Source organism: Emys orbicularis, chromosome 12 (genome assembly GCF_028017835.1).
Source record: "Emys orbicularis isolate rEmyOrb1 chromosome 12, rEmyOrb1.hap1, whole genome shotgun sequence".
Classification (NCBI taxonomy): domain Eukaryota; kingdom Metazoa; phylum Chordata; order Testudines; family Emydidae; genus Emys; species Emys orbicularis.
The window spans coordinates 12,355,147-12,425,439 of NC_088694.1; the positions used below are offsets into that span (position 1 = coordinate 12,355,147).

The window sequence follows — 70,293 nt, forward strand, 5'->3', positions numbered from 1 at the left end:
GGGGAAATTGGTGGCACACTGAGTTAAAAGAACAGCCTTTCAATTCTGGAGACATCTGGGTGATCAAACAGTTTAGGCCACAAGTGAAAATCAGTTTGGTGGTCACATCTTAACCATTAGCAGTCTGTCCATGCTACTGAACTATACCACTTGATGCAACTGGCGGTCTCTGCTTAGGACTGGGATAAGGAAAGGCACTGCAAGTTAGGACTGAAGTGCACTGTTGGAGTACATGGTAAGAGAAAAGGGGAGTTTGCACAAGGCCTCTCTGTTCTACGTTGGGTCTTCGTCACATACATAAATACCAAATTAATCCAAACCCTGAGGAAAACCAAATTTGCAAAGCTTTCTTTCTGCTATAGTCACTAACGCTTCTTTATTAAAATCAGAATGACCAGCCCCCTTTGAGACAAGTTATTCATAATTCCCCAAATAGTTAAAAGAAACAGTATCTGTACAATTTTTCCAGAACTATTGTAAATGCACATATTTTATTGTAGTAACGGTAAAATATTGGCATAGACATATTTGCATTTCTAAACAGTAAAGTAATACCAGTCTTGAATTTAGAGATTTTACAGCAGTTACTGCAGAGGAATAGATGTATGGTAAGTCATCCTGCAAATATCAGACACTCCTGTACACATCAGAATACATATTTTGAATGATGTTCTCCAGCAAGTCAGAATACACTTTGGTATTATTTATAGGGTTTCCTGCTAAATGTTAGCGATCCAAAATTGACAACTGCAAGGGAGTCCAGTGGCAGAAAAGTACTGCTGTAACACCAGTCAGAATTATACTCACTACTTCTTATTCCTGGGCTTTAACTCTTCTGCTGCATTACGCAGAAAAATGTAGTTTTTCTTTTGTGGATTATAAAATTCATGACCCTGAAAAAGAGAAAAAGTTAGCTATATTTATCTCATTCAAAGTATCAACCTAATCTTGAAATACAAGAAGCTGAACATTCCGTCAATTCGATTTAGTGAGACTTTACAATTTAAAAATATGGACTTTTAAAGATCAGACTTACTATGCAACCCAAGGGAAATATTGGTGGGTATGCACTATAATTAGAAACAATTCACTATGCAAGGCAACTTTCAAAACAGGTCTTTTTTAAGATTAGCGTGAGTGAACATTCCTTAAACTTTTGCTTTACATGCAAAATTCAAGTAGTTTGAGAGTTAAGGGAAGTAAAAAGATTGTTCTAGACAGGGAGAAGAATGAAGAGGGGACGTTATAAAGCAGGGGTGGCCAACCTGTGACTCCAGACCCACATGCGGCTCCTTGTATAGGCACCGACTCCGGGGCTGGTGTTACAGGTGCCAACTTTCCAATGTGCCGGAGGGTGCTCACTGCTCAACCCCTGGCTCTGCCCCCACTCCACCCCTTCCCCTGAGCCTGCTATGCCCTCGCTCCTCCACCCCAGAGCCTCCTGCATGCCACAAAACAGTTGATCAGGAGATGCGGGGGGGGGGGGGGAGAGGGGAGGCGCTGATTGGCGGGGCTGCCGGTGGGCGGGAGGCGCTGGGAGTGGTGGGAGCTAATGGGAGGCTGATGACGTATTACTGTGGCTCTTTGGCAATGTACATTGGTAAATTCTGCCTCCTTCTCAGGCTCAGGTTGGCCACCCCGTTATAAAGGTATTACAGCCTTATTGTACATTCTGTCTTTTGAGCCAAACGAAAGAAGGACAAATTTTCATATAGTGAAGTGCAGGGTCCACACACAATTATACAATTACTTTTGTTCATCAATTGTGAATATAAATCTAGTATTCTGTGTGTGAAAATGAATAACTGTCAATACTTATTTGCATATACAAGTGCCCAGTGCGCACACCCATTGCAATAACATCGTGAATAATTCATGTGTTAAAAGGCACATAAGACCTTAGGTCTCTTTGAAAATCTAGTTCTCTTTTTTGGCATCTGAATTTCCTTGGTTTTCTTTATTCAGACACGGTCATTAAAATTATGCATTGGGTTGTAATAGTTAAGTTATGGACTTTCATTCACTTGATAGAAAAATGGAATCTAGAAAGGAGACTTATTGCCTACCAACTCAAGTTTCACTACTAAATATCGGTTCATAATCTACAGATCTGAAAGACCAGTTAGTTCATATAAGCCAACATGTCCCATTCATGAAAGTAAAAGGCTTATATCTTGGACTGTAACAATAAAAGTAAAATTATAGTGTTTCCCATCCAGCAGGACCATAAAGCACATTAGTAAATTTAACTACATATAGAGATCACTTTATCTACAAATGAACTCCCGAGATGTGATATGCCACTGTTCACGAATGAACAGCAAATCTCCAACAGTTTACAACAGGAAATGAAAGATACTCCATCAAATTTAAAGTACAGAAATACACAAGATATAATAGAAAGAATAATGCTACTGTAAACAACCTAGATTGGTTAGATTTCAACCTTCCTTTTTCAAACTACTAATTGTATTATCTCATGCTGCGATTCTATCAGGTCTCAATATCTTAGCACTGAGTGCATACTGGGAAGAAAGACCTTAAACCATCACAAAGGAGCTGCAGAAAGTGGTATTGGAAATTAAATACATGGCACTCACCTACTTGTTTAATAGAAGTAACCGTGTCCCAGCAAGCTTTTTAGCAGTGCTCTAGGTGTGCTCTTTGGAAGAGATGCAGTATCAATTTTACTTATGGTATGATCCCAGGGTACTCTTCCCAGGAGTAGGTGTGTTTAGCATTCACATTTGGAACAATTTTCCAAAAATCAGGTAACTATTTTCAGCCTATATTCAGTTGGGTAAGATATTCTTTGTTTCTTGGCCTAAACAATTATGTACTGATTCCGCGCTATGTTTCATCTGAAAGGTGGCTAACGTGATCCCTAATCAACCTTTTCCCAATCTCCCAGGTGTATTTGGAAGACTTTATTAATACCTGTAAAGAACTTTGAGACTCTCAGATGAAAAGGACTATTGAAATATTGTCGTCTTAGTTCACAACCATTGATACGAAATTTAAATGTTAATCCTTCTTACCTTGGACCAGTCGTAACTGGAAGCATATGCAAAAATATTCCCATTGTGGTTAAAACAACAGGCAGATATTGGCTGGTCAAGCTGTTCTGATGTTTTTAGCTTTGTTCGTGCATCTTTATCCCAAAAGCTGAATCTACCATCAGATCCTACAGTTGCAAGGGTGCCATGGGCAGGATGAAATGCTATCCCATTTACCTGCAGTTATACAAACCACCACATAAAACAACCAACAATATAGACAAGATGGAGTTTCACAATGCATACACTCTACTCAGTGAGTGTAAATATATTATGTGCAGATTTATCTAATTTAAATTAAGACTAGTTGCATTTTAGTCTTGACAAAGAATTTTTTTGCCAAAAATCATTTGTTCTTCCTGACCAGCTATAATTTAAATACAAGTTCCCATTAGAGAACACAGTAATTCCCTTGGTGTTGAACAGATTCTTAAGCAGAGGCTTAATGAGCAGTATGTTTTTCCATAAACAAAAACATGGGTATAGAATTGTCCTAATAAGTCTTAATAGAAAGTCAGCCAAGTTGTGGGTCTTTTGGTTGTTTATAATGAAGAGCAGAATACTTTGCATGCTCCTATTTTAATATTTGCATATGATAATTTTTCCTCTAAGCATAAGCAAAAGAACTCTTTAGGCACAAGAAAAGGTCAGAGAACAGAGAATTAATGGTAGATTTCATACAAAATTGTATATTATGTGTATGTAGCTTCTAATTGCACTACAAAAATGATGTAATGGTATGTGCTGAATACTTACAGCATAGATATCCTGAGGTGCTGATGTGTTCGTTCCATTGGAGCGATGACATTTAAAAGTGAAGTTATCTTTGGCTCTAAAAAAAAAAAAAAAAAAAAAAAAGATATTCCTTCACATTTTCTTAATTTCAAAATGAATAAGATAATGCAGAGAGTGTTTAAAAAAAAAAAAAAAAATCACACTTACGGATTTGGTGGGTTGATATAGTGAATTGCTACCCTTCCTTCAATACTTCCAAGGGCAAATCCAGTAGGTTTGTTCACTTTGTCTTTAAAAATAGCAACACAGCGATGCTAAATTTGAGAAAGATATAGAGCATTTTAGACAGAAGCTTAAGGGCCAGATTTTCTAAACATTGCCTCTCTATGGGGGCACAACTCACTGCACGTACTAACACTGCACAGAGAAAAGTACGTACAACATTAGAAAATGGGTCAAAGCCCCTGTGAAAATTTGGACCTGAATATCTACATTTCTGAATTCACTTGGGAATCAGCAGCAGACATTTCCTCAAAATGAACAGAACAGTTTTCTTCCTTCACCAAGGAATAAAACATACAAAAATCTTTTGCATATTAGGTGACATGACTGAATTTGAAAGATTTCTCAAAATTCCATGTCCCAAACTGTACATTAATATAGTGAGGAAAAATTACTAGATTCTAGCAAAATACCATCAATCCTGCTTCTCTGGAAGAATTACCCATTATACAATACAGCACTGTATTGCAGTCTTGTTAAGAACAAACAGGAAGAAGGGAGACTGACATTTTGGACCAAAATTAAAAACAATAAAAAAATTGAACTGTGAGCCTACTCCTGCAAGTCGTCCTCTCCACGGGTGCCAAAATGTGCATGCAGGATCTGTCCCATTAAGCTGAACTGTAAAGCTTTTAGTATTTAACTAAAATAGTTGTAAATATTCAGATATATTTCATTAAAATATTGTAGTGCATAGTCTTTCACTGTTCCTTATTCCTATAAAGAAAGCCAGCCAAATTACTTCATGTGAAGTAAATCTTAATACATTTCTTAATACCATGTGTTTTCAAGAAACCTTTTTCAACTGAAGTCATCCACTTGGAAGGAGATATGTACAACAGAATTGCAGAATATGCACCACATTGAAAGTCTAAGTGTACTCAGGGGCAGAAACTATACTGAGTGAAGGGAATGTAGTTTTAAAATATTTTTTTTGATAAAGAATCTAAACTACCATTTTATGTGCTGCATTAATAAACTTGTAATAAATAATAATTAATTATTTACCTGGTGTTTCAGTGGAGAGTCTATTCTTCTAAATTCAGAAGGCTGATTCTCTAACTGGTATACTATCAAACCCCTTTCTGCAGTGGCGACAACTGCCATGGGATGCACCTGAATGAGGATGAGAGGGACAGGTTGGAAGAGACTAGGCTATGTTAATTTCACAACAGGAATTCTAACTCCTTCAAGAGACGGTCTACACTAACCCCCCCACTTCGGACTAAGGTATGCAAATTCAGCTACGTTAATAACGTAGCTGAATTCGAAGTACCTTAGTCCGAAGTTACCGCGGTCCAGACGCGGCAGGAAGGCTCCCCCGTCGATGCTGCGTACTCCGCTCGCCGAGCTGGAGTACCAGCGTCGAAGGCGAGCACTTCCGGGATCGATCCGGGGCACTTCCGGGATCGATCCGGGATCGATTTATCGCGTCTTAACCAGACGCGATAAATCGAACTCAGAAAACCGATTGCTTACATCCGGACCCGGATGTAAGTGAAGACGTACCCCAAGTTACTTATTTCACCAAAGCCCCTCAAAAAGTCAACTCAAAGGAGCAAGACTGTTCGTTCTGCTAGAAGGTGACCCATAGACTGAAAATTTTATCTGCAGAATAGGTACAGCAAGGGCAATAGTAGCACAGGCTTCTTCCAACATGAAGCATAAATTCTGATATGGGCAAGGAAGCGAAGGCAGTTCAGTTTCAGTGTCAATTCTATTTTTGGCCCCTCTCCTCTTAATGCCAACAAGGCCACTAATAGTGCTTCATAGGAAGGGAATGTCTATCCACCAGGAAGTAGACTGAGACCAAACAGCCATCAAAGAGTAACTTTTATTTAATAGTAACCTGGGCTGGTTTCAGATGACCTAGGTATCAGGCTGTGAATCCATTAATCCTCTGAGCCATCTAATTCCCATAAATTTCATTTTTATGAAACAGGAGTTTATTGGCTTACCACATCAGCACAGTAGCATCTTTCAGGCAGTTGTAATGTCATCATAGGAGTTGGTGATCGTGTATCCCAGAACTAAGGAAAAAAGAAAATCAATGGATTTAAAAGACTTGAAGAATTTCTTTTGCCGTCAAATATACCATATAAGTACTAGGAAATATTGCAACTGATTACTTTAGCACAAATGAGCCTGGCCACATTTTCATTTCAAGTTGTTTAACCCCTGGGATAAAACACTCACTTTCTTAGGGCTAGAAATGATCACCAAAAAAAATGACCTCTGGATTTTAAATTAGTATATTTCAGCAAAATTTATAGCAAACATTTCCAGTTTTACATATATTAGCATAGTACAAACCCATTTATCAGGTACAATTTTCATACCTTCAAAGTTTTATCCCAACTTCCTGTCATCACACAGCTATAGTTTGGTGCTTTAATCCAATGGACAGTCTTAACAGGGGCTTCATGCTGAAGGAAAACAACCAAGAACAATGCATATACATTTTTTTTTAAACAACAGCCTGTATCACTTTTTGGTTGTATATAGCAAAAGAATGGTACAAAGGCAGGATATAAATGTTTATTAAATCATCACTACAACCAAAATTTGTATGCTTCACCACAACTAAACTATAAGAAAAGAGTGAACATTTTCACATATTTAATTTCATATATCGTAGAGACTTTACGTTAAGCAACAGAAATAAGTGTTTCATATTAGAGTAAAAATGTGCATTGAAGTTGACTGTAGATAGAGTCTATTAACAGTGCACTTATGAAGTCAATACCCTCATGAAAAAGAACTCAACAATTACATGTAAACTCTGTTTTCCTACAATCTTAGTACTCATCCAAAAATCTATGTAAAAAAGATTGGAGAGCGGAACAAACTATCAGTGAAACAGAGCAAGAAAGCAGCACAGAAGACTGGGTAACCAAAACAAAGAAAGCAAAGTGGAGCCAAAATGGGGTGGAGAAGCAACACTGGGTAATCAAAGGAGGAATCAGTCTGCAGCTGGGTGCTACAGTAAGGCCATAAGGGAAGGGAAATCTCTTGGGGGGCACTCAGGGCTTTTGCCTAAGATTTGCATTACCTAAGTCCCAGTAATCATCAGTTACCTCCACCTTAAAATTTAGCTAACAATTTGACAGGCACTTTCCTCACACCATTCTTCATCTAACAGCATCTAATTGGAAAATGTTGAGTGTTATTTTAAATTGGCTAGTAAAGATTCCTTTTTTTTCCCTTGAGGGAAAGAACTTGGGAGTTACTTACCTGTGCAATTTGTATGGCCTGGTTACTGTTGAGATCCCACATTTTGGCAGTTTTATCACAAGAGGCAGTAAATACTTTACTCCCGTCCTAAAAATGAGAGAAAAATAATTTAGTTTCATAATTTTAAAAGATGAAATATTAACTGCACCACAGTACATGTAATTTTATGTTTGTAATATCCAATACCCATTAAAGAATTGCTGGGCCTGATTCTTCACTGCCTAGTACTTGTGCAGTCATTTAATAAAATAGGTATGTAAAATAATACTATTCTGAGAGTATTTGCATAGGAGTAAGTGACTATATTCGGTGCAATGTAACCTACTCCTGAGGGAATTCATGTCCCCCGCAGAAAAATGACTTTCTGACATGGAAGCAAAGGGAAGCAGCAAGAGCAGTCATGCACCACTCCCTAGCTGCACAGGTGCGTTTCAGGCACCTGGAGCAGCCAGTGGAGAGGTAAATCACCACAGGGCTGGGGACACCCCAGCCAGTGGCTCCTACTCTGAGTTAGGATCAGCTGCTAGTCCCGGTTGGGCTGGAGGCAGGAGAGGACAGGACTTCCTCTTTCCCTGAATGGAGTGGCTGGGGCCGTGTCAGACCCACCCCCAGAAACCTCCCCCAGCTGCAGGAAGCTCAGCATCCTCCCCTGCTTCCTGCCCCCATCGCTCCTCAGCTGTGGGGGGGAGCGGTGACCGTACAGGGAGCTGCTCCCCATCTGCCCAAAACCCATGCATCCGGACCTCCCATACCCAGACACCCCCAAGTCTCACCCTGTACACCCAGAACCCTCTTAGCCCTCCATAACTGAACCGTTCCCCATTGAACCTCAACCCCTGCATCTGGAGCCCCCTGCACCCAGACAACCCCTCACTGAACTCCCTACACTCAAACTCCCACCCTGGTGAGCCCCACCCCTCTGCACCACCCTGAGGCCCTACATCGAGACCCACCCTCCTGCACCACCCTGAGCACCCACACCATTGATCCCGAACTAGCTGCACCCAGACCCCCACCCCACCATGCCCCAATCCCCCAGAACCCAGACCCCCCAGCTGAGACTCCCACACCCAGACCTCTCCGCTGAGCCCCAACCACTTTTACCTGGAAGGTCCTGCAGAATCCCATTGCCCCTGCACCTACAACCCCACCCCTCAATGAGCCTCTGTGCATCCAGATCCCCCCCACACCAAGACCCCCTACTGAGCTGCCTGCACCCAGATTGTCCCACACAGAATTCTCTCACCCCACACCTGGATCCTCCCCATGCTGAACCCGGCCACACTTGGCTCCTACCTGGTTAAACCTGCCTACCCCACACCTGGTGTACCTGGCACAGAGGGACAGGGCTCCAGGGCATTTCTGGGGCAGGCCCAGGCCTTGTGCTGTGTCAGGGTTGGGTACAGCGTCACCAATGAGTCCGTGTCCCAGAGGTGGGGGGTGGGGAGGCTGCAGCTTGATCTCTCACATTCGTGCAGCCTGTGGCCTGTGCTCCCCACTGCTATGCTGGAGACTCTGCATTTATTTATTGACAAATAAAACTTGCAGAATACTGCACAATTTTAAAATACTGTGCGCAGAATTTTGAATTTTTTGGCGCGGAATGCCCTCAGGAGTAAATGTAATGGAGAATCAGGCCAATTGCCCACAAAACAATCATACAAAACAGCATTTTGCCTAATGTTAATTATCTGAATCACTATCTCAACTGTTATGTACTGTATATCACTACATTTATCTGAACTAACAAACACGTTGAGACTGCTATCCAGCTGAGTAGAACATGTATTGCCCTGTTCTACTGCTTAACTGCAGTCCAAAATTCTACTTCAAACCTTTCTCCTAATTGTTTTCTACAGTCTTATAAATATGCAATGCTTCTTCTAATCAAACAGTGCACACACAAGAGAAGATGCCCCAAAAAACTGAGAAGCATCTTAGATCTCAAAAGAATGGCATTTTTTTATAAAAAAGATGATAGCGAACAATATGCCAATATTCCACTGTTTTCCTTTTTCCAATACTTACAAAATATTGTACAGAGGAATGTACTAATACTGGTATTTACTAACTTATGACAAGTGTTTTGATTGGTCAAATCATAACCATGTAGTTTCAAACTGCCACAATAGTCTACTCTTGTCTAAGGAAGTCTCACATATTAATTTAAACAAAACCCTAAAAGTAATTTTAAATTAAAATAGTACAAAATTTAAACTATGAATGGTAATGAAACAAAACAAATTCTGAAATTATGCTTAAAATTGTAATATTCTAGGGTGAAATTCACTCCAGTACATAAGACTTATGCAAGGCCTTTTGTACTATCACAAATTAATGAAAACTGACTAGCTATTAACAGCTTAAAACAACCTCCCGCCATTGCATCTGCACACCCAAGTCTTAGTCTAGTTTATTAAAACAAACCAACCATGGATTTAGATGACAAAAGTCTATGCTACAATCATAGGATGTATCTACATTTTAAGTCTGTGTGTGTTTTGAAACTAGAAATAAGGATATTTGTTTTCTGGATAAAATCGATTTCCTTGAAAATACTTTTTGAAACAAAGGAACATACATCACTCCAACACACATCTAGCACAGGCCCTGTGTGCATCTGCTGAGCTTTCGGAATAGTTTGTCCATTATCTTGAACTTCCCAACACCGAACCTATGAGAAAAGATGCACATATCAATTTAGTAATATATTACTATTGTTTGAATACCCAGGAATGTGCTAGGTGTCTCTCAGAAACAAGGCACTGCCTCTGCCTTGAAGAACTTACCCTTACTTAACACACTGAATTTAGATGGAGGGGAAGAAGGGAAGAGGAAAGACAATAGTTACAATCATACAATTGCCACTCATAACCCTTTCTAATTTTGCCTTTGATGTCAGCAACACGGAGCATTCTCTATATTTAGGGGTGTACATTTAACTATGGATATCTTATTATCCACATAAGTGGATAATCCTTTTTCAAATTCTACCAAGCTTTTGGCTTAAACGATGTCTTGTGGCAACGAGTTTCCCAAATTAAGCCCTATGTAAAGGAATGTTTCCTATCAGTTTCTTTTACCTTTACAATTTCACTGAATATCCCATTGCTTTTGTATTATGAGAAAGGAAGGATAGATAGGAGCACCTATTAAGAATTCAAATGCTATAGAGATTCATGATTTTTTTTAATTACTGACAATGTTCTGGAAAATCATTAATTCCCTTCGCTCAATACTTGTTGTTTAATCTAAATTAACCTGGGAACTGCAAGTTCTTTGATATTGGACTGAACTTTGTCTAGTCCAGGAGACCCCAATCTTTTAATAGCGTGAACTACATCTTAACAGGGAGATTGACTTGTGGACCATGTGGCCTCCCATTCATAATTGCACAGACCACCTCACCTCCTACTGGAAATCAAATAGCACCCATACATAAACTACACCAACTTTTCACTTTGAAAATGAATATTAGGGAAGTATTTAGGCTGAGAGCCAGCACTGAGACTAACTCACTGTGGACCATTGGCTGTCCACATACCACAGTTTGGGAAACTGTGCATCTGCTGAAATTCCAACCTCTTACAACAATACTCTGAATCATAACCTATATCTGCATATCATACAACAACTGTATGAGGAGGGGATTCTTTTTCTTCTGTATAGTGAAAGTAGCAGACAAATGTAACAAATACATGTGCTAGTCCTCTCTACAGATATACGAATTGGACTAGCCGTTATAAAACACAGAATCAAGTAGTAAAAGTCATTTCCTTGAGCTGAAGTTTAAATGATATTGTCAGCTTGAAATGCTGTCAATTTCAACAAATTTATTAAAAGTAATTTTGGGTACTACACCTGCCGCTTGCTGATTTTTATGTTTACAGAACCATATTTCTGGTTTTTAAAAGTTATTTTCTGTGCCCTAGAGTTATACAAAGACACAAAGAAAATAAGGGGAAAAAACTGACTTTTCAGATGAAACAACAAAATTTGTTTTAGGCAAACTTCTGTCAATTAAATAAAGTAAGGAAAGTGGCTCTTTTCCTCCAATCTTTAAACTACAGCAATCTTAGGCATAACTTGTAACAAGAGTAGGTAAGTATGTATCAAGCTAAAGAGATTTAAACTGTCTTTTTTACAGACCATGCTCATTAAATACTTACATCATTTGCCCAGGATCCTGCAATAAGGAAGTTACCCGGCAAGGCTAGTGGACTGAAAGCTAAACAACCAATGCTGTCATCAGGTGGAGATGTAACTTCAATATCCTGTAAAGACCAAAAAAATTACAAATATTCATACGTCATAGAACTTAATAATGTGTCTTCTAGTCATAGAGTAAATTAACAAAGTTCTGAGTTTTGCAAAATAGATAGTACATGAAAAAAATATTAAAAAGGCAACAATAATGAATCACAAGTGGTACTTTATTTATTTTGACAAATGTTGTTTAAATTAAGTTTACTGCTGATATAATAAGTAGGGAAGAAATCACTTGCATGTAGAATAGCGAGACTGTTATAGTACAATTTATTTCTTTTGTAGTTCACCATTATTCTTTACCTTTAACTTCAAGGTCCTGTGGATCTAAGTTTGGCAAGTTTCCAAAAGATTATACCTTTATAACACCTATAATCATCAGAATTACACACACAATCAAGGTAACTGTACACAAAACTGTGTACCAAACTTGTTTGAAAATCAGGCCCACTAAGTTCATTGAAATAACATGCTGTTCTATTAGATTGCTAGAATCCTCTAACCAGTCTAACGAACACAGAAATGCAATGGCAAAACCATTGCTTGATCCATGCTAGAAGTGTGCTTGTGAACTATTTTTCAATACTGCCATTGATAGCACAGTTTCCTGACAGCGTACAGGGTATTATCACCATTCCTCATTATAAGGCGTGTTAGCCAAGACTGTTATACAGACTATGCCCCTGCCTCATATAGTCCATAGCACCGTTTCTGGGTCAAATTCAATTGCAAACCATGTTAGGTTGTAACCATGTTTGACAACAGTCTCAAACAGTTACAAACCACAGTGTGGTTCGGGCCTAAATCTTCTTCCTTGGGAAGTAAGAAGAGGGATATTCATAACTGCATTTGGTAACAAACCCTGAAACTTCTCAATACTTAGGAAGAATGAGTTTGGGGAAAGAGAGAGAAAATAAATAAATACATGCTCATGTTCACTCCTGATTCCTGGAAAGGAGATCGCCTGATACCCACTGTTTACATATAGGTTAATACAAGTACCTTCATGGGGTTGTGATTATCTGTTGCTGTATTTCCAAACATGCTGGTACCACCAGCTCCAAACCCTGAGGTTGATCCAAACAAACTCATCTTGGCCCTGCAAATGACAAGAATGCCCATTAAAAGCAACAGACCTTTACTTGGGGACATAGGAAGTGTTGTACTAGATCAGAGTGGTCCATCTAGTTCAGTATCCTTTCTCTAACAGCCAGTACCAGATGGTCTAGAGGAAGGTGGGGGGAGAATAAACAACATAGTGGACAATTATAAAATAACCTGCTCACAAAATAAGTTTCTTCTTACCCCTGTCAGAGATTTAACTTTGTGTGTGTGTTTGTGTGCGCGCAAGTTTCTGCAATGTTTATTCAACTCAAGTGTTGGCCTTGGCCTCAGCCTCATTTTCCCCAGAAAATCTGATTTTGGAGGGTCAACAATTCCTTCAATGAGCAATAACCACAGATCACCTTAATCTCATTGGCTATGTCTCTGCACAAGCCCAGAGAGCTTTGGAAAACATTGCTGCCTTTGTCTTTCTTATTATTTAATAACAGTATTTTTGCTCAACAGTAGTTGTGCTATGCAACACTCCAAACACCCTTTGGAAACAGAAGAAACTTCATAAATAAAAGCTATTACACTGGGGAAGGGTACACAGAGGGAGGGAGGGAGGATACTTTCTAATTAGGTAGGACCATTTGGGGGGGGGGAGAGAAGCTGTATAATAAACATTGACAGGTCAGCAGATGCGGGGTGTAAAATTAATTGTTTCAATGAGTTTACATGTCTGGAGAGCAGTTTACACTGAAGCAGGGAGCATTAGGAGGGGAAATAGGGGCAGTAAGGTGGGGAGGAAGGAGCAGTTGCTGACTGACAGGAGAGAGCTGGGGCAGTTGCTGGGGGATGGGATCAGCAGCTGGCTGACAGGAGAGAGCTGGGGCAGTTGCTGGGGGATGGGATCAGCAGCTGGCTGACAGGAGAGAGCTGGGGCAGTTGCTGGGGGATGGGATCAGCAGCTGGCTGACAGGAGAGAGCTGGGGCAGTTGCTGGGGGATGGGATCAGCAGCTGGCTGACAGGAGAGAGCTGGGCCAGTTGCTAGGGGACAGGAGAGAGCTGGGCCAGTTGCTAGGGGACAGGGCCCGTTGCTGGGGGACAGAAGACACCTGGGGCAGTTGCTGGGGGACAGGAAACACCTGGGGCAGTTGCTGGAGGATGGAGGCAGCGGCTGGCTGACAGGACAGAGCTGGGCCAGTTGTGTTGGGAGCAGGAGACACCTGGGGCAGTTGCGGGGGGACAGGAGACACTTGGGCCAGTTGCTGGAGGATGGAGGCAGCGGCTGGCTGACAGGAGAGAGCTGGGGCAGTTGCTGAGGGACAGGGCCCGTTGCTGGGGGACAGAAGACACCTGGGGCAGTTGCTGGGGGGACAGGAAACACCTGGGGCAGTTGCTGGGGGGATGGGGCCAGTTGCTGGGGGACAGAAGACACCTGGGGCAGTTGCTGGGGGACAGGAAACACCTGGGGCAGTTGCTGGGGGATGGAGGCAGCGGCTGGCTGACAGGAGAGAGCTGGGCCAGTTGTGTTGGGAGCAGGAGACACCTGGGGCAGTTGCGGGGGGACAGGAGACACTTGGGCCAGTTGCTGGAGGATGGAGGCAGCGGCTGGCTGACAGGAGAGAGCTGGGGCAGTTGCTGAGGGACAGGGCCCGTTGCTGGGGGACAGAAGACACCTGGGGCAGTTGCTGGGGGGACAGGAAACACCTGGGGCAGTTGCTGGGGGATGGAAGGGGTGGGCGGGTGACAGGAGAGAGCTGGGGCAGTTGCTGGGGGACAGGAAACACTTGGGCCAGTTGCTGGAGGATGGAGGCAGCGGCTGGCTGACAGGAGAGAGCTGGGCCAGTTGTGTTGGGAGCAGGAGACACCTGGGCCAGTTGCGGGGGGGCAGCAGGGAGATAGGGCGCGGCCGCCGGGTGCCCATCGGGAGCTCTCCAGCGGAGAGCGGGCCAGAGGCGGACCCGGAGGGAAGGAAGGGGTGCTACTGCCAGGGAGGGAGGCGCTGAGAGGACACGGGAGCGGGAGTCTCCGAGGAGATGTTGGGCGCAGACACTGGACTCGGCCTGCCCCGGTGAGGGACACTCCGCACTTACCCAAGAGCCGGGCTACGAGCCTGCTTCTGAGGGAGCGTGAGGCGAGGAGGGCGGGACAGCACCACCGGCTCACACACGGCCGAGCCGGAACAGGCCGCTTTCCACTGCGCATGCGCTACCAGGAGCTGAGCTCACAGAGGGAAAAGGGGCGGGGCTGACTCGGAGCGCGGGAGTGCTGCCGGACGGGGGATAATGGGGCAGGAACGGGGTCATGTGACCAGGCCCATTGCACACTTGTGCACGCGCCGGCCTATGGTGTTGCGGGTGGCAGAGCTGTGTTAGCAAGGCCCAGGGTGCATATTGCAGAGAGCCCTTGGGCAACTCTGCTGTTTTTCCCCATCAAGAAGGAAAACTGTTATCATGTAGTTAATTATTCATAACAACTTGAGGCAGGAGGCCCAAAGACAATAGGGTGGCACCAGATAAAAAGGTGCATCTGATCACTTAAATTCTTTTGCCAAAAGGCTAAACAAACCTTTAAAGATTACAAAGATGGAAACATACTTAATGAGAACGTACTTACATAATTAACACCGTCTTAAGAAGAATAGACATGTAACCTTACACTATGTTGGGATGGTGGAATAGGACCAACTGAGTTGTGATGGTTATATCAAGCACTATAGGACAGGAAATGCCCCACATCAGTTACCAGCTAGAGAAAAGTGGAATTTTAATGATCGGAAGAATTTATTACAGCTACTGATTAAACAAGACACCAGTGCATTAATTTTCTGGTCTAGGCTATTTTTGTAGCTAGACACTTGAAGTGATGCAAATGACAGAGTGCCACAATGCAGCAGAACTAGGGTACTGTACGGTAGGTAGAAATAAAAAAGTGATTCTCTTTTAAATAAAAGAACAAGTGATATAGTCTACAGACTTTTTTCCTTGTCAGGTACTAATTTGATGTACTGTACCTTAAATTGCAGTTCTATGAAAAGTAACTGTAGAAACAGCACGTTCTTATTCATAATTTCATGGATTCCAAGGCCAGAAGGGACCACTGTGATCCTTTAACCTGACCGCCTGTATAACACGGACCATAGAACTTCCACCTAAAAATTCCTAGATCATATCTTTTAGAAAAGCATCCAGTAGAGACACTCTCTCTGCATTCAGTTGTATATAATTACTTAACTTATTTTTTGTCACTTTTTATTCCTGTCAGCATTTTAGCACCAACAAAACTACCGTATATACTTGATCATAAGCTGGTTCGTTTATAAGCTGACCCCCCCAAGATGGATAAGTAAAAATGGAAAAATTTTATAACCCGTTCATAAACCGACTATAATTCAGGGGTCAGTAAACTTTGGCTCCCGGGCCATCAGGATAAGCCGCTGGTGGGCCAAGGTGGTTTGTTTACCTCGCACGTCCGCAGGCACGGAGGTAAACCTAAGTAAACAAAGTGTCCCGGCGCACCAGCTGCTTACCCTGACAGGCCAGGACAGCAACTGGTGGGGAAATTTTGGGGGGGGGAGAAGCTGGGAGTCAGGGGAATAACCCCTCTGACCACCCCCCACATGACCCCACCTCTAGCCCGGGACCCCCACACTCTCCCTATCCCATCCCTTCCCATCTTATCTGGGGAGGGCCAGGGGAGGATGTCTCTGGCCTGGCTGGAGCTATTCCAGCAGGCTGGGCAGCACAGCTGCAGCCTGCTCCAGTGGGCCAGACTGGGTGGTGCAGCCGCAGCATGTTCCAGCGGGCTGGGCCGGGCGGCACGGCCGCAGTGTGCTCCAGTGGCACGGTCACAGCCTGGTCTGGGAGGCGGGGCCAAGCAGCACGTCTGCAGCCTGCCAGCCCCGGAGCTGCAGCTGCTTCGGAGGCTGGGGGGAGAGCAGCGTGGCCAGAAGTGGAGAGACTCGGCCCCGCCTCTTCCCTCTGGCTCTGCTGGTTGTGCTGCCTCTCCTTGCTCCCTCTGTTGGGGCGAGGGGCTGTCTGTGTCCCACCACTCCCTCTGTATATCCGTTCAGAAGCCGACCCTCTTCTCTGGTGCTTCCCTTTTTTACTAAAAAAATTCGGCTTATGAGCGAGTATATACGGTAAGTGGTCTATTGATTCTATTGTCCTATACATCATTAACAGAATTGTTTACTAAATTCTAATCAGTAAAAAAATGCTTGCTCACTTGTGGATTGCAATGGGGGTGTAGTAACTGAGGCATAATTTGGCCTGCAGAACCTTATTACTGTTGCGCAAGAATGAAAGAACCCATCTTGACTTTCTGATCTCAGCTTGGGTTTATGGAGTTAGCAGTTAGAAAATTCATCTCTTTTATCTGCAAGCTAAGCACATTTGTTATGGATTCATTTATGAGGAACATGAAATGCCATGTTTATAGTAACTTTTCAGAGGATTGTACCTTAAAAATATTACAGTAATTTAAATTACTTCCCTGTCTTCAAAAGTAAAACATATCAGAAGACACAGATTTAGTTTGATTGTGCTTTAAAGTAGACTGTGAATTAACTGACACAAATTTAAACAAATATAACTTTTTAATTTCTCCCCTCAAAATAAATTTCAATATCTTTTTAAGGAGAATACTTTTACAGTTGGAATTATTGCTACAGTTATGTACAATAGCCACAAAATGGAAAGAAAAAATGGTATTTAAAATATGTTCATGTCCTTAAGGTACACTAGGGAAAAACAATCAAAATTGTAAAGAAATTAAACTATTGACATAATTTAAAAAAATTTAATAAGGAGCTGAGGCAAACCTCTAAATCTCTTCACTAATTATGTAGAACAATTGCCAGAAATAATGCAATGTTATGCAATTTTTGTAAATAGTGGCTTATATTATAATAGCTCCAAAATAAATCCACATCAGGAAACAATTGATCTACAAACAGATATTCAGATCCATCCACCAAATTGCAATTTGCTTGGTAGATACACCCGGGAAAGGTAATCTGATGAAAGAGAAGTCAAAGCTTGAATTTCAGCCTTCATTTTAGATGCTGCCATAATTTCCATCTGAAAAAGAAAAAATTGCAAATTAATGTACTGTTGAGAAAGGCCTGACCCATAGGGTGATGTAATTAAATCTTTAAATTACATTAGATTTGATTAATATTTATCATAAAGAGATGTGCTCTCTATTGTGCAGCACATAGCAAAATCATAGCAATTCATACAACAGGGCAGTGTAAACAGATGGGGAAAGCACACAATATGTTTTCCCACTATGTAACCACTATATATCATATCTGCATGAACTGTGCTTTGTATTCTAAATTATGCAGACCAAGCCAGAGGTGGAGGTTAAGTAATTGTTCCACATGGCATGTTCCCTCTCTTCAAGAGATGTAATTTATTCTGTGATATTTAGAACTGTAGTAACCCCCCTCTAAAACATATGATCATCAGATGGCCAATGGGAGCAAAGCCTATCATGCTGCTAGTTCTTTGTTGGGGATGGAACTATGAGGCACATTGGTACAGAGACAGCCTGCATGGCTCTCAATCCTGACCACTCCGGGTGGAGTGCAGCAAAACCTTATTGGTTCTGCTATGTTCAGAGCTCACCATAGCCAGGAGGGATGGCATTGGGGTAGATAGGATTTGTTCTTTAGGGATTAAGAAACAGAAAACAATATAATTTCTTCATACTTCTTTTTTCCACATTGGTTGGCAAGCCACATAAGGTCTCTTCTGCATACTGGCAAGTTTATTTTGATCTTGTTTAGTAAGTGGAATCAATGCATCTTTGCGTATATTTAATCTGAAAAAATGGATAAAAGTTTTAGCCTAATTAATATTTTTTTTAAAACTACATATCATTTCCAACTTAAATTACTATTTCCAATCATCAAAATGCTCTATAAAAAAAACTATAAGTTTATTGAGAGCAGAATCAACAGTTAATTGTCTTTTCTTTTGTGGATTTAAATCAGACTTAATGTTACATATACTTTTTGTAATAGAATAGAGGGATAATTAGATTTCTTCTAGAAAATAACTAACCTTTCAATATCAGATGGAAGGAGACCAAGCCATCTTATCGCTGGAACTGTGAGATGATGGGCTTCAAAAGACATTGACTACAATATGAAATGTCATATATTATGTTCAGTGTCCCTTTAATTTGAATTATTTATGTTTGTCTTTGAGAAAATATTTATGCTTTTTTTAGGTCGGGGTCAAGTTTTGTAAAAATGAAGCTAACTCTGTTCACAAGCAGAACTCTTTATGAAACTCAGGCTTGTAGAAATTGGGACAAGTGGCTGAAGTAGGTAAACCAAAACACAGGGAGGGAAAGGGGGGAAATTAAAATCCAGCTGGAGCCCGGGGGGGCCCTGCACCCACTCCCAGAGAACTGTGCAGAGGACAGTCTGCCCCCCTTAGCCATGAGAGCTCGAGTAGAGCCAGTCAGAAACTCAAGTCAGCTGGAGCAGAGAGAAGCAGCTATAGCATATATTTGGACAGGTGACCTGATAGTTTTTACTGTGGACATTTTCTCCTCTCTGCTGATTTTCTGTCCAATTCACTTCCCCCTCCTCCGTCAGCGTGTCTTTGCCTAATTCCACTTGCCCTCCATACTTTTCCTCTCTCTCTTTCCTTCTTACCCCCACTCCTTGCAGTATAATGTGCCCTCTCCTTTCTTTTCTCTCTCTGTTAGGTAACCCCTTCCCAACAAAACCTCTCAAAATTAATAAATAATAGTAAATATTAATAATAATAATCAAAAATCTGGGAACATAACATGCTGTTTGCAAACTATCACATTGTTCACTCTGCTTATGTTATATCTCCTCCCTTCATTCTATATCGGTCTTGTCTATATAGACTGTAAGCTCTCTTTAGGGCAAGGACTGTGACTTACTATATGGACTACATTGCCTAGAACAGTGCAGCACAGATCTCACTTGGGGCCCCCTGACCACTACTGTACCACAAATAATACATAATAATAATATGGACAATTTTGTATAGCAGGCAAAACTTCACATTTTGTTAGATTTAAAAAAAATGAAAAATCTGCCATTTTCACACAATTTATTTCTGTTATGGCAAAAGCCAACTTTTTGCGACTGAAAAAAACTTGTTTAAAAAAAAAAGCACCCTCGGACCCAAAGTTGTTTCTTAGTGTTAAAACAAAAGAAAACACCCATCTGAACTACACTTTAACAGTTTTCACATTCCAGCTCCAAGGCTGGATGATAAAATAATTAAGTAGACCTGAAGTGGAAAACAACTATACTCACCACAGATCCATACTTGTAGATGCACATTATTTCTATACCTAATTTACAGAATACCAAATGTCACATATCTATTTGTCTACATTTTGGGCGTGATTCACCATTGTGTTAGTTTCATGCTTATGTAAGCCCATTTGAGTTACATTGGTGTAAAACTGGACTGATGAATCAGGCCCTTTATGTTTTACAATTAGCTTTACAGCATATTGTCATATACAATCAACATTTTTGATAATGTGACACTTACCTCAATATATTTAATATTTCATACCTGTTATGCATAGGCATCATACAAAAGTAATGGACACCTGAATCTTGTTTTTTTACATATTGTACCATGTCTGTCACAAAAAAACAGCATCTCTTACTTTGTCCTACGGCAACTTAATAGAATTCAACATTGATGGTTTAATCAATTATTCTAAATTTTCATACTTTTCATTTGACAGTCTTAATATTTTAATTATTTTATGTGCTAATTGTTCAGATAATTTATTAGCATTTTTCCTTTCACGGTCTGATAAAGGAACATTATCAGTGTTTTCAGGTCTACAGTTTTACCTCTTAGGTCTGGTCTATGCTATCGGTCTCTATCGGTATAACTATGTCGCTCAGGAGTGTGAAAAATCCACACCCTTGAGCGACACAGTTGTCCCGATCTAAACCCCTGGTGTAGATAGTGCTATGCCGGCAGAAGAGCTTCTCCCATCGACGTAGCTACCGCATCAGTGTAGAGCGTCTTCATTAAAGCACTACAGCGGCACAGCGGTGCAGCTGTGCTGATGCAGCATTTTAAGAGTAGACCTGCCCTTACTGTCCCCTTAAGAAACAACATTTTGATAACTGCCTCTCAGATAATATCTTCCATTGTTGTTTGCAATGTTGTATCCATATTGGACCCAGAATCTGAGAGAGACAAGGTGGGTGAAGTAATATCTTTTATTGGATCAATTTCTGTTGGTGGAAGGGACAAGCTTTTAAGCTCTTCTTTAGGTCTGGAATACATAACCAGAGTCTCATAGCTCAATACAAGGTGGGACAGGTTGTTAACCATAAGGTGTTAACACATATTGCAAGAAGCCACTTAGGCCTGGTCTACACTGGGGGGATCGATCTAAGATACGCAACTTCAGCTACGAGAATAGCCTATCTTAGATCAAATTAAAATTACTTACTTTGCGTCCTCGCGGTGCGCTGTGGCTCCCCCGTCGACTTTGCTTCTGCCTCTCACCGAGCTGGAGTTCAGCAGTCGACGGGAGAGCGATCGGGGATCAATTTATCGCGTCTACAGTACACGCAATAAATCGATCCCCGATAGATCGATCGCTACCCGATCCGGCGGGTAGTGTAGACGTACCCTTAGAGTGAAGTGGGCAATTAACACCTCTACAATCATAGGACAAAAGAGGGTTAGTAGGTTACAGGGATCACCACAGATCCAATACTATCCCAGACACACCAAGAAATCCGTTATCTACAGCCAGGCACTCAAATACCACAGAATATGCTCTGGGAAGAACATGTGGGATATACACCTTAACACACTTACGACCACCTTCATCAAACAAGGACACTCCATCAGAGAAGTAGATCACACCATTGAATGGGCCACCCAAATACCCTGAGAGAACCTGCTTCAATACAGGAAAAGAACCTGCACCAACCACACACCCCTTGCTGTCACTTCCATCCCACACTGGAACCCATACAGGGTATCGTGAAACAATTACAACCCATACTTGATGGGGACCCCATCCTGAAAGAAATCTTTCCTGGACCCCAACTTCTATCCTTCAAACAACCCCCCAACCTTGCCAAGCTCATCATCAGAAGTAAACTCCCCACAGACCAGGAGACGACAACTCAAATTGGCACCACACCCTCCAGAACAAAAGATGCAAAACCTGCAGACGTATCTCCACCACTATAATGATCAATACCTGCCACAATACATCTTTCAAGATCTATGGGTTTTACACATGCCTATCACAATTTGTGGTGTACCTCATCCAGTGCATCAAATGCTCAGAAAACCATGATATGGGTGAAACCAGACAATCACTATGCTCTTGAATGAAAAATGATAAAAGACCAAAACAAAAACAAAAACAAACCCATCACCCATGGGCAAACACTTTTCACAAAGCAATCACTCCATAGCTTACCTATAAGTCCTCATCCTCAAAGGCAACCTGCATAACACCTTCCAAAGGCAAGCATGGGAACTTAAATTTGTAACTCTGCTAGACACTAAAAATCATGGTCTCAACAGAGAATGGTTTTCCGGCTCATTACAACTATTTGTAACTACTAATCTGCCTTTGTCCTATAACTGTAGAGGTGTTAATAGATTTCTTACAATGTGTGTTAACTCTTAGGATATGTCTACACTGGAAACTTCAAAGCGCTGCCGTGGGAATGCTCCCGTGGCAGCGCTTTGAAGTGCGAATGTGGTCTCTCCCAGCGCTCCTGGTAATCCACCTCCATGAGGGGTTTAGCTCCGAGAGCTGGGAGCATGGCTCCCAGCGCTTGGAGCCTGTCTACACTAGCGCTTTAAAGTGCTCAGACTTGCTGCGCTCAGGGGGGTGATTTTTCACACCCCTGTGCCAGCAAGTTAGAGCGCTATAAAATGTAAGTGTAGACAAGCCCTTAGGCTTGGCAATCTGTTCCACCATATATTTATTTGTGAGACTCTGGTTATGATTTCCAGACTTTGGGAAGAGTTCTGTGAAGCTCACAAGCTTATCTTTTCCACCAATAGAACTTAGTCCAATAAAAGATACAGTACTACTTCACCCACCTTGTCTTCCTCAGACAATAGTAAGAACCAACCAGCTCTCAAAAAGAAAGATATAACAGTTCAAATGAGCATCTCCTATTTTACAGTCAATGGATGAAATCTTGATGCCATTAAAGTCAATTGCAAATATGCCACTGAGTTCATCAGGGCAAAGATTTCACCCATTGTCTGTGGGAATAAATGAAAACTGTTCTATGTTCTTCCAAAACAGAACTATACAGCTATGCAGTCAGGCTATGTTAAAATACGATATATAGATGGCTAAGAAAAACTTTTTCTTACTAAATCATATTTTAAATTTAGATCATTCTCTAAACAGTCAACTGTCAGTCTCAAGCATGCTTAATATATTTGGTTCTTTATTGTCCTAAGGAATATTTACTGAATTTCCTTCACTACAGAATAAAACACTACTGTTCTAGTGTTTATTTTCTGTTATTTAACTAGTGGCAGTCAGAACATTTTTAGTGAAATGAAATTCTGCCCATCTGATTTCCTTTCTGATTCAGTAAATCAGGTTTGAAGCTAAACTGGGTTGTTTAGAGTTCAGCATTTTTTGTTTTTCATCATAAACTGAGTTGCTCTGCTAATCATAACATTAATATATGACATTACACACTGGCAAAATATTATTTAAATTATTCAATATTACTAAACATTTTAATGTCATGTTTTAATCAAATGTCTTTTTCACTGAAAGCACCGCTGAGAGAAAATTGACAATTTACATTCCATCTTGTTTTTGGTTCAAATTCCAGTTAATTATATTGTATTATTAATTGGTAATGGAGACTACTACTTAATTAAAATGCATATTAACAGCTACTAATTTATAGATTTTTAAAAATGGGATTCCATGACCACACCTAGTTCTGAGCAAAAGCCCAGTCAACATGGAGGGTGTCAAGCTCTTCTTCAATGTCTCAGTTTTTATCCGTCTTTCCATTGTACCTCATTTTAAGTTTTAATGATCAGCATTCTAACTATCCTTAGTCATAAGTTCGTTAAACAAAGCTATACATTAGTTTAGAAAAAGTCACATTTCAAAGAGTAATTACAAAACTACACATCAAGAAGCATGTTCTGTAGTTGAATCATCAGCTTCTTAAAGCTTGCTTCCCACTCCAGCAACGAGTTACCTTCCACCAGCTCTCAGCTTCATTGCTTTCCCCCACATCATTGTCAAAGAAATATGGAGACAGCAAAGATTCTGTCATCCATTAGGTCTGACCCTCCTGCCTCCCACATAATGGTGGGAGAAAGACTGCAGCGCCTATGATGGCAACTGGAATAATTCCTCATGCTCCATCCCCAATATTCTTTGCAAAACTGAAGAGGCAAAATGTCATTGTCCATGATGTCTCTATCAAAGTATAGTGAAAATTTAAAGAGAAACAACAAAAACCATTCACTTTCACCAGGAAAAAGTTATAAACTTGTGAATAAATCTATATTCAGGATTCAAATTTTAGCTGTAGAACACAGTAAGATGCATTTTTATTTTACTTAAAACACATCATACTACTTTCTTAGGGCTAAATCCAGTACGCCTTAATTTGACAAAACTCCCATTAGAGTCAATGGGAATTTTGCATTAGTTGCGACTGGAGGATTGGACCTGCAGTACATAACTGTTTGTCTATTAGAAGAAAACAAAACTATGACATTTTAAAATATTTCCTGTTTTTGCTTTTTCCAATGGAACAATATCCAAAGCACCATTATGAGATGAGTCATCATACTGGTAGCTCTAAGTGATCCTGCATTAAAAGGCACGCCCCTCATTTTAGACTAAAATTGGCTCTAACCAACATCAAGTTTGTAGTATTTAGCTTTCAGAATGGTAATTTACTGACATTACAAGTGTTGGATTATGAGGGTGGAGCTATAAAGAATGTTGGTTACCCTAAATCAAATTTAAAAAAAAATCACGTTGAAATCATCTTGTACTATTTTTTTCATGTCTATTATTTTGCATTTGCCTCACATTTGGGCCTTGGCTGAGAAGTGTATGCATCACAGTATATATAAAGTTCTGCTGAGAGTATGTGGCTAGCTTTCCTCTAGTCCCAAATTGGGAAAAGGATGCAAAAAGCCCTATTCCATCCTCCCATACACCTGCCAAGGGGCAGCTATAGTCTAAGGGTGGACTATTCAAAAATGCCTAACGGCCAGATTTTCAAAGGTACTTAGGTGCCTAAAGACGCAGATAGGCACCTAATGGGCTTTTCAATAGCCCCAAGGCGCTTAAGTTCCTTTGATATAAATGAGTTAGGCGCCTAGGCACTCTTGAAAATCCCACGAGGTGCCTATTTGCATCTTTAGGTGCACAAGTACCTTTAAAAATCTGATCCTAAGTGACTTTGACTCACAAGTTCTATGGAAAGTCCTTTCACTCCTTAGGCACAAGGTCCAGGATTGCCTAGAGCCAACAGCTGTGTTAGTCACCCCAGAGGGTGAGGAATGCCCCAGTTCTGCATTAAACAGTGGAGGAAGGCCAGCATAGATGTCACAGTACTCCTCAGTACTCCTGCAGGCATTCTGGTTGAGTTTAGAAATTTCTGCTTTGATGGGGAACCTCCATTCACATACCCATAACATGAGCTCTGGTCTTAAAAGTCAAATAAATAAGGTTCTATTCTGCTGTTAGCATGCAATTACCATGTGGATCTGCATCCATGAGGGTGAAAATAGGAATATGACATGTATCCCACAACTTTCTGACTAGAAGTCTTGTGTTCAGATCTGGTACTCCTTTTCCCTAAGGGAAAATAAAATAAAATCATAAGTTTTGGAATTAACTAAAACAAAGTCTGACTAGACACGTGCTTAGGTATGTCATAAAAAAACAGCAGGAACATTTGTCCTGCAGTTATTGTGTAGGGAGAAGATGGTTGCCCCTATTGTAGCTCCAAGAAAAGTTACAAAGCAGCATGGCAGATGTCCTGTATGATAGGCACCATGGGTGTGGGAGCGGGAAGAACGGCGTAACAGGTATGCACACAGGCATAATCAGATGTCTGTATCAAGCCATGTTCACTATAAAAAAACCTGTGCTTTTTTTCATATTAATGGCACAAAAAGAATATGTAAGGTGGCTGTAAATATGGGTGGACTTCACCTGGATTTGGGCACACACATATATATACTTCAAAAGTAGTATTGAGTGTGTTTCTGAGGGATGGGGTGAGGTAAGCTACTTTCCTTACAGTAGCCAGAATTTTCCCCTTTGTTCTTTCATTACAAACCAAAAGAAACAAACAAAAAAACCCTCAACAACAGCCACTATGATCTGTTCCATTCGTGCTCCTCTACATTTAGGAAATCTTCACAATAATTTGATTTCAGGAGCTATTCTCTGTACTTGATTTGTGCAATCTCAAAAAACACCTTAATCCATGGATTATTAATTTAACCAATTGTAATATCTTTTTTAAACACAGTATATCATGTCATATGTTGTTTACATGTTTTTTAAAAAATACTAAGTTACATATTCCACATTTCATTCTGTTATATGGCAGAATTAAGAGTACTAATTACAACCTTATTTGAAACATTTTTGGAAAAGAAGATTATAAAATGTGTATTTGTAAATATGTATAAGAACAGAAAATACCTTTCTGCCTTAAATATAATTCAGTTTGTCTCCATTTTTATGGTATTATTTTAATAAAAATGGAGGAAAATGTTGGAGTTAAACATTTCTTATTTTAATTTTAATATATTTGAAGCTATTTTTGGAGATCACCACACTGTTACTATATTATTAAAACTCTTAGTTCTAGAGGTGGAATGTGAAATGTCAGATGCATACCGTAATCATTATGCATGGAGACAATTTATTGCAGAAGTCATCATCCAGGAGCCTCTGAAAAGTTGCATCTTTTTCTACAATTAGTATAAATTTTGCATCTGTGATCACATCTTTGATATTAAGGCTAGCTACATATAAAATGAAATCTGTGGCATTGTATTATATTAATCAACTACAAAATGAATGCTCTAATATACTTGTTTTCAAGCCAAAGGCAGTGCTCATAACTCAGTTTCAGAGCCAAGAAATAGAGAAAAAAATCATAAAAACATTGTTTAACTTGGAGTATTCTTTGTTTATACTTTATTTATTTTTTTAGTCTACAACTAGACTTCTTCCTTAAAGGATACTTCTAATTCCTTGAACATTAGATGGCACGACTGCCTAAAACAACAAAAATGAAATTAATAATTTTAAATAGAGAAAATGATGTATTTTAAAACAACGACATTAGGTAATGAAGGTCAAAATTACATCCTGAAACGACCATTCATCTTTTTATATACAGCATTGCTCTTGACACCGTCACTGCTTTATAGGCATATTCTATCCTATATAGCCTGCTGTGAAGCAAGGATGTATAGGGATCCTACTACTACCATAAGGCATCTTTCAAAAATATCTGATGCTACTTGCACGCAGGATCACCCATCACATGATCACTACACGGTGATGCAGCTCCCCATTTTCCTTTGTGTTTTAGCCAGGAAAAAACCACTGGGTGTGAGACTGCAAGTTTAAAGCAGGTTTAAAAATGTAATTGGATGCTTGTTAAAGATCTTTACAAAAGACCTTTAAACTCCAGCTTTTGATAACCTCTATTTGGAGTTTGTTTTATATTTCTAACTGGTTTGTAACAGATAATTTGAGATGGTAATGCTTACTTCACATCTCAGATTAGGATTTGGCTCAGTCTGGCAAACATATGGATGAGATAGCAGGAAATGGAAGAAGATCTTGGCAAAATAGTCTGTATATATTGACATGTGTGGTCTGTTTTAATTTCTTACTGCTGTATCATCTCAGGTGCCAATGTGGACCAGCTCCATAAATAGAAATGTGAGGCCCTGTAGAGGAGCATGGATAATGGAGATCTTTAAAGTTCTGATTTAGATGAAAAACAAAGTAAAGCTAGATAAGGTTTTCTTTCCATTTTTAAATCATTCACTTGTGCTTAGAGTAGAAACATTGTCCAGGGAATGATAGCGGAAGTCAGAAAATCAGTTTTATTTCCTGCTTTCTACTCACTAGCAGCATGACGTTGGGCAAATCTGTTAGGCTTAGACTTTCAAAAGAACTCAGCTCCCATTTAAGGTAGTGCATGGATTTTCAAAATCTCAGCCCAACTATTGGTGTTGAGCATTTGAAAATCTGACTCTTAACTTCTCTTTACCTCAGTTTTCTCATCTGTAAAATGAGGTTGATGACAGAACTCTTTCTGATGTCTGTAAGTGGTATGATTATAAATAGCTCTTTCTAATATGTGAGACCCTATTGTTATAAGCCATAATGTGGTGCAATACTTGGATACGAATGAGTTGAAGACTTTTACTTACACTGATGGAAGTCACGAGTGCCTCCACTGAACTCAGTGGGTTTTTATTGGTGTAAAACTTGTGTAAGTGAGAAGAGAATCAGGTCCATAAATAAATTCCTGGCTCTGAATATATGGCTTTATTCACTGTATGTACTTTTACTAACACAGATCCTAGTGGCATGCCCATTGCAGTGAAAGGTGCACCCAGAGGACAGGGTCAGAGTACTGCAAAGGGATTGTTCTCCAACTCTGCCAGAAACGCACATGGCCAAAAATTGTGTGTGTTCATGTGCCCAGGACAGTCAAATTCAGAGCACAACATAGACAGATCAATGTCATAGAGAGCCTCAACCACAAATTAAATGTCTTCCTCTGCAGAACTTCCAATATGGAAGGTAATCAGGACCAGCTCTAGGCACCAGCAAAGCAAGCACGTGGCAATTCCAGGGACGGCATTCCGGCCATTTTTCTTTTTTTTTTTTTTTGCCTAGACAGTTCTCGGAATTTGGGGCGGCAAATTTTTTGCTTGGGGTGGCAAAAAACCTAGTGCCGACCCTGAAGGTAATGTAAACATAGTTTGCTCTTCCCAAGAGGTAAGTGCTTCTGTTGATTCTATAGCTGACCCCCAAATTTACAATATATAAAGCGCACAGAGATTACATTCAAAAGTATATGGAGGCTCTGATCTTACAGTCCTTTCTCATGCAAAACTTTTGCTGCATTCCTTAAGAATTTTGAATGTATAACATTTGTAGGAAGTGGGCATTAGTAGTGAGAGTTTAAGTAATGTCTAAGTTTGCCACAGGCACAAATGTACATACATTAATAAATTAGGTCACAACAAATATAGGAAATCACACAATATAGGAAATCACACAAACTTGGACATAAAAATGTTAATATTAGTAATACATACTGTTGCACTGCATGTACAATTCACTTTCGTACCATCTTCCTCAGTATAACTTAAGTTACCAGCAATGCAACCTTTAGTTGTAGATAGCTGGGGGGAAAAATAGCAGTAACTCAAGTTTTATATAGTAAATTTTGTACATTGGATAGGAAAAGTTGAGTCAGCTACAAAAGACTTCTGACCAGAAATAAGCTGTTACTGATCATTATTATCATCATGAAATACAGATTTTTTTTTAGTTTAGTCATCCTACATAACTTAACATATGCTATTAATTGTGTTTACAGAGAAAAAAATGTTACAAATGTCAAGGCATGAAACAAATATAAAATCTGAAAGGATGCCATGTTCCTCTGTTAGATATGTTAAACCCTCATTTAGACCCCAAATCAGCAAACCACTCAAGCACAAATTACTGAATCAAGGCCTTAGATTCTAAGGCTGAAATCCTGGTTTAATTGAAGTCAATGGTAAAACTCCCATCAGCTTCAAAAGAGCCAGCATTTTACCTCAAGCTCTAGTACATCTGTGAGCGTTATAAAAATAATAAATAAAGAGTGTATTTTATTTAACAAAATTACAATTTTTAATTTTTGCTACATACATACTTCCTACCAATCATTTTCTTACTTTTTCAGTTGTTCATATAATGCAATATATATGATTTAATAAATAATAATAATAATAACCATAAGCAACTACTTACTATACGTAGACTTCTCCTAGGTATCTTAAGCATGCAGGAAATGTCATTGACTATATTGTCCACAACACTCTGGCTACCAAATAGTAGTGTATCACTGTAATATATCTCTCTATCAAGATAAAATATTGTATTTGTAAAAATAAACTAATTTTAATACAATACTGATTGAATCATAGGATTCTGAGATTGTAAAAGAACATTTTAATGACAGCATGAATAATTAAATCAGTTTCAAACATTTTACGTACAAAAATGTGTTATGATATTTGACAAGCTTAATAGCTAGGTTCTTTCTTTATCTATATAAAATTCTTAAAATATATTTTCGATTTGCAGTTAGAGAAATGCAGTCTATTACCTTTTGGTTGCATACGTATTGTTTTGCACCATCTTGTAGATCACAGATAATATTTTAAGAATTAGAGCTGGAAAATAAAATCATATTTTAAACTTAGCCAGTATAAAGCTATAGAATAAATAAACTAAATTATATTATACATGAAAACAATGGCATAGGAGCTTAGTTATTTTTTGCAAAGTAACCCATTTATTTTTAACAATTTAACAGTTCTATCCCACATTTTCAAAACTGTGTTTGCAGAAATGTGTGTGCAACAGGGATTTCCCTACACCCTCCCCCCCCCCCCCCCCCCGGGAGTGTGTGTACATCCCTCCTGGATTTCCCCAACACACAATCCCCCAGTGGTCAACTAGTTACATGCAGAGTTGCAAATTTAGTCATTGGTTGGAAATTTGAATTGAAATCGAAACAAAAATGCATGCTTTAAAAGCATATACAGTATATGATAAAATACTTGTACCTGAAAAAGCATAATAGGTTTGAAAAGTATGAACAAAGACTAGCTTCCTCACACGGTTGTTGTTGTTTTTTCCGTTTTGGTGATGTTGGCCAACCTTATAATTTCAAATTATGATTTGTAAGCAAGGTCTGAATGAGCTCGCCTCCAGCCTAGGTGCTGCTGCAAGGAGAGAGAGCTGGGGGCGAGCCCTCTCTCCCCACTGTAGCCCTGGGGAGCCCCACTGCACCGCAAACCCCGCATCCCTAGCCCCACCCCAGAGCCCACACCCCCAGCCAGAGCCTTCACCCCTCCACACCCCAACCCTCTGCCCCAGCCCTGAGCCCCCTCCCATACTCCAAACCCCTCGGCCCACATCACCTCCATATTGGTGTACATAACAAAATTCATTCCATACATGGGTGGGAAAAAATTAGAGGGAACACTGTTCAGGACCAGACTGTATTTACATGAACACACCTACTCTGCCTAGGTATCCAGCAGATACAGCTGTGTCGTCCAAGTGATCAATTTTGGCTGGTGTTGGGTTACTAATCACTTTAGTATTGAATGCGGGGATAATTAAATATTGTTATTGTATGAGGAAAGGGCAGCAGAACTGTGCTTAGCTTGTCCAGATGAGGGGGTCACCCTCAGTGCTTAATTTGTGCCAGGGCTTGCCAAGGCTGAGCCCTGGCACCTCTAGGCTCGGCAGTTAATAGCCCCGGTACCTGTTGGCTTGTCACATCAGCAATGAATATAAAAAACTTACTTGAGCCCCGGAATCTTTTTCATTGCAAATTAAGCACTGGTCACCCTGAACTGACCTTGTTAAGCAGGGGTTTGGATGCCAGATCCCAGTGGGGGGAGAGAGAGAGAGTGGGAGACAGGTGTTTTGCTTCGTGGTGCAGTTGAATACATAGGTCAGCAGCCACAGAAACTAATTTCTACTGTATCAATCAGAAAGGTTCTATATTAATTATTAACTATTTCCATGGCAATTAACATTATAATTTAACAGAGATGGGAAAGACTGGGTTAGGACTGGGGCTTAGAAGATAGATCTGAGTTTTGTTTTATTTATATACTTCTAATGACACAAAGTATGTTTTATTTCTTCTACCGAATACTGCAGTATGATAAACAAACCTAAAACAAAAGACAAAACTAATAGAGAACTCTGTTGCTATATTTTTAGCTTACCAAATTTTGGTGCTGATTTGGGACAGTCACTTTTTATTTGTCTTGTGGTATAATGAGAGATCATCTGTAGACCTACAGAATCTTTAAACCTGACATTTTGTGAACAAATAAAATAAAAAAGCTGATGAAGGGAAAGTACAATTCGTTATTCTGTGCCAGGTAGTTCACACTAAGCCTGTATTCCCGCAGTGAGAACTGCTAGTGCAGTTTCCAAGACCCAGGCAGAACCCCATTAACATCAGTGGGGTGGCTGAACCCATCTGGAAAGCCAGTGTTACTAGCTACCTGGGGATCCACTATGCTGTTTCTATACTACACCACCTCCTGGAACAATAAGGTGTTTATATTTCCATCCAAGTACTCCATATTAGCAAAATACTAACAATATTTATTTTAGATGCCCTTGACAATTTTAGCAAAGTGCCTCAACTCCGTCTCTAACACTTTGTGGATCAAACATCTTATGTTCCCTATTGCCTCAAAAATGGATTCATCAAAATTTCTTTTCGTCAATTTCACAGTTGCAGGATTAACAGTCACAAGATTATTGAAAGGTACAACTAGAACAAAATTTTTCCTAGTGCCATTTCTTATTAGGTAAGAATGATTTCTATAATTATTATTGTTGTTATAGATAATTTTTGTTCTAAAGCACAATGTTCCCACAAGAGTTCTGCATGTATTTATCCTGTTTTTTAATAACTGATCTTTTTAAAAGTATCAATATTAAAATTACAATAATAGTTTCTAATACACTAACATAACACTTCTCTATTTCTTTACTTGTCACATGTATTGCCTCATGCATCCTTTGGGTGGCAGAACACACCACACAGCATGAGAATGTGCAGGGTGTCACAATGGACAAGCACACCTAAATAAGTAAGAGAAAAACTGCATATCTGAAGAGATATTAGAGCAACAAGGTTTTTGTTCATTGTTATTTTGTAATATCAAAGCTAAATTGGAGTATTTTGACAAATGTTACAAGCATCATCTTCAAATCTGATGCAACATAGAATAATGACACTTTTCAAAACTATCAGACTTAGGGTGATGGTAGTAATAATTATTTTATTGAGTATAATAGCATCATAACTGTATATGGTGCTTTATAGACAATATGTATGAGAAAAACGAACAGCAATTAAAATCTTCTCTCAAATCCATTGTATTTGGCTTTTTATTTTGGAACAACTTTTTGCTCTTGGACTGCAACACTGCAGAGAGGTGTTCCTGCTTTTCAGTTGGATGCACCCTATAGTGTACCTACCCATTGTAAAATTCATGAAAAGGGAACAGAGGGCCCAAGACACTCTGTTAGGCTGACTTCATGCTGTATGTGAGAAGTGTTCCCTTTAGGGAGCAGTATGCTGAGCTCTGCAGGGAAATACTGAGAATAAGCTGTAAACACAGGCTTCAGAGTAGCAGCCGTGTATCCGCAAAAAGAACAGGAGTACTTGTGGCACCTTAGAAACTAACACTGTGGCTCTCAGAGACACTTGGGGTAAAGGAAGCTCCAACCTTGCATTATGTGAGAGCTCAAGCAGTGCTACCTGCTCTAGCAAAAGAATTCCCTATTGATTCTCCTCTCCATGATTTTGCAATACTTTCCTTTATGAAGGAGGTATACTTGGATAGTGGAAACTAATGGTACTACCGTAGGGACCAGTACTACTTATTTTCAGACAGATATCCAACTGGATACCTACCGGTGTTTATAAGGCACATACTAAGTATGGAGCTGTTCCCTAGTTCCACCCCTTCCTGCTCTGCAGAGCTCCAGCCCTGCAGGTTTGCAATGGAAAGGCTCCTAGGGAAAAGGGGAACATGCCCCACTGACTTTACTGCCACCCCACACATAGTGCCTTTGAAGCATTCTGCTCCTACTTATTTTTATTTGCTCTCTTCTAGGTTTCAGGGCAAAGTGGAATATAGGTGCCTTACTTAGTTGGAACAACATCTCTGAGATTGGAATTTGGCCCATCATAAATAAGGATGTCATTATTTTTATTTAATTGCTAACACCTTATTTTAACACTATGGTATTCACTTTTTTTTATTTGAACACTTTTTTTTCTTCCTATGTGATCTGATAGCATATAATATCTCATATTTGGTCTCTTAGCCTGGAATGTCAGTGCCCCTAACATTGCCAAAGATTGTTATACTATTTTAATTTTATTGCCATATAAGAAAAACATTTTTTGAAACTATCAGGACATAAACCATTAAATCCACTGGACCATACAAAGCCCTTTGGTTAACTGAATATCTTTTGAGAGAAGTTTCTTATTCTCATTATATAAGAATTCCTTATATAATAATTTCCCCGCAAGTGCACTCAGAATAGAGCAACAAAGAAACAGTATGCAGGGGAGGAAAGACTAAAATAAGAGGACAGAAAGGAGAGAGAATAGCAAAAAGGGTAGAAGCCTAAACATCACAAAGTAGATGAAAGAAGCAGAGCTTAAGATGAGGAAATAACATGAGGGAGAACAGAGAGAAGAAATTGCGAAAACAGAGAAAATGAATTGGAGAAATAGATCCAGCCTGAACCAGGTTTCTCAATCATATGCAACCCATTATCTGTTTTCTCTTCCCACCAGAAAAGGATAGTCTAATATCCTCTGTATGACCTTTCTCTACTTTCTTCTCCTTTTACAGTGGTGTCACTCTCCCCTCCACATTGTGTTCCTCTGTTGTGGCCCCTAATGACTCTTTGTGCATAATGATTATTAAAGGTCACTTTTTAAAAAAAATAGCTTCTAAGGTTGGTTGCTTTTTGTTTTTTAACAAATAAAGTTATAGTCATAGAGTTTAAGATCAGAAGAGACCTCCTGAACGTCACAGGCCCTAGCACTCAGCAAGCCACCCATGTTCCATGCTGCAGAGGAAAGTGAACTCCATCTCCCAAAGGTCACTGTCAGTCTGAACCTGAGTGAAAATTCCTCCCTGGCCCCACATATGGGTGGTGATCAATAAGATCTTGAGATATGAGCAAGACCAGGAGCCAAGCACCTGTGAATTTCAGAACCACCTCATAGCATTGGTCTACATTAAGCAGTGTCCCAACTCCAGCTGTGGCAATTGCTGATGCTTCAGAGGAAGAAGACAAACCCACACCCCAAAACCCAGAATACATTGAGGAAAAAATGTCATTCCTGACTCCTAGAGTTGATCGGCTGAAGCCATGAAGCATGAAGTCATTTATTGATTCTGTTGTACATGGGATTTCATAAGGTGGACTCATTTGAAAATATTTAATGAAGACAAATAACAGCCATTTGTGGTATTTATAATAATCAAACACACACACTAATAATACCTACTGTATATTTCCCCAATCTGATCTGTTAACCAAGGTGAGAACAGGTGCTTTGTTTCTGGCTAGACTTGTAACTATATCTTGAACAACATTTTCTATTGCTCCAAGGATCTCAGAACTGAAACAATGAATATTAATTAAAGTTTTGTATGATTAACCATAATTCACTGTCAATTCTTACCATTGATTCCCTCCCCTAAAATCTACAACAAATATTTAAAATCTTAATTGCTACAATTTATGTATTGATTTTAAAGATGGATAACACCACATTCTCCCACTACTACTTTCCTGAACTTTGTCTTGCTTAGTTTCCCTAGAATCCTTGATTTGCCATTCCACATGCATGACTGAGTTGCACAAGTTAAAAATACATTTCCAACCACTCCTCATACCATCAGATTTTCAACCAGCTGAACTTTCAGACCAACTGGTTGGTTTGAGACAGATGATTAATGTTTTAGTTTAAATGATGTAATATTGGTTTTGGCTGTGATTTGGGTTAACTTGTTTTTAAATGCTGTAAATTGCAAAAATATTCAAGAGTACAAATAATTCCTGTTGTACCATATCACATTAACCTTTTGATCTGCTGCCCTGAACGAACTGTTGAGGTTTTAATTATATGAAGGATTTGGCTCAAAAGATGCACAGTGAAAAGGACAAAATCTATGTTTTTCACCTAAGCAGACAAACTAACCATGCAGCAAATCCCTTATAGCAAAATAGGAGGTTGGTCCAAGTGTTGTGACAGTTGCCTTTTATTTTCATAAGCAATCTGATTCCAACCTCTGAGCTGTCCTTAAAATTACAAGTGCACAGTGTGCCAGTATAAATCTTGGTAAGAACTAGAAAATGTATTACATATATTTTAGCCCAATGTTCTACCTGCAACCCAATTTTGTCGCTGAGTAAGGTCAAATAGCAACACAGTTGCAAAGTCAATAAAAATAAAAAGGCTTGATCATACAGCCCCTGCATAAGTTCACTTGCCATTGTGAAGCAGCTGCATAATTGAGTCCCCTATCTCTTAACCTTCAGACATATACTCTACTTCATAAAACTTAATGACTTCTAAAAAAGATTCTAATGAGTGCAGAGAAAATGGGCAAAAGGTGAAACACTGTAAAGTGTAGAGAAGGGATAGAGTAAAATAGGAAAGCAAAGCTGAATAGGGCTGTTCTGCAAGTAAGATGTATACTCAAATACTATGGTGATGAGGGACATATAAATACTTAGGATAGAATGGTAGATAGATAGATCATCCAAATTTTGGCATTGACATGTCTCTTATATTTACTTTTATCATTAGGCTCTTCTGACTCTATTTCTTTAGATACCATAGTTTTTTTTATGTTTCATATGCATCTTGAAGTTTGCCTCAGATCTGCACAACTCAGACTGTTCTGCCAGGTATCTTCCCATTTCTGTAATAAAATGCATGGTCTGCTCTACACTGTCAAATGGAAGGTCCAAGCTTCATTTCCTATCCTGATTTCTTGCTTTCTGGGCCATCAGAAGCTGGGAGGGCTGCAAAGTTCTACCAACTTACATATATTCTTTCCTCTGTTCCATCTCCTTTTCAAGAGATGAACTCAGTTTTAGTAAGCACACAGTGCTGGCCGACTATGCCTATTTAAAATGCACTTTGGGTTAATAATAATGAAATCTGGGCTAAGCCGTGCTAGGCACTATAGATCTTACATCAGGATACAGCCTGTTAGCTCATTTCTAACAGGTCACACATGAACATTTAGTAGTTTGGCATAGTACATGGAATGCACTTAAATAATTATGTCATAAAAGAAAAAACTGTTAAAGAATTAATCTTATAGTACTTTGAGCAAACAATGATATGTAGACAAGAGTCAAACTATTCCAAATGCAAATCTGCAGTTTATGAGACTAATAATTTTATAACTAAATTTTAATCTGAGTTTGTAGTTTAAACTGGGAATGAAGATAAATAAAAATATTTAATTTTATTTATCTTCATTCTCAATTTAAGCAATAGATTACAAATTATGGTTTTGAAAAAATTGATATTAAACTCTATTATTTAGAGTAGGTATGTGGTTTCATATGTGAAACCTGATGCTGTGTGTGCGCTGTGACATTTCTGACAACGGGGGACTTTAGGTCACATCCTCCATACGGGGCTGGTATGGTTCCATCAGTACACTATATCTGTATAGTGGCACAAATACCTATTTTGCTCAAGCCAATGGGGTATTTTGGGGGGCATCATCCTTTCACATTAGCATGAGTGATCAGGGCACTGTGTGCAATGGTGCAGGGACCTGTTTTTGCCTATGCTAATAGGCTTTGGGGAGGATTGTTATTTTCCACACTGGCATGAGTGAATTATAGCACCATGTATGTGCAGTGTCACAGCTACCCTTTTTGCCTGTGTCAATAGCATATTTTTATAAGGGAACTTGTGTCTTGCCTTGACATGGAAGAACTGAGACGCTGTTTGTGTGTGCAATGGTGCAGGGACCTGCTACACCCACACCAGTGGAAGATTGTGTGAGCACCCTTTGAGACTTCACCCTGTCAAGATTTACCTAGTGATTTGGCAAATGTTATTGGAGGGACCAGTTTCCACAATTCTGGTCTCTTCTCTGGCTGCCTCCTTGATGGAACGCAGCAGGGAAATCCTGTGGTGATCCAATAAGGTGAATGCAGACCAGTCTGTCTCCCCAGGGAGGGGCAAAGACATTCTGAAGAAGAGGTGAAACCCTCAGCAAAGGGATTAAAATGGGCTATTATGAGCATCAAACATCAACTTCCTACCCTCCCCAACCCAATAATAGGGGCAGCAAAGGGCCAGTCAGTGAGGAGGAGTAGGAGACTCCTGAAGAAGCAGCAGTGTGAGACCAATGGCTTTTCCCGCCCTTCCTGACTGACCAACTGCTTTTCCCGCCCTTTCTGGCCGACCAATGACTTTTCCCACCCTCTCTGACTGACACCTCTGTTCCCGCCCTTTCTGGCTGACCAACGGCTTTTCCCGCCCTTTCTGACTGACCAATGACTTTTCCTGCCCTTACTGACTGGCACCTCTTTTCCTGCCCTTTCTGGCTGACCAACGGCTTTTCCCGCCCTTTTTGACTGACACCTCTTTCCCCGCCCTTTCTGACAGACCAATGGCTTTTCACACACCCTTAATGACTAATGACTTTCCCGAAAACATGCACTGACTGAGCCTTGATTGCTCAATCTCAATCCCTACTAGCGCAGTCAGGTGGCTAACGAGAGGCGAGGTGGACTTTTTAAACAGCATGATGATAGCTGCCATGTAGGAAGAGCACCACATGTGGAGGGAATAAGTGGCTCCTAGGCAGGGACAAAGGGTTGTACAGTGGCCCAGGTGTGCGCCTGCAAGCAAGGAGTGGTAGTGAAAGGTGTTCTAGGCTGAGGAAAAGAGGGAGGGGCTGCAGGGGCGCAAGGCTGGCAAAGGGTTGAGAAGCCGAGAGGAAAGTTTAGGGGCAGGTACCCAGGTCTGTGCCAGGCAGCCTAAGTCTGTGTCTGACCAACGAAAGCTACCCAGAGGTATTAGAAGTACAAGGCAATGAAGAGTATCCATACCCTGTTTCCCAGACAGAGTACAACAAGCAGGAGAAGGGAAGGGGCTAGGAGAGGTCTTCAGATGGCTGGGTTATTAGAGAAGAGAAAAGGGAAGTGCAAAGTACGGGGGACAAAGAGAGGATGCTGAAAACTGCAGTGCAATATTTTACCAACCCCAAGTATTCAAAAAATCATGAGTCCCTCCCCACCACCACTTAAAATTATTGGATTTTGAAAAATAATAAATATTTTGTCTTTTTATTTGTCTTCTGTTTGAGACTTCAGTGTACACCTGAGTCATGTTTTCAAGTTTCTCTCTACAAACAGGAGGGCTAGAAACTTACTTTTTAAAAAACTGAAAACTGATGTTCTGGATCACTGGATTCCACTGGAAAGCTTGGGCTTTTTGAAAAAAAAACCAAAAACAAAAAACACTAATTATTGCATGATAAAATCATGGGAGTTGGTGTGGGATATCCTTAGCCAGAGAGCATCTTGCAGTGTCACTCCAAGTGGGATGCCAGGGTGCTGGAAGTGGGGAACTCTGTGCACTTGCAGGAATAAATACAATAGATTTAAGTTTTTATCATATTCAAGTATTCCATACACTGTTTCTTCCTGTTAGTAAGACTTTTAGTTCTCTCTCTCTTTAAAAAACAAACAGCCTTTCTTTTCATGCCACCTTTAAAAAGAGATATCCTGGCTTAAGAAGAACTTCTGAAAACCTATGGTCTGCAACACTGCAAGTGCCAATTTCTGCTTTCACACTAGTGCAATCTGATCACAGTTCCCATTGAGCCCTATTGGTGTTGCATGAGTAGGTTAGTAGAAATCTGTCCTCTGTTTCTTTAATAGTGGTGGTTGTGGCAAGATTATTCCTTTCTTTTGGGGAGGAGCCCAACTGCAGAAGAAAAAGCAAAGTTGGAGAATTTATTTTATGCTGTCTTCACCTTTACAGTTTTTGATATACCAAAGATTTTTGTATTGTCAACTCATAACAGCATCATAATAATTGTCAGGCTGAAAGTGGTGGTTTAGACACTTGGTTAGGGGGTAAGTTGGGGGATATGCACATTGAAGACGTCTACATTTTTTGAAAAAATTTCCACTGTTACTAACACCAGTTTTGCTGCACTGTAGTTAGCAATGTTGTGGGCTGCCTAACATCTAACTGTGTTGTTTAGACTTGTCCTAGGAGGACTTGATGTCATGGTGCTTAAAAAGTTGGCAACCACTAGCAGCTGGTCTTCAGTGGCGTTCCCAGTGTTGCTACCATCAATGAACCCTTGCTCCCTATACTTGTTGGAGTAAGCAGCCCAAATCCAGCCTGGGTTGGTAGTAACAAATCCACAAACGTATTCATTCAAGGAAAACCTCAGGCTATGATAACATGAAAACAAAATGCTGCAATTATCAGAGGCATACAAAAGAAGAGGGAATTAATAAATCCTTGAAATTCTCAGATCTTTAATCTTGACTCTTTGGCCCTTAGGTATCTTCAGATCACTCAGGAAATATTTATGCAAAACCCCCGTAGCTCTTTTCAGTAACTCCATGTCAAAATCAACAGAGTTGCAGAGTTTTGTTTGATATAGAACTGACAAAATTATACAATGCCCTTAGCAACAGATTTCAAATAAAACTGCATATGTGAACTTGCAGGGAGGTATTTTAATGACTTATTTCTTCCAGCAAAGCAGTAAACCTCAATTTAAAAAAGCATGACCCAAATACTGAATGCCTCGTCCAGTGTTAGCTAAGTGTAAGCAGGAATTGAGAGCAATAAACAACAATAATAAAATAATAATAATAAATAATAAAACCCCTCTATGTCTCAATCTTTATTCAAAACAAACAAAAAGCCCACATAAAACTAGCATCCAGAAAATTATCAGTTAATCTACAAACACTGGGCTATTTCCTGAGGTCCTAATTCATTTTTTTACTTGGCAAACTCTGCTAGATCTCAATAAAAAATGAGTTGGAGCCCCAAGTATTGACTCAATGTTTTCCACGTATATGAGATGAAAAAATGACTGAAAGAACAAATAACGATCCATTATATTAGCTGCTGAAATGGAAAGAGAAAGAGGGAGCAAAAGAAGCATAGGTGACGCAATTGCCTTAACATTCGCTGTCTGTCTGTAAGCACATGAGCAGTAGAGGACACCACAGATGGCAGACATAAGAAAAACTAATTGCTTCAGGTTTTAACCTATAGCTGCACTAGTCCTTGACAAAACTGCACAAGGTAGATAATGAGATACATTTGTATTTGTTAGCACAATTAAAAAATAACCTTGTGCCAAAAAGTTTCCCTTCATTAGGTTTTGTCTGTTTTTACAAATGTATGCTTTATTTAAGGATATTTTTAAAGGTCATTATACTGTAACATGGTCTATCAAATTTTAAAATCATTTCTGTAAATGACTGAAGAGACTTTTCTGGTTGGATTTGTGGGTCCAGTCAAAAGTAAAAAGTATTACATTAAATTAAAGTGCATATTTAGCTTAATGCCACATTTTTAACTGACCCCAGACCTACAAGTTATTCCTATATTAACAGCTGTATCAAGCAAAGTACTCCATAGACCAATATATCAAAATATGTGGGCTTTACTTGCTTTTTTTCTGTTCATTGCATATTTTATCTGAAGACGATATTTTTTTCTTTGGTATGATCAGTCTCTTTCCTACAGTGATTTTTCCATGATTGGGATGATACTCCTCACTCACTAACGAAGCCATAATTAATTACTTTAATGGACCAGTAGCCATAGTAGTGGCATTGAGATATCAAGTCAGTTATTTTCAAACTGTGTGTGAAAATCAATTCTAAGTAATCAATCCTAGACAGAGGGAGAGGTCTATAAAATGTCATGCAGCAGCGTACAAGCAAAACTGGTTGGCTTAGTTCTGCCATCCTTATATTCCCATTTACACTTATCACACTGGGAAACATATTGCCCTTGATCTCATAGAAGGGAGAACTCTTTTCGTCTGTGACAGCATGAAACCAGGTACAATGATAAATATGTGGGCCAGTTAGGAATGCTTAGTAGGTTGGTGGAAGCTGGCATACCAGTTGTTTCTGCTTAGTGATACTTTAAAAAACAACAACAAAAAAACCAGAAAATTTCCACAGAAGTCATGTAAGAGCTTCCTGGGAGTGCAGCTAGTAAGTTATATCAAGTTTCCTTCTCTTTTCAGCTTCCTAAAATTATGATTTGGACAAAACTTGAAACATAGACCTTCTGTGTGAACGAGCAGATTTTACTGTGAACAAGTTAGTGGAGGAGGGGAGCCAAATCCCTCACCTACCATTTACATGAACAAAGCCCAGGGAAATAGGAGATGAAAAGTCACGCACCGCTAACAGTTTACAAATGGTATATCCCTTTCTATTTGACATGATTTGATAAAAAAGAAAATCTAATACATGTTTTTATCTTACCTAACATCTGAGTGAGAAACACCTGCAAGTCATTTAGTATCCAGTTAGCCAAGTCTATAATAGGAGGATTTTAGTTTCTGACCCTTTTCTTTGTCTTGAATCATTTAGCCATATATAAATTCTGACAGGTCTTGTCTTTTGTGGAAAGGAAGCTTGCATCTAATCTCTGTCACAGTGATTTTCAGAACTAACATTTCCTAATGCCTTTAGAGATGTTAATACTGTTTTTAGGGGGTGAGGGGAGGGAGGGCAAGAAGGGTAATGGAGAAAAAGCAAGACTGACAAAGTAGTATCAACAAAATGTTCCTTATCTCTTACAGTATGAATGTTGTGTACACTTTGTTTTGTTCACAATAAGTGAGCAGCAGGCAGGCAGAGAAGTAGGGAAAAGATCTTTATTGAGCATGCATAGAAGCACATATTACATGCTGAGAAATCAGTGCTTGCCCAGTACCACCCTTGCCACCAACTCCCATTCCTGAGCTCCAGGTGTCACAGCAAAATAGGGTACTCCTGAAACCTGACTCTTTCTTCAGGCCTACTCATCGTGCCACATACTTATATGTGTCACAGTTTTAAGGCAGAAAATTGTATTTGATCTATTTAGTATTCAGACTGTAGTGGCATTATTTCAACATGGGTGTACTGATATGTTAAAAGAACATTATTAAGGTTGCACAGTCAAGCATTCAAAAGATAGCCTTAATTCTGGTATTTCCTGTCTCAGAAACCTTAATTTGTCCCCTGGTGCATATGCATTATGATGCAGTCATTCACACCAACAAACACCCACCCTCCACCACTACCGCCACCACCACCAAAAAGCAAACTGGAAAAAAAATAAATTCCATCATGTCACATCATATTGACACCCACATGGGTCACCACAAGGGTGGAACCTTTACATCCACCACACAGGTATCTGCTTCTTTAGCTAATGGAGAAACTGCCGGCAATAGTAGGCTGTCATCCTCTAAGTGGACCAGCTCTAGAGGGGGATGGAACACTTTGCCAGTGGGTTTCACAGATATTTGCTGACAGCAGAGGAAGCTGAGACTCAGGGTCTGGAGATGTTCCATTGCAGGCTCTACATGGGAGTGTTTCCTAGTGGGCACAGATTCTTTTGCCCATTTCCCCATGTTACCCTGTCCCCCCTAACCTATTCCTGTCCCAACCCTCTCCCTTCTTTGCTCCTCATCTTCAGGGCCGGCTCCAGGCACCAGCCGACCAAACACGTGCTTGGGGTGGCACCTTGTAAGGGGCGGCCCATCTTGGGGTGGCGGGGCGGCGCTCTGGGGTTTTTTGTTTGTTTGTTTGTTTTGTTTCGGCGGGGCAGCGTTCGGGTTTTTTTTTGTTTGGTTTTTTTTTTGGCGGGGCGGGGCGGCACTTGGGGTTGGTTTTTTTTGGTTCGGCGGGACGGCGCTCAGGGTTTTTTGTGGTTTTTTTTGGTTTGACGGGGCGGCACTCGGGGTTTTTTTGTTTCGGCAGCGCAGCGCTTGGTTTTTTTTTGTTTCGGTGGGGCGGTGCTCGGGGCTTTTTTTGTTTCGGCGTGGCGGCGCTCGGGGGGGTTGTTTTTGTTTCGGCGTGGCGGCGCTCGGGAGGGGGGTTTGTTACAGCGGGGCGGCACCCTTTTTTTTTTTTTTTGGCTTGGGGCGGCAAAAAAGTTAGAGCCGGCCCTGCTTATCTTGGTCTCTTTCTCCTCAACTAGTCAGTCCCATTTCCACTCCACGGACTTCTCATCCCAGTTCCAGTTTGTTTGCCTAGGCTGTCCTAGTCTTACCCATCTGGACTCATCCTTCCAGTCCAAGTCTGCCCCAGCTCCCAGTGTCCTTGCCCAGCTACTGGGGCTAGCAGAGTGGGGTGGAGCATAGGAGAGAGAGGCTCCCTGCTTTCAGTTCTGGTGCCTGGAGCTGGCCCAACAGTGAAAGTCCTACTCAGCCCTGTGGTGGAGCATGCCCAGTGCAGATGGAATCCTTTGGAAATTTAGCTCCAAAACTCTCTACTGAGCATGTGCAAAGTATGATTTTTCAAAGGTTTATAACCTGGACAAATGTAGGCAAATTTTCATGGAGATGGCACATCCCTGACACAAGGGCCACCCCCTGCCAAACTTCAAGTCTCTGCTGCTAAGAATGGGGTGCTTCTCAAAGAAAATGTTGCAAGAATTTGTTAACATAGACAAAACAATATTTTTCCTTTACCTCATTCTTGGAAATGGTGAACTATTTTAACTGAAAATTTCCCCAAAAAATCAGCCTGAAGCAGACATCTGGTATGAAAAATTTCTTCCCAAATGGTTAAAGTTTGGCAAAGTTGTAAGCAACAAGGTCTTATAATGGGAAATGTTGGGTAACCTTAATAATAGGTAGTGCTATCAGCCTCAGCTATAATTACTACTTTTTTGTTTTTAAAGACTATATTGTTGTGAGGGTTTAAAGAATACCAATAGAGTCAGCACTTCTAATAAATACTTCAAGTCTCCACATCGGGGCCGGCGCAACCCATTAGGCGACCTAGGCGGTCGCCTAGGGCACTACAATTTGGGGGGCGGCTACCGCGGCGGTATTTCAGCGGCGGGACCTTCCGCCGCCTCTGTGGGGGGCGGCCTTTCGGGGCGGGACCTTCCACTGCCTAGGGCGGCAGAAAAGCTGGCGGCGCTCCTGCTCCACATTATGATGAAAGCACAACAAAGAGTCTGTTTTGCAGTTGAACTGACATTTTTCTGACATGTAAATATGAAAAATTATCCAGATATCCTCTGGACAAGACACTAAATTGTGTTTTCTCCTACCTATATGCTGGTTGCATTGATAAACGTTAAAAAGCATTTGGCACTTGGATAATCCAAATGATGTGGCTAATGTTCATTCTTGCAGGTGCTGTTCAATAAATACCTGTATATTAGTTTAATAAATAATAAAATGGGCTCTGGCATCAAAGGGATTATGGATGAATTACAGGCAAGCAATCTCCCCCCTCCTCACCAAATGGCTGCTACAGTTGTCTGCACAGTAAAGGCTGGATCCAAACCCCTTTAAATCAACAGTGGAAGTAAGAATCAGGCATTAAATGCTGTAAAAATATTCAGAATGTCTTTTATACCTTGTTCATGTCACAACTTGAATCTAATGATCAGTGATTGAGCCTATCCCCAACAACAGCTGCATCATTTTTGTCTGACTTCAAAACGTCTAAAATATTTTGCTCCTTTGCTATTTTCCTTATGTTGGCCAAATCCTAAAAAACATGCCAGCTCAAGTGTGATTTTTCTCTTTGAACCCACAGTGCCAGGTGCTGTGTATTATAGATTCTTTGCGCCAAAATCTGCTCTCAATTATGCTCATGCCACCCCACTGAAGTCATGGGTGTGACCCAATTGACAGTAACAGGTATAACTCAGGATGGAATTTAGACCCTTGTTATTAGTCACCTAATAATGCCTAGGGGAAGTGAAGTAAAAGGATGATGTAGCAGCCTACACTGACATTGGGCACTATGAGTCTTACAAATAATGAGCTAGGTGGGGCAGTTGATTAATAGACTAGCCTTTCATCCCTGGAAATCTAGACTCAAATCAGTTTTATTCACCATTTAAAATGCATTTGGCAATTTTAGCCTAGTTTCTAATGTCAATTAGTCCACACTACAAAACTGCTTTTGGACAAATGGCAAGCTTTGCTTAAAGAGTCCTAGGGCTGAAATAAAAGTGATGTAAAATAAAAGATTAGGAGAGAGAGAGTGTGTGGGTGTGGGTTAGGGGAGGAGAGAAAACAACTTCATTCACATTTAAGAAGGAATTCATCCCAAAGCATGGTTAAAGAACTTGTTTTGTAAATGTTCTGGTTATAGTGAGTTGGTTAACATTAACAAGCTTTTAAAATTAATCTCTGATGGGTTTTCTAGATTTCCCTGCTATGATGAATTCTAAGTTCCTTTAAACTTTTTCATAGACCTCTTATGTGTGTGTAGGTCACTCTTCTTTGTGGGCTCAGAACAAACCCAGATGAGTCAAATGGAGGCATTGTTGTGAGCCACCTTCCATCTTTGAGCACGGAGGAAGATATAACTTTTTACTTCTCATTTGGCAACGTGGACTGCTAATGAACTTGATTTGTGGCTCCGTGGGTCTGCTTCCAAACAACTTTTTGGCTCCTGGATCTGGACTGGGCTCTGAAAGGTATCAAGCCAGAGAAGCCCAGAGGGCACCCTGCAGCCAAAAAGAGCATACAGCTCATAGCTATGGGAAGGTGTTAAATAAATATTCTGTAAATAAAATTACAGTACCAGGGCAGGTAAAGGCAAATTACTAGTATATAGAACTCTCTTTAGCTGACCTCAGGTACCATCAGTCATCCAGAAGAGAGCTCAGCCCCATGTTAGGGCTTCAAAGGTTTGAATAAAATGTACTTACTATTCTCTCTAAGGACAAAGCGCTTTGGTCCAAGTTTGGAAGACTGTGGACTAAGTACTTGTCTACACAGGGAAATTGATGGGAATAGCTATTGTGGAATAAGGTATTCCACAATAATTCTCTATGTGTCTCCCTGTAAACACTCTAGTCTGGAATAAAAATAATTTTATTCTGGAATAATTTGTTTATGCACAAAGTGCATTAATTGTTCCAGAATAAAGTGACTTTTATTCCATAACAGAGTGTCCATATGGGGAGCTGTTCTGGAATAGCTGTTGTGAAATAGCTTATTCTAATAGGTATTCAGTTTCCCATGTAGACAAGTGCATAGGGGCCATGTCTACACTAGGAAAAATATTTGTTTTTACAATGAAATAACTAACAGATGATAGCTAATACATTATAAAATCCTAGAGTAGGCAGGGAGGTAGTAGTCTTACCTTGATGTGTAGCTGGTCAAGGCCCTTTATTGAATTTACTAAAACAAGCTATAACAGTATAATGTACTGAAAGCAATTATATTGGTGTAAAGACCTTTATACTGGTGTGAACACCTTTATACCAGTATAGCTGTATTCACATTAGGAGATTACACCAATGTAACTAAATATTTTTTCTAATGATTTAGTTAAATCAGTGCAAAAGCTGTGTGTTGACAATCCAGTAAAGAGAATAAGATTTGTAATGCAGCCTCTGACTGAAGGATCTCACATCTCAGCAGCCAGTCTCAGGATTACTTCACACAAGCTGTTAGGAATATGGTGTCAAATAAATACACGTTAATGCCATGTTGCTGCAAAAGCCTAACTTCTTCTGTGTTTGGTTGTTTAAAAGAGACACAAGATTTAACTGAATATGGTATAACCTATGTTAAGACAAACCACATGGTCTAAGTAGTACTGTGTTGTATACAGTCTATAGTTATTTTGGAATAACTGTCAACAGTTAACAGTTTGTAAACAGACAGATGCTTGGAAAATCAGGCATAGTCAGTCAGTTCTTTGTAGCCTTACAGAAAATGAACCAGAAGCTGGCAACAAAAATGTGTTATAATAAATTGATATATGCCATCAAAGATACCTCTTCCAGTATAAGAATATTCATTTGTGCCATAGGCAAAGTCGATAAGCAGTAGGTGGTTCTAGTGCCCACATCATGAATGCTTTCTTAAGAATCTGATAGCACACGTTAATTTATTATAAGTCATTCCCTTTGTTTTCTGCAGACATTCTTCTGTGTATCTTTAAAGCTTCCCTCATTTGTTTGTGCTGGAATGTTTCCAAATCTGGATCATTCCTTCACTGAAAGTTCTGAGTGTGCTTGGACTGCCAGACTGGGACCCTGGCATGGCAAAGAGAAGTCAGAAATAATTGGGGCAGTGATGGGGTTGGTGAAAATGCTATATAATGCCACTATGTGCATTAGTTCTTAGATAATCATATATTCAGCACTCTCTCCAACTAATCAGACTGCAGCTTTTCTTCAAGTCACTTATGTGACGATGCGGTTCTGGCGGAACCCAACTGAGAGTGCCAACTCAGGACAAATTGCTCAAATAGGGCAGTTACAGCCCAAGGCTGGGGTTTCTTCCACCTCTAGGGCAAACCAAACCAGCCAGATTAGGAGGACTTCGGTCTCACCCCACTGGCTAACCGCAAGTCTCACAAGCAATCTCCTTAGGCACTCCAGTTTCCCAGTATTACCACCAGTGCCACTCGTTATGGGGACAAATGGTTATGAAAACCAATATCCCAGTAAAAGAAAAAGGTTCTCCTGATCCCAAAGGACCAAGCCCCAGACCCAGGTAAATATACAAATCAGATCTTACCCACAAATCACGCTGTTGCCAATCCTTTAGAACCTAAAATCTAAAGGTTTATTCATAAAAGGAAAAAGATAGAGATGAGAGTTAGAATTGGTTAAATGGAATCAATTACATACAGTAATGGCACAGTTCTTGGTTCAGGCTTGCAGCAGCAATAGAATAAACTGCAGGTTCAAATCAAGTCTCTGGAATACATCCCCCGCTGGGATGGGTCCTCAGTCCTTTGTTCAAAGCTTCAGCTTGTAGCAAAGTTCCTCCAGAGGTATGAAGCACGATTGAAGACCCAATGGAGATGGGGCATCAGCCTTATATAGTCTTTTCCAGGTGTAAGAACACCTCTTTTCTGTTCTCACTGTGGAAAATTACATCAAAATGGAGCCTGGAGTCACATGGGCCAGTCCCTGCATACTTTGCTGAGTCTGAAGGCATATTGGCCTTCTCTCAATGGGTCCATTGTATAGCTGATGGTCCTTAATGGGCCATCAAGCAGGCTAGGCAGAGCTAATCCCAGCTTGTCTGGGATGTCACCCAGAAGCATAGCATAAGTTTGCCATACAGACAGTATAGAGCCAATATTCATAACTTCAACTACAAAACTGATACACCCATATAGACAGCATAATCATAACCAGTAAACCATAACCTTGTCTTAGACACCCCATTTGACCCCCTTTATACAAGATTTGGGTGCCACTACAGGACCTTGGTTGCAACAATGATCTATATGGTCCCAGTTTATGTCAATAACGTCACACCCCCAACGCAAAATTGATGCAGGAAGGGATGACACAAACATCACTGACTGCATCCCAAGAGCCCCCCATCCTTGGGTCTGTCTCGCTACAGCTAGTATTGGGTTAGAAGCCATACCAGTGTACAACAGAAATGGTTTATCAAAGTCATGTTCAACAACATGATTGAACCTCTTTACAAACTCAAGGTAAAACTTAGTTAGAACAATAGTGGATTGGATCTGCTCTTGCAGCATGGTTCCTGTATGTCTCATGTGATCTTGCCAAGAGCTAAAGCAAATAGCTATTTTATCCATACAAGCTCGGGCAAATGTTTGGAACCCAATTAACATCAAATAACTGCAGATATTAATGTTCTTCATAGTACAGGAATCTTGGCATTTAGCCATGAAAGCAATATGGTAGTGTGCCTCAGTCTTCCTTTTCACGCAGCACATTAGGTCTGGAATGTCTTTCTCCTTGTGAAAAGTTACAATACTGTTTACAGGCATTAACTGTGAAACATCAGTATAACAAGGCCTTTTAACATAACGTGCGTTCTCATGTAGTCCTTTTAACATGTTCAAGGGACTCTCCAAAAGATTAGGCACATTGTACATTTTTACAGTTTGTGGCAATAGCAAGACATTCATTACAGAGTTTACCATTAGCACTAACAACAAGTTCATTGCAAGTGTCCATCTACAATCATGTTTGTCATGCCCCACCTTTGGCTCAATACCATTGGAGTTTGGGCACTTTAGGGTTAACCTGTGGCTTCCCTTTGCAAAATTCAGTTTTCTCTTTCCTCCTTGTCCTGCAGGATCAAACCCTGATTTCTCTTGCTTAACAGAATTCACTGGCTGATGGGGTGGGCTCTCTGTGCTAACAGCTATTAGCAAGTCCTTCCTCTCCCAGCCAGGCAAGTAATTTGCACTACCCCAGACCAGAGCCAGTCCACCAGTTTTCATATTCGTAACTGCTATCATTTTCAAGGCTGGACTCTGTCTTAAAGAGATACCACACAAATCTAAACAGTCTGAGGGTGAGAGTTTGCTTGCTCTCCCCTGCATCCTCAAGCATTTAGCCATAAAACTGTTCTGCTTTGAAACACCGGTAACCAAATCTGTCCTCAGACCCTGAAGCACAAACTGCTCCTCTAAAGAATCAGAATGGAGACATTCCTGTTCCAACAACATTGTCTCCCCAACAAGTTGGCCCCACACAGCCACTTGGCTATAGGGCTGCCTCAATTCCTTAACAACTTTTACTTTCTCTGAGACCTTCTCAAAGCTACCCACACTGGATCTTTCAAAAGGAAAGTCAGTGGATCCATTCACAACAGACAATTTCTGGCTGTTAGGAACTGAAACTTCCTTGATTAAATCACTCTCACACCCTTCAGTTGCAGTGAACTGCTTGCACAGATTTCCATGAGGATTCCTTTCCCCAGGAGCTTTTCTAAGCAGCAATTCACCCCTCACAGAAATTCTGCCCTTACCCTCTTCACCTAGGGCTTGCTCTAAAGGAACACTTCCCTGAGCAACAACAGACTCTGTCTGGGTCTTACTTACATTCAGGATCACCTTTGGCCCATCAGGCAGATTTCTACACAATCCCCTTTCAGGCAAACCCATAGACTCACTATATGAAAGGTCAGAAGCATTCTCCTTTCCTTTGCCACACACAAGCTTAGGAATTTTGTCCTTTCTGCTACAAGTTGTTAAACTGTCCGTAGGTACCACAACCAAATTACCTTTCTGCTCTCCTCGTGCCCTGGCTAGGGTATCACCCTGATTAGACAGAGCTGTTACACCCTTCTCCAACCACACATTAGCAACAGGCAAAATACAAGCAGCAGAATTGTCTGGTCTCTGGGATTTTGCTAGGACACTAACTGGATGCAACCTAGTTACAGTGCCATTCTCCCCAGCAGACACAAACTTGGGACCATTTCCTTCCTGGGCTTTAGTTGAATCCAGAACCAAATCTGAGACAACTGCACTATTCTCAACCATCACAGGCTGAAAGGCACCCTCTGTCTGCTCCACAGTCAAGAAAGAGTTGGAGACACATTTTCCTTTACTATACATACAGTATGGGATTTCATTTCCCTTGTCCCAGCACACAGGGCCGTTCACAGACAACTGCTTGGAGACTGAGGTAGCTTCCTCCATAGGCAAGTCAATACCCCTGACAGACACAGGCACATTTCCTTCACTGTCACTATTCTTCACACAGGAAACAGGTAAGGTATAGGGACATTCATCTTCCACTTTCCTTGCCTTCCCAAACTGCTGACTAGATAAAGCCATCAGCTCACAAGGCTGCCTAGGCTCATCCAAAATCTCCTTGTTTTCCTCTCCCTTCGCTTGATCTAATTTCAGATTTATTTCTGAGACATTAGATAGACATTCAGAAACTTCATTCACAGCCAAACAGCTACTTTCCAAAGACAAACTTTTGGAGAAACCTTCCATAGGCACAACCTTAGGATCAATCCTCTCCTGTGCCTGGTTTGTGTTAACTTGACTGACCATAGCTTTAATATCATTTCCAATCATAATATCCTTAGGGATTGTGTCTTTTACTCCCACAACCATGGTGCCCTCAAATCCCTTCCATTTCAGGTGGATTTTAGCCAAAGGCACCCGGACAAAATACTCAGAAAAGGCTACAACAGTCACATCTTCACCTGGCCAATAATCTTCCTCCCTGACAAGACTTGCTTTAACCAAAGTGATATCTGCTGCAGTGTCCCTCCATGCCATACACCTTACTCCATTCACTTCTGCACTGCTAATAAACTCTGCATTATTTCCCCCATATTTAGCTTTAATGTGAGTTTTAAGGTCAAAATTTTCAGAGACCACAGAAACAGCATTTGCACACAGGGCACCAATGCTGGGCTCTGTGTAGCTTGCCTGTGAGTTTATAACAACAGGGTTAGCATTTGCCGTGGCATTTGGGGTTGCTGGTTTTGGGCTGCCCTTCAGTGTTGGGCAGTCTGGTCTCATGTGGCCCAGCATACCACAGTGATAGCATGTAACCTGTTCCCTCCTGGGATGTGAGTTCCTACCCTCCGGGCCCCCTTGAACTCCTTTAGAAGAGTCAGGTTTACTTTTAAATCCTTCCCTCCTCTTGAACTGGGGAGAATGGTGATTAGTTTTCCCCGGGGTTTTACACCCTTCTCGAGCCCTGTTTTGGGTGTGGGCATCCGCAATCTCTGCTGCCCGTAGGACTGACTCAGGGTCCCTATCACACACAGCTGCTCTCACATTGTCAGGCACAATGTCTAAGAACTGTTCCAAAGTTATTAAATCCAGCAGTTTTTCAAAACTCTCATGCGCCTTGGCTCCCACAACCCACTTTTTAACAAAACCCATCAGCTTATGAGCACATTCTACAAAAGTACAATCCTTAGACATTTTAAACTCTCTAAACTTAACTCTGTAAGATTCAGGAGTAACCTTGAACCGCCTTAACACAGAATCCTTAAACCGCTCATAATCCAAGGCTTCTTGTTCCCCCAATTCATTAAATACCTCCCTGGCTTTTCCAGTCAGTCTAGTCAGCAGGACAGGCATTCGCTGACCCTCGGGGATCTGGTACAGATTGCAAAGGCGTTCAAAGGTAGATAAAAACTCCTCTATATCCTCAGTATCGTTGTAAATGGGACACATCCTTTCCCAGTTTTTCTCATGGCGGGGGGGAAGTGGAGTACCAGGTGGGGATGACTTTCTCCGCTCTTCCATTACTTGGAGCTGAAGTCTGGCCGTCTCCTGTTCCATCTTGTGAGTCTCCTGTTCCATCCTGCGAGTCTCCTGTTCAGCAGCGAGCAGCTCTAGACGCCCCTTACGAGATCTCTCTTCTAATTCTGCTATTTTTTGCTTCTCCAGCAATCGAAGATCTGCTAGCTTCTGTTCATGCTCAAATTGCAGTTTACTTGTCACCTTTTGCATCCTAATTTTTTCTGCATCTTCTGTAGCCTCAGGTAAGGGCTGTGCTCTTGCCCCCTGATCACTGGCTATTAATAGATTTCTCAGTTCTTCCTTTGCTCAGCCATTGCAGCAGCTATTTAACCAACAAAACTCTCAATCCCAAAATTCAAATTTGGATAGCGTGGGGTTCTGACCCAAAGCTTAATTGACCTGGTTCTGTGGATCCTGCCGACTACGCCACTGTGACGATGCGGTTCTGGCGGAACCCAACTGAGAGTGCCAACTCAGGACAAATTGCTCAAATAGGGCAGTTACAGCCCAAGGCTGGGGTTTCTTCCACCTCTAGGGCAAACCAAACCAGCCAGATTAGGAGGACTTCGGTCTCACCCCACTGGCTAACCGCAAGTCTCACAAGCAATCTCCTTAGGCACTCCAGTTTCCCAGTATTACCACCAGTGCCACTCGTTATGGGGACAAATGGTTATGAAAACCAATATCCCAGTAAAAGAAAAAGGTTCTCCTGATCCCAAAGGACCAAGCCCCAGACCCAGGTAAATATACAAATCAGATCTTACCCACAAATCACGCTGTTGCCAATCCTTTAGAACCTAAAATCTAAAGGTTTATTCATAAAAGGAAAAAGATAGAGATGAGAGTTAGAATTGGTTAAATGGAATCAATTACATACAGTAATGGCACAGTTCTTGGTTCAGGCTTGCAGCAGCAATAGAATAAACTGCAGGTTCAAATCAAGTCTCTGGAATACATCCCCCGCTGGGATGGGTCCTCAGTCCTTTGTTCAAAGCTTCAGCTTGTAGCAAAGTTCCTCCAGAGGTATGAAGCACGATTGAAGACCCAATGGAGATGGGGCATCAGCCTTATATAGTCTTTTCCAGGTGTAAGAACACCTCTTTTCTGTTCTCACTGTGGAAAATTACATCAAAATGGAGCCTGGAGTCACATGGGCCAGTCCCTGCATACTTTGCTGAGTCTGAAGGCATATTGGCCTTCTCTCAATGGGTCCATTGTATAGCTGATGGTCCTTAATGGGCCATCAAGCAGGCTAGGCAGAGCTAATCCCAGCTTGTCTGGGATGTCACCCAGAAGCATAGCATAAGTTTGCCATACAGACAGTATAGAGCCAATATTCATAACTTCAACTACAAAACTGATACACCCATATAGACAGCATAATCATAACCAGTAAACCATAACCTTGTCTTAGACACCCCATTTGACCCCCTTTATACAAGATTTGGGTGCCACTACAGGACCTTGGTTGCAACAATGATCTATATGGTCCCAGTTTATGTCAATAACGTCACACCCCCAACGCAAAATTGATGCAGGAAGGGATGACACAAACATCACTGACTGCATCCCAAGAGCCCCCCATCCTTGGGTCTGTCTCGCTACAGCTAGTATTGGGTTAGAAGCCATACCAGTGTACAACAGAAATGGTTTATCAAAGTCATGTTCAACAACATGATTGAACCTCTTTACAAACTCAAGGTAAAACTTAGTTAGAACAATAGTGGATTGGATCTGCTCTTGCAGCATGGTTCCTGTATGTCTCATGTGATCTTGCCAAGAGCTAAAGCAAATAGCTATTTTATCCATACAAGCTCGGGCAAATGTTTGGAACCCAATTAACATCAAATAACTGCAGATATTAATGTTCTTCATAGTACAGGAATCTTGGCATTTAGCCATGAAAGCAATATGGTAGTGTGCCTCAGTCTTCCTTTTCACGCAGCACATTAGGTCTGGAATGTCTTTCTCCTTGTGAAAAGTTACAATACTGTTTACAGGCATTAACTGTGAAACATCAGTATAACAAGGCCTTTTAACATAACGTGCGTTCTCATGTAGTCCTTTTAACATGTTCAAGGGACTCTCCAAAAGATTAGGCACATTGTACATTTTTACAGTTTGTGGCAATAGCAAGACATTCATTACAGAGTTTACCATTAGCACTAACAACAAGTTCATTGCAAGTGTCCATCTACAATCATGTTTGTCATGCCCCACCTTTGGCTCAATACCATTGGAGTTTGGGCACTTTAGGGTTAACCTGTGGCTTCCCTTTGCAAAATTCAGTTTTCTCTTTCCTCCTTGTCCTGCAGGATCAAACCCTGATTTCTCTTGCTTAACAGAATTCACTGGCTGATGGGGTGGGCTCTCTGTGCTAACAGCTATTAGCAAGTCCTTCCTCTCCCAGCCAGGCAAGTAATTTGCACTACCCCAGACCAGAGCCAGTCCACCAGTTTTCATATTCGTAACTGCTATCATTTTCAAGGCTGGACTCTGTCTTAAAGAGATACCACACAAATCTAAACAGTCTGAGGGTGAGAGTTTGCTTGCTCTCCCCTGCATCCTCAAGCATTTAGCCATAAAACTGTTCTGCTTTGAAACACCGGTAACCAAATCTGTCCTCAGACCCTGAAGCACAAACTGCTCCTCTAAAGAATCAGAATGGAGACATTCCTGTTCCAACAACATTGTCTCCCCAACAAGTTGGCCCCACACAGCCACTTGGCTATAGGGCTGCCTCAATTCCTTAACAACTTTTACTTTCTCTGAGACCTTCTCAAAGCTACCCACACTGGATCTTTCAAAAGGAAAGTCAGTGGATCCATTCACAACAGACAATTTCTGGCTGTTAGGAACTGAAACTTCCTTGATTAAATCACTCTCACACCCTTCAGTTGCAGTGAACTGCTTGCACAGATTTCCATGAGGATTCCTTTCCCCAGGAGCTTTTCTAAGCAGCAATTCACCCCTCACAGAAATTCTGCCCTTACCCTCTTCACCTAGGGCTTGCTCTAAAGGAACACTTCCCTGAGCAACAACAGACTCTGTCTGGGTCTTACTTACATTCAGGATCACCTTTGGCCCATCAGGCAGATTTCTACACAATCCCCTTTCAGGCAAACCCATAGACTCACTATATGAAAGGTCAGAAGCATTCTCCTTTCCTTTGCCACACACAAGCTTAGGAATTTTGTCCTTTCTGCTACAAGTTGTTAAACTGTCCGTAGGTACCACAACCAAATTACCTTTCTGCTCTCCTCGTGCCCTGGCTAGGGTATCACCCTGATTAGACAGAGCTGTTACACCCTTCTCCAACCACACATTAGCAACAGGCAAAATACAAGCAGCAGAATTGTCTGGTCTCTGGGATTTTGCTAGGACACTAACTGGATGCAACCTAGTTACAGTGCCATTCTCCCCAGCAGACACAAACTTGGGACCATTTCCTTCCTGGGCTTTAGTTGAATCCAGAACCAAATCTGAGACAACTGCACTATTCTCAACCATCACAGGCTGAAAGGCACCCTCTGTCTGCTCCACAGTCAAGAAAGAGTTGGAGACACATTTTCCTTTACTATACATACAGTATGGGATTTCATTTCCCTTGTCCCAGCACACAGGGCCGTTCACAGACAACTGCTTGGAGACTGAGGTAGCTTCCTCCATAGGCAAGTCAATACCCCTGACAGACACAGGCACATTTCCTTCACTGTCACTATTCTTCACACAGGAAACAGGTAAGGTATAGGGACATTCATCTTCCACTTTCCTTGCCTTCCCAAACTGCTGACTAGATAAAGCCATCAGCTCACAAGGCTGCCTAGGCTCATCCAAAATCTCCTTGTTTTCCTCTCCCTTCGCTTGATCTAATTTCAGATTTATTTCTGAGACATTAGATAGACATTCAGAAACTTCATTCACAGCCAAACAGCTACTTTCCAAAGACAAACTTTTGGAGAAACCTTCCATAGGCACAACCTTAGGATCAATCCTCTCCTGTGCCTGGTTTGTGTTAACTTGACTGACCATAGCTTTAATATCATTTCCAATCATAATATCCTTAGGGATTGTGTCTTTTACTCCCACAACCATGGTGCCCTCAAATCCCTTCCATTTCAGGTGGATTTTAGCCAAAGGCACCCGGACAAAATACTCAGAAAAGGCTACAACAGTCACATCTTCACCTGGCCAATAATCTTCCTCCCTGACAAGACTTGCTTTAACCAAAGTGATATCTGCTGCAGTGTCCCTCCATGCCATACACCTTACTCCATTCACTTCTGCACTGCTAATAAACTCTGCATTATTTCCCCCATATTTCGCTTTAATGTGAGTTTTAAGGTCAAAATTTTCAGAGACCACAGAAACAGCATTTGCACACAGGGCACCAATGCTGGGCTCTGTGTAGCTTGCCTGTGAGTTTATAACAACAGGGTTAGCATTTGCCGTGGCATTTGGGGTTGCTGGTTTTGGGCTGCCCTTCAGTGTTGGGCAGTCTGGTCTCATGTGGCCCAGCATACCACAGTGATAGCATGTAACCTGTTCCCTCCTGGGATGTGAGTTCCTACCCTCCGGGCCCCCTTGAACTCCTTTAGAAGAGTCAGGTTTACTTTTAAATCCTTCCCTCCTCTTGAACTGGGGAGAATGGTGATTAGTTTTCCCCGGGGTTTTACACCCTTCTCGAGCCCTGTTTTGGGTGTGGGCATCCGCAATCTCTGCTGCCCGTAGGACTGACTCAGGGTCCCTATCACACACAGCTGCTCTCACATTGTCAGGCACAATGTCTAAGAACTGTTCCAAAGTTATTAAATCCAGCAGTTTTTCAAAACTCTCATGCGCCTTGGCTCCCACAACCCACTTTTTAACAAAACCCATCAGCTTATGAGCACATTCTACAAAAGTACAATCCTTAGACATTTTAAACTCTCTAAACTTAACTCTGTAAGATTCAGGAGTAACCTTGAACCGCCTTAACACAGAATCCTTAAACCGCTCATAATCCAAGGCTTCTTGTTCCCCCAATTCATTAAATACCTCCCTGGCTTTTCCAGTCAGTCTAGTCAGCAGGACAGGCATTCGCTGACCCTCGGGGATCTGGTACAGATTGCAAAGGCGTTCAAAGGTAGATAAAAACTCCTCTATATCCTCAGTATCGTTGTAAATGGGACACATCCTTTCCCAGTTTTTCTCATGGCGGGGGGGAAGTGGAGTACCAGGTGGGGATGACTTTCTCCGCTCTTCCATTACTTGGAGCTGAAGTCTGGCCGTCTCCTGTTCCATCTTGTGAGTCTCCTGTTCCATCCTGCGAGTCTCCTGTTCAGCAGCGAGCAGCTCTAGACGCCCCTTACGAGATCTCTCTTCTAATTCTGCTATTTTTTGCTTCTCCAGCAATCGAAGATCTGCTAGCTTCTGTTCATGCTCAAATTGCAGTTTACTTGTCACCTTTTGCATCCTAATTTTTTCTGCATCTTCTGTAGCCTCAGGTAAGGGCTGTGCTCTTGCCCCCTGATCACTGGCTATTAATAGATTTCTCAGTTCTTCCTTTGCTCAGCCATTGCAGCAGCTATTTAACCAACAAAACTCTCAATCCCAAAATTCAAATTTGGATAGCGTGGGGTTCTGACCCAAAGCTTAATTGACCTGGTTCTGTGGATCCTGCCGACTACGCCACTGTGACGATGCGGTTCTGGCGGAACCCAACTGAGAGTGCCAACTCAGGACAAATTGCTCAAATAGGGCAGTTACAGCCCAAGGCTGGGGTTTCTTCCACCTCTAGGGCAAACCAAACCAGCCAGATTAGGAGGACTTCGGTCTCACCCCACTGGCTAACCGCAAGTCTCACAAGCAATCTCCTTAGGCACTCCAGTTTCCCAGTATTACCACCAGTGCCACTCGTTATGGGGACAAATGGTTATGAAAACCAATATCCCAGTAAAAGAAAAAGGTTCTCCTGATCCCAAAGGACCAAGCCCCAGACCCAGGTAAATATACAAATCAGATCTTACCCACAAATCACGCTGTTGCCAATCCTTTAGAACCTAAAATCTAAAGGTTTATTCATAAAAGGAAAAAGATAGAGATGAGAGTTAGAATTGGTTAAATGGAATCAATTACATACAGTAATGGCACAGTTCTTGGTTCAGGCTTGCAGCAGCAATAGAATAAACTGCAGGTTCAAATCAAGTCTCTGGAATACATCCCCCGCTGGGATGGGTCCTCAGTCCTTTGTTCAAAGCTTCAGCTTGTAGCAAAGTTCCTCCAGAGGTATGAAGCACGATTGAAGACCCAATGGAGATGGGGCATCAGCCTTATATAGTCTTTTCCAGGTGTAAGAACACCTCTTTTCTGTTCTCACTGTGGAAAATTACATCAAAATGGAGCCTGGAGTCACATGGGCCAGTCCCTGCATACTTTGCTGAGTCTGAAGGCATATTGGCCTTCTCTCAATGGGTCCATTGTATAGCTGATGGTCCTTAATGGGCCATCAAGCAGGCTAGGCAGAGCTAATCCCAGCTTGTCTGGGATGTCACCCAGAAGCATAGCATAAGTTTGCCATACAGACAGTATAGAGCCAATATTCATAACTTCAACTACAAAACTGATACACCCATATAGACAGCATAATCATAACCAGTAAACCATAACCTTGTCTTAGACACCCCATTTGACCCCCTTTATACAAGATTTGGGTGCCACTACAGGACCTTGGTTGCAACAATGATCTATATGGTCCCAGTTTATGTCAATAACGTCACAACTTAATAAAGTTTGATGTCCCACCAAAAGGATAACAAACATCCCCATCAGCCAATCCAGATTCCCCTCCGTGGAGAGCTGGATGAGATGAGATCATGGTCTCAGCAAAATTATAGAACTCTCAGAAGTGAAGCAGGGAAGCGAATTCCTAACCCTCTCATTTTAACTTCAGGTTGCCTCATGTTAGTGATGTAACAAAAACAAATAATAGCCGTTGCCTACCAGTCATTATTACACTACATAAGTTGTTCCGTTTTATGAGATTGGAACAGGAAGGAATAGTTCATTTAAATTTAAATACAGTTGATTTTCTAGATTTCTGTTGCAGTCATACTATTAGTTTGTTGTTCTTCAAACTAGGTTTCTAAATGCTTCTCCATAATTGAGTTAATGGGTCTTCATTCTCATTAAACAATATGGGTAGGAAAGAAATTATGATTCTACAGCTCATTGCTGAAAGTGTTCAGTAGGCACTTCTGATTCCAACACATTACAAATTTAAAGAAGAGTACTCTAGAAGATTGGTGAATCTTGAATGATGGTTTAATAATGGTGTAATAATTGATATAATTTATTTATATTCAAAATGTATGTAAATACCATTTGTATAGTATTTTTATCTGAATATCTTTAAGCACGCTGTAACAGTGAGGCACAGAGAAGCTAAGTGACTTGTGCTAAGAGCTGCACACAGGAAGCCATTTGAAGTACATAAAAACAACTCTCATAACTTTTCCAAAGTCACTCAGTCATCCAATTTCAGAGCTAGAATAGAATCCAGGTCTCACAACTCCCTTGTTCAGTGCTCTTGATGCTTTCCATAATTCTTATTAAAAAAAGAATGATGAAGGGCCTAAATTGGAATCCAGCTCACAGCGGCTTGCTGCAGTATCTCTGTGTGCCTTTCTGAAGTTGGAACCCCTGATGTTCTACAACACATTAGCACCAGTTTCCACATTAAGGCTGCAAACACTTGTACATGATTAACTTTATTACTGTGAATAGTCCCATTGACTTCAATAGGTCAATGTGGATGCAGTTATACCACTATAAAGGTGTCTAATACTGGTATACTTTATGGGAAAATGCTATACTGGTATTAACACCTTTAAACTGGCATAACCATCTCTACATTAGGGTGATAACACTATAACTATTTCAAAAAAATAGTTTAAAAAATAGTGTAAAAAAATCACACTCCTAACCAACATAGTTATACTGGTACCAAAACTATGTGCAGGCCATGCCTAAATGTCTGCATGATTAGCAACCAAGGTAAGAACATTTTTAATAGAGCTGGTCAGAAACTGGAATTTCCATTCTGGGAAAAATTATAGGTTTCAGAGTAGCAGCCGTGTTAGTCTGTATCCGCAAAAAGAACAGGAGTACTTGTGGCACCTTAGAGACTAACAAATTTATTAGAGCATAAGCTTCATCCGAAGAAGTGGGTTGTAGCCCACGAAAGCTTATGCTCTAATAAATTTGTTAGTCTCTAAGGTGCCACAAGTACTCCTGTTCTTTTTTGGGGGGGAAATTATGACATTTTGAAAGTTGTGTTTGTCCCAAATCAGGATGAAAAATCAAAATCTTGAAATATTTCGTGGAATGGAAATTCCAAAATATTTGTATTTGGAAACACTGAAACACCTTTACCAAAACAAATGATTTTGATAGTGTCAAAATGTTTCATTTCAATAATGATGATATATTTCATTTAGATGTCAAAACCTTATAATACAGACAAAAGAAGGCGAGCTAATACCTTTTATTGGACCAACTTCTGTTGGTGGTAGGGGCAAGTTTTGAGCTTCACAGAGCTCTTCCTCAAAAAACATTATAATGTAAGTCCAAATGAAATAAAACAAAGCAAGAAAGTCAAATCAAAATATTCTATTTTGATTTTGAATAATTTAGAAACTTTTCCTGTGAAAATTTTCTTGAAATCGACACATTCCCATATTCTTGGTTTTTTTACAGTTTCATACATATGAAATCGCTGCATATGCACAAAGTTTATTTCTTCCTTCCAGGCAGGGATAATATTCCAGTATATCCTCTGTCTTTCAAAACTGCCTGCATTTCTTTTAAAAAACCTCTTTGGTGTAGGCTCCCTCACTGAAACAAATATGCCTGCCTCCCCAAACTGCAGTGCTCTTATATATATATACACTGTATTTGATGAACTTTGTAAGAAGGCTGTGTCCTGCATGTTGACACAAATCATTATCTGTGCTCTTCTCTGATCTTCTGCCATGGATCAAAATGGCAATATGTTCCGCACACCAACTTCTTTGTCTTTACATAATTTGCTTGCACCCAACTTCAGAACTTAATGAGTATCCTTCTGTCAAGATCCAATACCCATCCCTTTCCAGAACACCTGAAGGAAGGATTAGACTTGGTTAGGAAGACCTCCCAAAAGTATCAGTATTGAGTTACAGGTATCATATGTACAGGAAAGCTGGAAGATAGATTAATCATACCCCACCCCACCCCCCCAAAAGCAAGCATGGCTAAGAATGTTATAAAGACTTGCAGAAAGACAAGGTGGGTGAGGTAATATATTTTATTAGCAACTTCATTACCTCATCCACCTTGTCTCTCTAATATCCTGGGAACAACATGGCTACAACTACACTACATAAAGACCTGCACATTGTGATGTGCTCAGAGGATTTTGGGTGCTAAACAGTGAAATAAAAAGAAAATATACATATAAATGAAAATAAATTAGCAACTAAGAGACAGAGGGAGAAAGAGCATTTTACATGGTTTTTAAAAGCATTTTGAAACACTGAAAGCAATGTTATTAGTTACTATAAAAAAGTAAATGTTAGATTTACACATACACATAATAAAATAAAATGATAATTAGAATAATTCTGAGTAGCAAGAAAATTATACCACATCTTTTATCTGGAAGGTTTCTGAAGTGTTTTATAAACTTGGCTCACTCACGCACCACTGAAATGCGGCCACCTCTGGCAGGAAATGTGAAAGTAATTCCGCTCCAGTAACACTACACAACTGTTTCTTCGAAAAGGCAGTAAAAAACTATTCTGCAGGCATTAGAGCTTATAGAATCATGGGGCCAGATTGCCCCCTCCCATGGATAAAACTAATGGTCGCAGGGGCTAAGGGAGAGGAAAACTCTGAGGATCTCCTCACGGAGAGAAAATCTGTGGGAGAAATGGTGGGGCTTCACATACGCACAGTCACTTACAGGATTGGTGCCTAAGTCCTTTCATGTCACTGCTAGGCTGGAGGGAATCAGAAAAGGGTGAGGAGCAAAGGGGAAGGTGAAAAAATGAAGCAGGAGAAAAACCAAAGTAGGAGGACAAAGTCTAGAGATTGGCAGACAGAGAAGACAGGAAGCCTGAAATAAGGGAAGTGTTGAAATGAGTGGGAGGGACAATGAGCAATGAGTGTCCTATGCTGGACAGAGTAAAGTACTGTAGAGGACAGAGTATGGGGGGAAATGGTGATGTGCCTTTGTGTATGTGTGTTTTAAACTAGCCACTTTAGGCTGAGGACACAACCTTAAAAATCAACAGAGGGTCCTGTGGCACCTTTAAGACTAACAGAAGTATAGGGAGCATAAGCTTTCATGGGTAAGAACCTCACTTCTTCAGATGCAAGACTTGCATCTGAAGAAGTGAGGTTCTTACCCACGAAAGCTTATGCTCCCTATACTTCTGTTAGTCTTAAAGGTGCCACAGGACCCTCTGTTGCTGTTTACAGATTCAGACTAACATGGCTACACCTCTGATACTTGCAACCTTAAAAATGTCACTCTCCTTTCCCCTCTATGCCTTTCTTCTCCTCCCTTCCCATTTTTTACTTTTTTTTTTCTTTTTTCTGTTCTTGCCTTATTTTTGGAAAGAAAGAACGCGAGCAAGCAAGAAAGAAAATCAGTGGAGTCCACATCTCAAAGATTCCAGGGCTTTCAAATTGCTTTCCAAGTCCTCCTTTTATTCTAGCAACATGTCTTTCTTGGGAGACCCTTGCCACATCTGCACTTCACTTAATTCCATGGGGTGGAGGGAATTAATACTGTTCCTACCAGCGTTGGCCAGAGAACAGAGGCCATAAGATGGTTTCGGTCACTGATTTTGTGTAATATGAAAAAAAAATCAAGTATTTGAATGATGCCCAAAGTCAATATTTATGGGGGGATGAAATTGGCAGGAGAGTTGAGCCTTTATTGCCATGTGAAAGAAAACTTCACATTTCATAAATTAAGTATTGCTTGTCTCAGTAAAAGAGGAGCTTGCAGAACATATGTTCTGATTCTCCTTCCTTTCCTATTCATCTGACAGGGAAATTAAATACAAAATTCTATTTTCCCCCCCTACTTTGCAGCTCATGCAGTCTCATGTTGAAACCAATATTTAAACAAAGGGGAATCTTTGAGTTCTTTGAAAATAGGTGTTTGTTTAAATGTGATACCTGATATCTTTGTAATAAATATATTCAGCAATACATTGAGGTCATGCATGTTAACCACCGGTAAAATAAATATGCTAAACTCATCAGAAGGAAAATATATTTGCATTCATTTCTCATTTACCTGAAGGCTTCAAAATATTTAAAAAAAAAACAAATCTAACAATAATATTGCATCAAATGTTATTTAACTTTTCTGGTAATGAATATAGAATCCAACCCTGCAAACGTTATTTGGACCAAAACACCCATTGCTTTCAATCAGGCCCCAAACCCTTAAAGCCAGATTGAGGATAATTGGCTGGAAATAAAATTGCCTAAAATCACAATGAAAATTGGACACAGATTTGGACTAGGAAGGACAGAGATCGTCTTGCTCTGCTCTAATCATTAGACATGCTGTCTTCTACATGCAGTATGTGATAGTCATCGTAAAAGGACTGTTTCGTGATATATGTATATTGATCTATGTTTTATGACATCATCCTAATGTTTGAACATTTATTTTCCTGGTATGGCATTCCTGGGAGTTCATCTCCAGATACTAAGGTAATCAGTTTCAGTCTGACCTAATGAAATACCTCTGTACTTTGTTGGAACATTAAAAGGACTAATATAACATTTCACAATCTGAGGGCATGATTGAAAATTTTAATCAAACCCCAAAAGGCCAGTTAACTAAACTGATATGCCATCATGGTAGTGCATAAAGTCTCTACATTCCCTAGACAGAGATGATATAGAATTTAACAACACGTTTGCTGTATTTGCCTACCTCTCGTTTCTTTGTGTTCTTTGGTTTCATTTCTAATTTAGGGCTAGATTGTAAATACAGTCTGGTGTGTAAAAGGGGAGGCATGTACCTGCACTGTCCCAGGCAGACCAGGGAGAGAATGATGACTCTTGGTTTGTGAATCTGGACCAATGTACTTATTCCATTGCTATTAGATTCAGGGACAACAAAGGAGGCTGGATTCCACCAAAAAATTAAATGCACTGGAAAATGGCACTCTGTATGGGTCGAGCCCTGCAAAACCATACTTTCTGTCTCTGATTTTTTGTACCTGGGCCAGTCCCCCAGCTGAGTTAGGAACATCAGAACATAGGTATAGCCCTATTGGGTCAGAACTGAGGTCCATGTAATCCAATGTCCTGTCTCCAACGCTGGCCAGTACTAGATGTTTCAGAGTAAAGAATAAGAGCTCTGCAATGCGCAGTCATGGGATAATCTACCCCCCCCACACACACACACATTAAGTCTCATCCTGATCTCTAATAGTAGGTCCTAAAGCACAAGGTTTAATGAGATGAGTTTCCTGTGCCTTTCTTAGAAGAGAGGAGTTTATGTATTAACTGTTCAGGGCAGCAAGGCAATGGGACTCAGAAACACGTTTCTGTTGAGACGGAGGAATAAGAGAAAAAATATAACTTTTATCCCTACAGTTTGCCCTCTGGCCACCTGGGGCTTAGTAGTCTTTTGTTCTCCGTTTCCCCCCATTGCTCTCCATGCCAATTGCTATCCCAGAACAGTGAGCAAGAAAGGAGGCACACAGAGAGATAGACAGGAGCAGGGGCATGACCGCTTAAGGGCCTAGGGCAAGGGAGAAGAGGATCTGTTGCCTAGGATCCATGGAAGATTGTTCTTTGAGGCAGAGGGTAAGGCCTGGTCTACACCACAGGGTTATGTCAATGTAAGCTGCCTTGAGTTGACCTAGCTGTGGAAGTGTCTTCACTTAAATTTGGCTCCCACTGACATAAATGCCTCTCTCCTCCGGTTTGGTCACACCACCTTCCTGAGCAATGTAGAGTCACAATCGATGTAATTAGGTTGATGCCGTGTCAGCATAGACACGGCATTGCTTACATCAACTGTGACTGGCTTTCAGGAGCTGTCCCACAATGCTGCACACTAACAATACAATCGCTCCTGGTGAGGTTGCACACTGCCAACACAAGGAGCCAAGTGTGCATGCACACAGGCAATTTTATAACTGGGATGGCTGTATGCCGACATAACTTAGGTTGACATAATTTTATAGTATAAGAGTGGGTAGAGGGCTGGGAATGAAGTCCATATGAGGAAAAGAAGAGGTTGCTGTGCGGAGGGAACTAAGTCTTTCCCCCATCCACACACAGTTCAGCTCTGCCTCTGTACCAAGACTGGAAATCAGATTCTTAAATTCATTAAAATATGGACAGATATGGCCAAATTTTACCTTAATTTACTTCCTGTGCAATGCCATTAACTTCAGTGCATGGGATCTGAGGCGAGAATTTGGCCCCTAGGATGTTCAAACAAAGTAGAGAAATAAATAAGTAGATGTCTCATCATTTCACTTACACTGTCGGAGGGAACCTTTTTGCCCCAGCTTGAAAAATAGCTTGGGTATGATTAAGATGAAACAGATCATAGAGAATTTGAGCTATATGTAATTTTCTCTGGATATTTAATCACAGGGGAAGCAATGGAACAGATTTGCACAGCCTACTGGTTGATGACCTGCTCTGATAAAACTTGGCTGGATTGTAGAAGCCATTCAGAACCCATTCTTCTGGAATATCTCATGGGCAGCTACATGGAGGAGAGATGCAGTGACTTTATTAGAATTTAGTCCTCCACCTCATGAAGGATATAGCATTGGTACACAAGAAAATAATCTGAAATGGCCATTGAAACTTTATCTATTTATTTCAAACCTTGAATATTAAATTGGCACCAATCTCCAAAATATATCGGATTGGGATGGGGAAAATCTGTGGGAAATCCTGCCTAGGAATCCTACTATGTTCACAGACATGAAGTTTGGCTGTCCATCTTGTATAAGATAAAATGTTGGTTGGCACAGTGCTTGCTGTAAAAAAGCTTGAAGCCTGGGGCTTTGTGCCAGGCAACGACAAATTTAATTTATGGGGTGGGTCTATAGGGAATGCAGAAACCTCTTCTCTTAGAAACTGTTGCAGCAAAAACTCACTCATGCAGGCAATAATTTCTGCGGAAGTACTGTACTTTTATTTCTTATCTTATTATATTTGCTTTGGTGTCTTGTACTGTTTCACTCAAGCAAACTTATTTCCACATTTTTTGGTTATGAATCATTACAGGATAGAAACTGGCAGATGAATGTGTAATTGTAATTGAAATGGTTATTTAAAATGCTAATGCTGTTTTTGTCCTGGATCAGCATAGAAAATGAGATGATACATCTTCGTACATTTACCTGGCAAAAGAATTTTAAATCAATAAGATTTTAAAATCTTAATGAAAAAATAAAAGAGCTGCCCTTGCACAAGAGCTTTTAAGTGGGAAGATTGGGGATTTTTTCCCATGTAAATTTTTTATTTGTTCTTTTTTTTACAAGAGTAAATAAGAAGATGACTTGGGCACATACTAGGAAAATAATGCAAAAGATCCCCACATACAAATACAAAAAGGAGAGGAAAGTGCATTCTAGAAGTTTGTGCACAGAACTAGAAAACAAACACTCTTGAGGTATACCTTTGGCTCAGATACTAAGGCTTTGTCTACACTGGAACCTGAACAACAAAACTTTTGTCGTTCAGAGGACAGGTGTGAAAAAATACCCACCTCCCTGAACGACAAAAGTTTTGCCGATGAAAAGCGTCGGTGTGAACAGCGCTTTGTCTGCAGGAGAGCCGCTCGTTGGGGGTGGAAGTTTTTTGTCGGTGGGAGAGCTCTCTCCCACAGACGAACAGCGGCTACACTGCATGCCTTTTAGCAGCACGGCTGTAGCAGCACAGCTGTGTTGCTAAAAGGTATGAAGTGTAGACCAGTGGTTCTCAAACTAGGGTCGCCGCTTGTTCAGGGAAGGCCGCTGGCGGGCCGGGCCGGTTTGTTTACCTGCCGCGTCCGCAGGTTCGGCCGATCACGGCTGCCACTGGCCGCGGTTTGCTGCTCCAGACCAATGGGGGCTGCAGGAAGCAGCGCGGGCTGAGGGATGTGCTGGCCGCCCTTCCTGCAGCCCCCATTGGCCTGGAGCGGTGAACCATGGCCAGTGGGAGCCACGATCGGCCGAACCTGTGGACGCGGCAGGTAAACAAACCAGCCTGGCCCGCCAGGGGCTTTCCCTGAACAAGCGGCGGCCCTAGTTTGAGAACCACTGGTGTAGACATAGCCTTAGTCTCTGTGTTCAAACCTCTACATCTATAAAATGGAGGTATTAATACTTTTATTAATCTTCATCTCGGAGGGCTGTTCTGAGCTTTAATTACTGAATATTTGCAAAACATAAAGAAGATTATAAGTGCACTGCTAGTATTATCAATACTGCTGCGCCAAAAACCAACCAACCATTCAACCAAACAGACAATAAATTGTTGGTCCAGAAAACAAGATCTGATTTCATAGATGGAAATAAATGTATTAACGTGAGCCATTTTTCTCACAAGTAGCATTTACCAGTTGAAGAAACGGGGAGCAACAATTATTAAATAAAATAAACATTACTAAAGAAAAAAGAAGCTACCATCTTGCCACTTTGCCATAGGTCGAAAAAGCAACTTCCAGGTACATCAAATACACAAATGTTTCACCTTTGTACAATGTCGAACCTCATCTTGCACCAGACATAAGTTCAGTTATGGAAATTTTGTTTACTAGGACTACAGAACTGGTTCTACAGAAGAACTATACTGTATGAGCCTATGAACTCCCTGCCTTTCCCAGAAGCTCTTGCTGCTTGGCTGATTCTTGAAGTGTGAAAAGAGTTCACAGAGAGGCAACGGGATTAGCCTTCCCTTCCCCCGCTTTATTGAGGGAAAATAAAAGGGTTTGCCCATGACAAGCTCTGCTTAGAACATGTCAGGTTGAAACACAAAACAGACAAGCATAGACACACACACACACACACACACATAGTTCACAAAGCTGCCATCTTACCAGTTGAGGGGCCAGAAACTTCAAAACTGCTATATACAACTATATCAAGTTCATTTAGGGCTTGATTGCACTGCCATTTAAATGAGTAGAAAGATTCCCTGTGACTTCAATGGGAGTTGGATTGGGCCCTTAGTCCTTTCTGATTTTTAGTTTCCTGTGAAAAACTGAGTGAGCAGTCATCATGACACCCCCACCCTCTCACCCCTGACACCATTGCCAGTTCCAGGTCACGCAAATTAACTTTTCACATAAACACACTTTTTCTCATTTGAAATGTCAAAGCCTCCTTAGTGGAAGGTTAAAGTCTGTCTAATGACAGAATCCCTTAGAGTGTTAATTAAACAGGACAATAATAATCCACCAATGATTTATAGTTAGATGGATTACTAGCCTATAGTGGTTGGTCTGATAGGCATTTATTGCCTACTTAACCATTTAAGTATAACAAAAAAAAATCATTGTGGTACAAAAGGTGATGAATGTTTCTGCTAAAACAGTCCATTAAGATGATTCATTAACATTACAAAGAGGTCTGCGGCCTGTGTGCCACTTGGTGCCTGTAAAAGTCTGGGAAAGTGAGAGGCATTACCATAGGAAATGTTTTATGCTAAATGTGTGCTGATATAATCTAACACCCACTTTCTGTAGATAAGATCATCGCTTTTTACATTTTACATAACAAGGTCTATGGATGCTTTGTACTTTTCATTTTTTCAGCTAAAGCGTTTATCTTTCCAACAGAGAAACATTGAAGGAAAGGTATAATAAAATTTAAAATGCTTAGGAATCCGTTTGCGTCTTGCAGCCTACTCTTTGAACTGGTGTCATCGGAATGTCAAATTGCTGGTTCCACCATTGAAGAATGAGAATGACAGTCATGAATTATGGTTAAGAAGGCCACAACTTTATTAAACACACATAAAATAAAGGTATCATAAACAGTCTTTTCAGGTCAAATAACAGCACAGAGTCTCAGGGCATAACAGTGAGGAAGAATACCATCTATTCAGCTGAATTGATAGTGGGAGTTTAAGGATGCAAAATATTAGAATTTAAGTTGAAATTTGCCCAGAATTCCAGAGCTATGATATGTATACTTACAAAAAAAGCATTATGGGATATGTAACGGCCATGAGTGATCAGAACCTTGGTTTTATATTTCATCTAAAATACAGAACCACAAAGGGCACAACACCTCCTAACGCTATTAGTTAAAGAGTGACTTACAAGTGAAAACATCATAGATCACTGTAAATACACTTGGAATGGAACTCAGTATCACATTCAGCATCAATGGGAGCTGCAGGGGCGGCGCCTGGGGACAGCGCAGCACGCAGAACCGCCTGGCCGCACCTCTGTGTAGGAGCTAGAGGGGGGACATGCCGCTGTTTCTGGGAGCTGCTTGAGGTAAGCACTGC

At 40.8% G+C, this 70,293-nt stretch overlaps 2 protein-coding genes across 2 annotated transcripts; both read right to left on the reverse strand.

The window, feature by feature from the left end:
• Window positions 1–229: 229 nt before the first annotated feature.
• RAE1 (ribonucleic acid export 1) lies at window positions 230–14,777 on the reverse strand. The gene is made up of 12 exons (XM_065414457.1): window positions 14,718–14,777; window positions 12,576–12,672; window positions 11,477–11,581; window positions 9,889–9,981; window positions 7,308–7,394; window positions 6,413–6,499; window positions 6,032–6,103; window positions 5,082–5,189; window positions 3,999–4,105; window positions 3,813–3,888; window positions 3,039–3,233; window positions 230–893 (listed from the first exon to the last, which is right to left on the reverse strand). Exons 2-12 carry the CDS (start codon window positions 12,663–12,665, stop codon window positions 807–809), a joined length of 1,107 nt encoding a protein of 368 aa, XP_065270529.1. The 5' UTR covers window positions 12,666–12,672; window positions 14,718–14,777; the 3' UTR covers window positions 230–806.
• A 2,808-nt stretch (window positions 14,778–17,585) lies between these two features.
• SPO11 (SPO11 initiator of meiotic double strand breaks) lies at window positions 17,586–37,756 on the reverse strand. The gene is made up of 13 exons (XM_065414974.1): window positions 37,602–37,756; window positions 35,039–35,152; window positions 31,707–31,795; window positions 30,065–30,131; window positions 29,707–29,815; window positions 29,004–29,090; window positions 26,901–26,934; window positions 26,551–26,660; window positions 25,395–25,494; window positions 19,937–19,974; window positions 18,696–18,772; window positions 18,342–18,453; window positions 17,586–17,705 (listed from the first exon to the last, which is right to left on the reverse strand). The coding sequence occupies exons 1-13, from the start codon at window positions 37,754–37,756 to the stop codon at window positions 17,586–17,588; spliced, it is 1,212 nt and encodes a 403-aa protein (XP_065271046.1).
• Window positions 37,757–70,293: the final 32,537 nt, after the last annotated feature.

Bases quoted from the DNA above. Each gene is read 5' to 3' on its own strand.
- RAE1 (XM_065414457.1), bottom strand. From the start codon at position 12,665: ATGAGTTTGTTTGGATCAACCTCAGGGTTTGGAGCTGGTGGTACCAGC. The intron at 7,395-9,888 runs GTATGTTCCTTT...TCTCATTTTTAG, and splicing joins TAGATGTGTGTTGGAGTGAT to GACGGGAGTAAAGTATTTAC. The intron at 6,104-6,412 runs GTATGAAAATTG...TTTTTTCCTTAG, and splicing joins GTTGGGATAAAACTTTGAAG to TTCTGGGATACACGATCACC.
- SPO11 (XM_065414974.1), bottom strand. From the start codon at position 37,756: ATGTCTTTGCCCCTCCCTGGGGAGACAGACTGGTCTGCATTCACCTTA. The intron at 26,661-26,900 runs GTATCCTTTAAG...TTAATATCAAAG, and splicing joins TAATGTTCAAGGAATTAGAA to ATGTGATCACAGATGCAAAA. The intron at 17,706-18,341 runs GTATGAAGAAAT...TTTCTTTTTCAG, and splicing joins AACCAATGTGGAAAAAAGAA to ATGGAAATTATGGCAGCATC.